The sequence below is a fragment of the Microplitis mediator genome, chromosome 6, assembly GCF_029852145.1.
Source record: "Microplitis mediator isolate UGA2020A chromosome 6, iyMicMedi2.1, whole genome shotgun sequence".
NCBI classification, from domain to species: domain Eukaryota; kingdom Metazoa; phylum Arthropoda; class Insecta; order Hymenoptera; family Braconidae; genus Microplitis; species Microplitis mediator.
Genome location: NC_079974.1, coordinates 12,819,877 through 12,891,965, shown reverse-complemented (window position 1 = coordinate 12,891,965; position 72,089 = coordinate 12,819,877).

Sequence of the window (72,089 nt, the reverse complement as noted above, 5' to 3'; positions counted from 1 at the left end):
AGAGTGTATATTTACTAATTCGGAGATTTTTCGAAAAACTTAATTTTTTCGACTTTTGAGGTGGCGAAAACGCGAATTTCTAACTTTCGTCCTAATTATCGGAAATGAGTCGGACTAAGCTCAGAACGCTTATTTTGATGACTCGAGTGAATATATTCCAGTTCCAAGATTTTTCTGAAAACTTAGTTTTTCGACTTTTGAGGTGGCGAAAACGCGATTTTCTAACTTTCGTTCTAATTATCAGAAATAAGTCGGACCAAGCTCAGAACGCTCAGTTTGATGCGTAGAGTCGATATTTACCACTTCCGAGATTTTTCTGAAAACTCGATTTTTTCGACTTTTGAGGTGGTGAAAACGCGATTTTCTAACTTTCGTCCAAATTATCGGAAATGAGTCGGACTAAGCTCAGAACGCTCATTTTGATGACTAGAGTGTATTTTTGCCAATTCGGAGATTTTTCTGAAAACTTGGTTTTTTCGACTTTTGAGGTGGCGAAAACGCGAATTTCTAACTTTCGTCCTAATTATCAGAAATAAGTCGGACTAAGCTCAGAACGCTTACATCAATCCCCAGTGTGTATATTAACAAATTCGGAGATATTTCGAAAAACTTGGTTTTTTCGACTTTTGAAGTGGCGAAAACGCGAATTTCTAACTTTCGTCCTAATTATCAGAAATAAGTCGGACCAAGCTCAGAACGCTTTGTTTGATGCCCAGAGTGTAATTTTGCCAATTCGGAAATTTTTCGGAAAACTTGGTTTTTTCGACTTTTGAGGTAGCAAAAACACGATTTTCTAACTTTTATCCTAATTAACGGAAATAAGTCAGACCAAGCTCAGAACGCTTACATTGATGCCCAGAGTGTATATTTACCAATTCGGAGATTTTTCTGAAACCTTGGTTTTTTCGACTCTTGAGGTGGCGAAATCCCGGTTTTCGAACTTTTCTCTTCATAATCGGAGATAAGTCGGACCAATTTCAAAACGATTATTTTGATGCCCAGAGTGTATTTTTGCCAATTCGGAGATTTTTCTGAAAACTTGGTTTTTTCGACTTTTGAGGTGGCGAAAACGCGAATTTCTAACTTTCGTCCTAATTATCAGAAATACGTCGGACTACGCTCAGAACGCTTACATCAATCCCCAGTGTGTATATTAACAAATTCGGAGATATTTCGAAAAACTTGGTTTTTTCGACTTTTGAAGTGGCGAAAACGCGAATTTCTAACTGTCGTCCAAATTATCGGAAATGAGTCAGACTTAGCTCAGAACGCTTATTTTGATGACTAGAGTGTATTTTTACCAATTCGGAGATTTTTCTGAAAACTTGGTTTTTTCGACTTTTGAGGATGCAAAAACGCGATTTTTTAACTTTTGTCCTAATTATCGGAAATGAGTAGGACTAAGTTTAGAACACTTACATTGATGCCCAGTGTGTATATTAACCGATTCGGAGATATTTCGAAAAACTTGGTTTTTTCGACTTCTGAGGTGGCGAAAACGCGAATTTTTAACTTTCGTCCTAATTATCAGAAATAAGTCGGAACAAGCTCAGAACGCTTAGTTTGATGCGTAGAGTCGATATTTACTACTTCCGAGATTTTTCTAAAAAATCGGTTTTTTCGACTTTTGAGGTAGCGAAAACGCGATTTTCTAACTTTCGTCCAAATTATCGGAAATGAGTCGGACTTAGCTCAGAACGCTTACATTGATGCCCAGAGTGTATTTTTACCAATTCGGAGATTTTTCTGCAAACTTGGTTTTTTCGACTTCTGAGGTGGCGAAAACGCGAATTTTTAACTTTCGTCCTAATTATCAGAAATAAGTCGGAACAAGCTCAGAACGCTTAGTTTGATGCGTAGAGTCGATATTTACTACTTCCGAGATTTTTCTAAAAAATCGGTTTTTTCGACTTTTGAGGTAGCGAAAACGCGATTTTCTAACTTTCGTCCAAATTATCGGAAATGAGTCGGACTTAGCTCAGAACGCTTACATTGATGCCCAGAGTAAATATATTCTAGTTCCGAAATTTTTCTGAAAACTTAGTTTTTCGACTTTTGAGGTAGCTAAAACGCGATTTTTTAAATTTCGTCCTAATTATCGGAAATGAGTCGGACTAAGCTCAGAACGCTCATTTTGATGACTAGAGTGTATTTTTGCCAATTCGGAGATTTTTCTGAAAACTTGGTTTTTTCGACTTTTGAGGTGGCGAAAACGCGAATTTCTAACTTTCGTCCTAATTATCAGAAATAAGTCGGACCAATTTCAAAGCTCTTATATTGATGCCCAGTGTGTATATTAACCAATTCGGAGATATTTCAAAATACTTGGTTTTTTTCGACTCTTGAGGCGGCGAAAACGTGATTTTCTAACTTTCGTCCTAATTATCAGAAATATGTAGGACCAAGCTCAGAACGCTTAGTTTGATGCGTAGAGTCGATATTTACTACTTCCGAGATTTTTTTCTAAAAACTCGGTTTTTGCGACTTTTGAGGTGGTGAAAACGCGATTTTCTAACTTTCGTCCTAATTATCAGAAATAAGTCGGACCAAGCTCAGAACGCTTTGTTTGATGCCCAGAGTGTAATTTTGCCAATTCGGAAATTTTTCTGAAACCTTGGTTTTTTCGACTCTTGAGGTGGCGAAATCCCGGTTTTCGAACTTTTCTCTTCATAATCGGAGATAAGTCGGACCAATTTCAAAACGATTATTTTGATGCCCAGAGTGTATTTTTACCAATTCGGAGATTTGTCTGAAAACTTGGTTTTTTCGACTTCTGAGGTAGCAAAAACGCGATTTTCTAATTTTTATCCTAATTAACGGAAATAAGTCAGACCAAGCTCAAATCGCTTAGTTTGATGCCCAGAGTGAATATATTTCAGTTCCGAGATTTTTCTGAAAACTTGGTTTTTCAGACTTTTGAGGTGGTGAAAACGCGATTTTTCAACTTTCGTCAAAATTATCGGAAATGAGTCGGACCAAGCTCAGAACGCTTAGTTTGATGCGTAGAGTCGATATTTACTACTTCCGAGATTTTTCTGCAAACTTGGTTCTTTCGACTTTTGAGGTTGCGAAAACGCGATTTTTTAACTTTCGTCCTAATTATCGGAAATGAGTAGGACTAAGTTTAGAACACTTATATTGATGCCCAGTGTGTATATTAACCAATTCGGAGATATTTCGAAAAACTTGGTTTTTTCGACTTTTGAGGTGGCGAAAACGCGAATTTTTAACTTTCGTCCTAATTATCAGAAATAAGTCGGACCAAGCTCAGAACGCTTAGTTTGATGCGTAGAGTCGATATTTACTACTTCCGAGATTTTTCTAAAAACTCGGTTTTTTCGACTTTTGAGGTGGTGAAAACGCGATTTTCTAACTTTCGTCAAAATTATCGGAAATGAGTCGGACTTAGCTCAGAACGCTTTCATTGATGCCCAGAGTGTATATTTACTAATTCGGAGATTTTTCGAAAAACTTAGTTTTTTCGACTTTTGAGGTGGTGAAAACGCGATTTTCTAACTTTCGTCCAAATTATCGGAAATGAGTCGGACTAAGCTCAGAACGCTCATTTTGATGACTAGAGTGTATTTTTGCCAATTCGGAGATTTTTCTGAAAACTTGGTTTTTTCGACTTTTGAGGTGGCGAAAACGCGAATTTCTAACTTTCGTCCTAATTATCAGAAATAAGTCGGACTAAGCTCAGAACGCTTACATCAATCCCCAGTGTGTATATTAACAAATTCGGAGATATTTCGAAAAACTTGGTTTTTTCGACTTTTGAAGTGGCGAAAACGCGAATTTCCAACTTTCGTCAAAATTATCGGAAATGAGTCGGACTTAGCTCAGAACGCTTTCATTGATGCCCAGAGTGTATATTTACTAATTCGGAGATTTTTCGAAAAACTTAATTTTTTCGACTTTTGAGGTGGCGAAAACGCGAATTTCTAACTTTCGTCCTAATTATCGGAAATGAGTCGGACTAAGCTCAGAACGCTTATTTTGATGACTCGAGTGAATATATTCCAGTTCCAAGATTTTTCTGAAAACTTAGTTTTTCGACTTTTGAGGTGGCGAAAACGCGATTTTCTAACTTTCGTTCTAATTATCAGAAATAAGTCGGACCAAGCTCAGAACGCTCAGTTTGATGCGTAGAGTCGATATTTACCACTTCCGAGATTTTTCTGAAAACTCGATTTTTTCGACTTTTGAGGTGGTGAAAACGCGATTTTCTAACTTTCGTCCAAATTATCGGAAATGAGTCGGACTAAGCTCAGAACGCTCATTTTGATGACTAGAGTGTATTTTTGCCAATTCGGAGATTTTTCTGAAAACTTGGTTTTTTCGACTTTTGAGGTGGCGAAAACGCGAATTTCTAACTTTCGTCCTAATTATCAGAAATAAGTCGGACTAAGCTCAGAACGCTTACATCAATCCCCAGTGTGTATATTAACAAATTCGGAGATATTTCGAAAAACTTGGTTTTTTCGACTTTTGAAGTGGCGAAAACGCGAATTTCTAACTTTCGTCCTAATTATCAGAAATAAGTCGGACCAAGCTCAGAACGCTTAGTTTGATGCCCAGAGTGAATATATTCCAGTTCCAAGATTTTTCTGAAAACTTGGTTTTTTCGACTTTTGAGGTTGCAAAAACGCGATTTTTTAACTTTTGTCCTAATTATCGGAAATGAGTAGGACTAAGTTTAGAACACTTATATTGATGCCCAGTGTGTATATTAACCGATTCGGAGATATTTCGAAAAACTTGGTTTTTTCGACTTTTGAGGTGGCGAAAACGCAAATTTTTAACTTTCGTCCTAATTATCAGAAATAAGTCGGACCAAGCTCAGAACGCTTTGTTTGATGCCCAGAGTGAATATATTTCAGTTCCAAGATTTTTCTGAAAACTCGATTTTTTCGACTTTTGAGGTGGTGAAAACGCGATTTTCTAACTTTCGTCCAAATTATCGGAAATGAGTCGGACTAAGCTCAGAACGCTCATTTTGATGACTAGAGTGTATTTTTGCCAATTCGGAGATTTTTCTGAAAACTTGGTTTTTTCGACTTTTGAGGTGGCGAAAACGCGAATTTCTAACTTTCGTCCTAATTATCAGAAATAAGTCGGACTAAGCTCAGAACGCTTACATCAATCCCCAGTGTGTATATTAACAAATTCGGAGATATTTCGAAAAACTTGGTTTTTTCGACTTTTGAAGTGGCGAAAACGCGAATTTCTAACTTTCGTCCTAATTATCAGAAATAAGTCGGACCAAGCTCAGAACGCTTAGTTTGATGCCCAGAGTGAATATATTCCAGTTCCAAGATTTTTCTGAAAACTTGGTTTTTTCGACTTTTGAGGTGGCGAAAACGCGAATTTCTAACTTTCGTCCTAATTATCAGAAATAAGTCGGACTAAGCTCAGAAAGCTTACATCAATCCCCAGTGTGTATATTAACAAATTCGGAGATATTTCGAAAAACTTGGTTTTTTCGACTTTTGAAGTGGCGAAAACGCGAATTTCTAACTTTCGTCCTAATTATCAGAAATAAGTCGGACCAAGCTCAGAACGCTTAGTTTGATGCCCAGAGTGAATATATTCCAGTTCCAAGATTTTTCTGAAAACTTGGTTTTTCCGACTTTTTAGGTGGTAAAAACGCGATTTTCTAACTGTCGTCCAAATTATCGGAAATTAGTCAGACTTAGCTCAGAACGCTTATTTTGATGACTAGAGTGTATTTTTACCAATTCGGAGATTTTTCTGAAAACTTGGTTTTTTCGACTTTTGAGGTTGCAAAAACGCGATTTTTTAACTTTTGTCCTAATTATCGGAAATGAGTAGGACTAAGTTTAGAACACTTATATTGATGCCCAGTGTGTATATTAACCGATTCGGAGATATTTCGAAAAACTTGGTTTTTTCGACTTTTGAGGTGGCGAAAACGCGAATTTTTAACTTTCGTCCTAATTATCAGAAATAAGTCGGACCAAGCTCAGAACGCTTTGTTTGATGCCCAGAGTGAATATATTTCAGTTCCAAGATTTTTCTGAAAACTCGATTTTTACGACTTTTGAGGTGGTGAAAACGCGATTTTCTAACTTTCGTCCAAATTATCGGAAATGAGTCGGACTAAGCTCAGAACGCTCATTTTGATGACTAGAGTGTATTTTTGCCAATTCGGAGATTTTTCTGAAAACTTGGTTTTTTCGACTTTTGAGGTGGCGAAAACGCGAATTTCTAACTTTCGTCCTAATTATCAGAAATAAGTCGGACTAAGCTCAGAACGCTTACATCAATCCCCAGTGTGTATATTAACAAATTCGGAGATATTTCGAAAAACTTGGTTTTTTCGACTTTTGAAGTGGCGAAAACGCGAATTTCTAACTTTCGTCCTAATTATCAGAAATAAGTCGGACCAAGCTCAGAACGCTTAGTTTGATGCCCAGAGTGAATATATTCCAGTTCCAAGATTTTTCTGAAAACTTAGTTTTTCGACTTTTGAGGTGGCGAAAACGCGAATTTCTAACTTTCGTCTTAATTATCAGAAATAAGTCGGACTAAGCTCAGAACGCTTACATCAATCCCCAGTGTCTATATTAACAAATTCGGAGATATTTCAATAAAACTTGGTTTTTTCGACTTTTGAGGTGGTGAAAACGCGAATTTCTAACTTTCGTCCTAATTATCAGAAATAAGTCGGACCAAGCTCAGAACGCTTTGTTTGATGCCCAGAGTGAATATATTTCAGTTCAGAGATTTTTCTGAAAACTTGGTTTTTCCGACTTTTTAGGTGGTGAAAACGCGATTTTCTAACTGTCGTCCAAATTATCGGAAATGAGTCAGACTTAGCTCAGAACGCTTATTTTGATGACTAGAGTGTATTTTTACCAATTCGGAGATTTTTCTGAAAACTTGGTTTTTTCGACTTTTGAGGTTGCAAAAACGCGATTTTTTAACTTTTGTCCTAATTATCGGAAATGAGTAGGACTAAGTTTAGAACACTTATATTGATGCCCAGTGTGTATATTAACCGATTCGGAGATATTTCGAAAAACTTGGTTTTTTCGACTTTTGAGGTGGCGAAAACGCGAATTTTTAACTTTCGTCCTAATTATCAGAAATAAGTCGGACCAAGCTCAGAACGCTTTGTTTGATGCCCAGAGTGAATATATTTCAGTTCCGAGATTTTTCTGAAAACTTGGTTTTTCAGACTTTTGAGGTGGTGAAAACGCGATTTTTCAACTTTCGTCCAAATTATCGGAAATGAGTCGGACTTAGCTCAGAACACTTATATTGATGCCCAGAGTGTATTTTTACCAATTCGGAGATTTTTCTGCAAACTTGGTTTTTTTGACTTCTGAGGTGGCGAAAACGCGAATTTTTAACTTTCGTCCTAATTATCAGAAATAAGTCGGAACAAGCTCAGAACGCTTATATTGATGCCCAGAGTGTATTTTTGCCAATTCGGAGATTTTTCTGCAAACTTGGTTTTTTCGACTTTTGAGGTTGCAAAAACGCGATTTTTTAACTTTCGTCCTAATTATCGGAAATGAGTAGGACTAAGTTTAGAACACTTATATTGATGCCCAGTGTGTATATTAACCAATTAGGAGATATTTCGAAAAACTTGGTTTTTTCGACTTTTGAGGTGGCGAAAACGCGAATTTTTAACTTTCGTCCTAATTATCAGAAATAAGTCAGACCAAGCTCAGAACGCTTAGTTTGATGCGTAGAGTCGATATTTACTACTTCCGAGATTTTTCTAAAAACTCGGTTTTTTCGACTTTTGAGGTGGTGAAAACGCGATTTTCTAACTTTCGTCAAAATTATCGGAAATGAGTCGGACTTAGCTCAGAACGCTTTCATTGATGCCCAGAGTGTATATTTACTAATTCGGAGATTTTTCGAAAAACTTAGTTTTTTCGACTTTTGAGGTGGCGAAAACGCGAATTTCTAACTTTCGTCCTTATTATCGGAAATGAGTCGGACTAAGCTCAGAACGCTTATTTTGATGACTCGAGTGAATATATTCCAGTTCCAAGATTTTTCTGAAAACTTAGTTTTTCGACTTTTGAGGTGGCGAAAACGCGATTTTCTAACTTTCGTTCTAATTATCAGAAATAAGTCGGACCAAGCTCAGAACGCTCAGTTTGATGCGTAGAGTCGATATTTACCACTTCCGAGATTTTTCTGAAAACTCGATTTTTTCGACTTTTGAGGTGGTGAAAACGCGATTTTCTAACTTTTGTCCAAATTATCGGAAATGAGTCGGACTAAGCTCAGAACGCTCATTTTGATGACTAGAGTGTATTTTTGCCAATTCGGAGATTTTTCTGAAAACTCGATTTTTTCGACTTTTGAGGTGGTGAAAACGCGATTTTCTAACTTTCGTCCAAATTATCGGAAATGAGTCGGACTAAGCTCAGAACGCTCATTTTGATGACTAGAGTGTATTTTTGCCAATTCGGAGATTTTTCTGAAAACTTGGTTTTTTCGACTTTTGAGGTGGCGAAAACGCGAATTTCTAACTTTCGTCCTAATTATCAGAAATAAGTCGGACTAAGCTCAGCACGCTCATTTTGATGACTAGAGTGTATTTTTGCCAATTCGGAGATTTTTCTGAAAACTTGGTTTTTTCGACTTTTGAGGTGGCGAAAACGCGAATTTCTAACTTTCGTCCTAATTATCAGAAATAAGTCGGACTAAGCTCAGAGCGCTTACATCAATCCCCAGTGTGTATATTAACAAATTCGGAGATATTTCGAAAAACTTGGTTTTTTCGACTTTTGAGGTGGCGAAAACGCGAATTTCTAACTTTTGTCCTAATTATCAGAAATAAGTCGGACCAAGCTCAGAACGCTTAGTTTGATGCCCAGAGTGTATTTTTGCCAATTCGGAGATTTTTCTGCAAACTTGGTTTTTTCGACTTTTGAGGTTGCAAAAACGCGATTTTTTAACTTTCGTCCTAATTATCGGAAATAAGTCGGACCAAGCTCAGAACGCTTTGTTAGATGCCTAGAGTGAATATATTTCAGTTCAGAGATTTTTCTGAAAACTTGGTTTTTCCGACTTTTGAGGTGGTGAAAACGCGATTTTCTAACTTTCGTCCAAATTATCGGAAATGAGTCAGACTTAGCTCAGAACGCTTATTTTGATGACTAGAGTGTATTTTTACTAATTCGGAGATTTTTCTGAAAACTTGGTTTTTTCGACTTTTGAGGTTGCAAAAACGCGATTTTTTAACTTTCGTCCTAATTATCGGAAATGAGTAGGACTAAGTTTAGAACACTTATATTGATGCCCAGTGTGTATATTAACCAATTCGGAGATATTTCGAAAAACTTGGTTTTTTCGACTTTTGAGGTGCCGAAAACGCGAATTTTTAACTTTCGTCCTAATTATCAGAAATAAGTCGGACCAAGCTCAGAACGCTTTGTTTGATGCCTAGAGTGAATATATTTCAGTTCAGAGATTTTTCTGAAAACTTGGTTTTTCCGACTTTTGAGGTGGTGAAAACGCGATTTTCTAACTTTCGTCCAAATTATCGGAAATGAGTCAGACTTAGCTCAGAACGCTTATTTTGATGACTAGAGTGTATTTTTACTAATTCGGAGATTTTTCTGAAAACTTGGTTTTTTCGACTTTTGAGGTTGCAAAAACGCGATTTTTTAACTTTCGTCCTAATTATCGGAAATGAGTAGGACTAAGTTTAGAACACTTATATTGATGCCCAGTGTGTATATTAACCAATTCGGAGATATTTCGAAAAACTTGGTTTTTTCGACTTCTGAGGTGGCGAAAACGCGAATTTTTAACTTTCGTCCTAATTATCAGAAATAAGTCGGACCAAGCTCAGAACGCTTTGTTTGATGCCCAGAGTGAATATATTTCAGTTCCGAGATTTTTCTGAAAACTTGGTTTTTCGACTTTTGAGGTGGCGAAAACGCGATTTTCTAACTTTCGTTCTAATGATCAGAAATAAGTCGGACCAAGCTCAGAACGCTCAGTTGGATGCGTAGAGTCGATATTTACCACTTCCGAGATTTTTCTGAAAACTCGATTTCTTCGACTTTTGAGGTGGTGAAAACGCGATTTTCTAACTTTCGTCCAAATTATCGGAAATGAGTCGGACTAAGCTCAGAACGCTCATTTTGATGACTAGAGTGTATTTTTGCCAATTCGGAGATTTTTCTGAAAACTTGGTTTTTTCGACTTTTGAGGTGGCGAAAACGCGAATTTCTAACTCGTCCTAATTATCAGAAATAAGTCGGACCAAGCTCAGAACGCTTAGTTTGATGCCCAGAGTGAATATATTCCAGTTCCAAGATTTTTCTGAAAACTTAGTTTTTCGACTTTTGAGGTGGCGAAAACGCGAATTTCTAACTTTCGTCCTAATTATCAGAAATAAGTCGGACTAAGCTCAGAACGCTTACATCAATCCCCAGTGTGTATATTAACAAATTTGGAGATATTTCGAAAAACTTGGTTTTTTCGACTTTTGAGGTGGCGAAAACGCGAATTTCTAACTTTCGTCCTAATTATCAGAATTAAGTCGGACCAAGCTCAGAACGCTTTGTTTGATGCCCAGAGTGAATATATTTCAGTTCAGAGATTTTTCTGATAACTTGGTTTTTCCGACTTTTGAGGTGGTGAAAACGCGATTTTCTAACTTTCGTCCAAATTATCGGAAATGAGTCGGACTTAGCTCAGAACGCTTATTTTGATGACTAGAGTGTATTTTTACCAATTCGGAGATTTTTCTGAAAACTTGGTTTTTTCGACTTTTGAGGTTGCAAAAACGCGATTTTTTAACTTTCGTCCTAATTATCGGAAATGAGTCGGACCAAGCTTAAAACGCTTAGTTTGATGCACAGAGAGAATATATTCCAGTTCCGAGATTATCGGAAAACTTGGTTTTTCCATCTTTTGAGGTGGTGAAAACGCGATTTTCTAACTTTCGTCCTAATTATCAGAAATAAGTCGGACCAAGCTCAGAACGCTTATATTAATGCCCAGAGTGTATATTAACCAATTCAGAGATATTTCGAAAAACTTGGTTTTTTCGACTTTTGAGGTGGCGAAAACGCGAATTTCTAACTTTCGTCCTAATTATCAGAAATAAGTCGGACCAAGCTTAAAACGCTTAGTTTGATGCACAGAGAGAATATATTCTAGTTCCGAGATTATCGGAAAACTTGGTTTTTCCATCTTTTGAGGTGGTGAAAACGCGATTTTCTAACTTTCGTCCAAATTATTGGAAATGAGTCGGACTTAGCTCAGAACGCTTACATTGATGCCCAGAGTGTATATTTACCAATTCGGAGATTTTTCTGAAACCTTGGTTTTTTCAACTCTTGAAGTGGCGAAATCGCGATTTTCGAACTTTTCTCCTAATAATCGGAGAAAAGTCGGACCGATTCAAAACGCTTATTTTTATGCCCAGAGTGTATCTTCACCAATTTGGAGATTTTTCGAAAAACTTGGTTTTTTCGATATTTAAGGTGGCGAAATCCCGGTTTTCGAACTTTTCTCCTAATAATCGAAGATAAGTCGGACCAATTTCAAAACGCTTATTTTGACCATCATGATCGAAATTATGGTGACTATCATGACTATGATCATGGTGACCATCATGACCATGATCATAGTGACCATTAAGACCATGATCATGGTCACTATCATGAACATGATCGTGGTGACCATCACGAACAAGATCATGGTGACAATCATTACCATCATGACCATGATCATGGTGACCATCATGACCATGATCATGGTGACCATCATGACCATGATCATGCTGACCATCATGACAATGATCATGGTCACTATCATGACCATCATGTCCAACATCATGGTGATCATTATGACCAATTTCATGGTGACCATTATGACCATGATCAAGTGACCATTATGACCATGATCATGGTGACCATCATGACCATGATCATGGTGATCATCATGACCAATTTCATGGTGACCATCATGATCGAGTTCATGGTGACTATCATGACTATGATCATGGTCACCATCATGAACATGATCATGGTCACAATCATCAACATCATGACCATGATCATAGTGACCACCATGACCATGATCATGGCGACCATCATGACCATGATCATTGTAACTATCATGACTATGATCATGGTAACCATTATGACCATGATTATGGTGACCATTATGACCATGATCATGGTGACTATTATGACCATGATCATGGTCACTATCATGACCATGATTATGGTCACTATCATGACCATCATGTCCAAGATCATGGTGATCATTATGACCAATTTCATGGTGACCATCATGATCGAGATCGTGGTGACTATCATGACTATGATCATAGTGACCATCATGACCATGATCATGGTCACTATCATGACCATCATGTTCAAGATCATGGTGTTCATTATGACCAATTTCATGGTGACCATCATGATCAAGATCATGGTGACTATCATGACTATGATCATAGTGACCATCATGACCATGATCATGGTGACCATTATGACCATGATCATGTTGACCATCATGATCGAGATTATGGTGACTATCATGACTATGATCATGGTGACCATCATGACCATGATCGTGGTGACCATCATGAACATGATCATGGTCCCAATCATTACTATTATGACCATGGTCATGTTGACCATCATGACCATGATCATGCTGACCATCCTGACAATGATCATGGTCACTATCATGACCATCATGTCCAAGATCATAGTGATCATTATGACCAATTTCATGGTGACCATTATGACTATGATCAAGTGACCATTATGACTATGATCATGGTGACCATCATGACCGAGATCATGGTGACTATCACGACTATGATCATGGTGACCATCATGACCATGATCATGATGACCATTATGACCATAATCATGGTCACTATCATGAACGTGATCGTGGTGACCATCATGAACATGATCATGGTCACAATCATTACTATCATGACCATAATCATGGAGACCATCATGATCATGATCATGATGACCATTATGACCATGATCATGGTCACTATCACGACCATAATCATGGTGAACATCATGACCATCATCATGGTCACTATCATGACCATCGTGACCATGATCATAGTGACCATCATGAACATGATCATGATGACCATTATGACCATGATTATGGTGATCATTATGACCGATTTCATGGTGACCATCATGATCGAGATCATGGTGACTATCATGACTATGATCATGGTGACCATCATGACCATGATCATGATGACCATTATGACCATGATCATGGTCACTATCACGACCATAATCATGGTAAACATCATGACCATCACCATGGTCACTATCATGACCAGCATGACCATGATCATAGTGACCATCATGAACATGATCATGGTCACTATCGTGACCATCATGACCATGATCATGGTGACCATCATGACCATGATCATGGTGACCATCATGACCATGATAATGGTCACTATCATTACCATGATCATGCTGACTATCATGACAATGATCAAGGTCACTATCATGACCATCATAACCATGATCATAGTAACCGTCATGACCATGATCATGGTGATCATCATGACCGTGATCATGGTCACCATCGCGACCATCATGATCGAGATTATGGTGACTATTATGACTATGATCACGGTGACCATCATGACCATGATCGTGGTGACCATCATGAACATGATCATGGTCACAATCATTACTATCATGACCATAATCATGGAGACCATCATGATCATGATCATGATGACCATTATGACCATGATCATGGTCACTATCACGACCATAATCATGGTGAACATCATGACCATCATCATGGTCACTATCATGACCATCGTGACCATGATCATAGTGACCATCATGAACATGATCATGATGACCATCATGACCATGATTATGGTGATCATTATGACCGATTTCATGGTGACCATCATGATCGAGATCATGGTGACTATCATGACTATGATCATGGTGACCATCATGTCAATGATCATGATGACCATTATGACCATGATCATGGTCACTATCACGACCATAATCATGGTGAACATCATGACTATCGGCATGGTCACTATCATGACCATCATGACCATGATCATAGTGACCATCATGAACATGATCATGGTCACTATCGTGACCATCATGACCATGATCATGGTGACCATCATGACCATGATCATGGTGACCATCTTGACCATGATCATGCAGACCATCATGACAATGATCAAGGTCACTATCATGACCATCATGTTCAACATCATGGTGATCATGATGACCAATTTCATGGTGACCATTATGACTATGATCAAGTGACCATCATGACCATGATCATGCTGACCATCATGACAATGATCAAGGTCACTATCATGACCATCATGTTCAACATCATGGTGATCATGATGACCAATTTCATGGTGACCATTATGACTATGATCAAGTGACCATTATGATTATGATCATGGTGACCATCATGACCATGATCATGGTAATCATTATGACCAATTTCATAGTGACCATCATGATCGAGATCATAGTGACCATCATGACCATGATCATGGTGATCATCATGACCGTGATCATGGTCACCATCGCGACCATCATGACCATAATTATGGTCACTATCATTACCATCATGACCATGATCATAGTTATCATTATGACCATTTCCATCGTGACCATTTTGACCATGATCGAAGTGAACATCACGACCATGATCATGGTGACCATCAACACCATGATCACGGTGACCATTATGTCCATCATGCCCATGGTCATGTTGACCATCATAACCATGATCATCGTGACCATTATGCCCATGATCATGGTCACTATCATGACCATGATTATGGTGACCATCATGACCATGATCATAGTGACCATCACGACCATGATCATAGTGACCATCATGGCCATGATCATGCTGATCATCATGACAATGATCATGGTCACTATTATGACCATCATGACCATGATCATAGTGACCATCATGACCATGATCATGCTGACCACCATGACAATGATCATGCTGACCTTCATGAACATGATCATGTTCACAATCATGACCATCATGACCATGGTCATGGTCACCGTCAAGACTATGATCGTGGTGACCATCATGACCATGATTATGGTGACCATCATGACCATGATCATGGTGACAATCATACCATGATCATGGGGACCATTATGACCAATTTTATGGTGACCATAATGATCGAGATCATGGTGACTATCATGACTATGATCATCGTGACTATCATGACCATGATCGTAGTAACCATCATGACCATGATTATGGTCACTATCATTACCATCATGACCATGATCTTAGTTATCATTATGACCATCTTTATCGTGAACATCACGACCATGATATCGGTGACCATTATAACCATGATCACGGTGACCGTTATGTCCATCATGCCCATGGTCATGTTGACCATCATAACCATGATCATCGTGACCATTATGCCCATGATCATGGTCACTATCATGACCATGATCGTGGTGACCATCATGAACATGATCATAGTGACCATCATTACTATGATCATGCTGACCATCATGACAATGATAATGGTCACTATCATGACCATGATCATGGTGACCATCATAACCATGATCATGGTCACTATCATGACCATCATGACCATGATCATAGTGACCATCACGACCGTGATCATGGCGACCATCATAACCATGATCATTGTAACCATCATGACTATGATCATGGTGACCATTATGACCATGATTATGGTGACCATTATGACCATGATCATGGTGACCATTATGACCATGATCATGGTCACTATCATGACCATGATTATGGTCACTATCATGACCATCATGTCCAAGATCATGGTGATCATTATGACCAATTTCATGGTGACCATCATGATCGAGATCGTGGTGACTATCATGACTATGATCATGGTGACCATCATGACCATGATCATGGTGACCATTGTGACCATGATCATGTTGACCATCATGATCGAGATTATGGTGACTATCATGACTATAATCATGGTGACCATCATGACCATGATCGTGGTGACCATCATGAACATGATCATGGTCACAATCATTACTATTATGACCATGATCATGTTGACCATCATGACCATGATCATGCTGACCATCATGACAATGATCATGGTCACTATCATGACCATCATGTCCAAGATCATAGTGATCATTATGACCAATTTCATGGTGACCATTATGACTATGATCATGGTGACCATTATGACTATGATCATGGTGACCATCATGACCATGATCATGGTGATCATTATGACCGATTTCATGGTGACCATCATGATCGAGATCATGGTGACTATCATGACTATGATCATGGTGACCATCATGACCATGATCATGATGACCATTATGAACATGATCATGGTCACTATCATGAACATGATCGTGGTGACCATCATGAACATGATCATGGTCACAATCATTACTATCATGACCATAATCATGGAGACCATCATGATCATGATCATGATGACCATTATGACCATGTTCATGGTCACTATCACGACCATAATCATGGTGAACATCATGACCATCATCATGGTCACTATCATGACCATCATGACCATGATCATCGTAACCATCATGAACATGATCATGATTACCATCATGACCATGATTATGGGGACCATTATGACCAATTTCATGGTGACCATCATGATCGAGATCATGGTGACTATCATGACCATGATCATGGTGACCATCATACCATGATCATGGGGACCATTATGTCCAATTTTATGGTGACCATAATGATCGAGATCATGGTGACTATCATGACTATGATCATCGTGACTATCATGACCATGATCGTAGTAACCATCATGACCATGATTATGGTCACTATCATGACCATCATGACCATGATCTTAGTTATCATTATGACCATCTTTATCGTGAACATCACGACCATGATATCGGTGACCATTATAACCATGATCACGGTGACCATTATGTCCATCATGCCCATGGTCAGGTTGACCATCGTAACCATGATCATCGTGACCATTATGCCCATGATCATGGTCACTATCATGACCATCATGACCATGATCATAGTGACCTTCATTACTATGATCATGGTGACCATCATGACCATGATCATGCTGACCACCATGACAATGATCATGCTGACTATCATGACAATGATCATGGTCACTATCATGACCATCATGTCCAAGATCACGGTGACTATCATGACCCTGATCATGGTGACCATCATGACCATGATCATGGTGACCATCATAACTATGATAATGGTCACTATTATGACCATGATCATAATGACCTTCATGAACATGATCGTGGTCACTATCATGACCATCATGACCATGATCATAGTGACCATCACGACCATGATCATAGTGACCATCATGGCCATGATCATGCTGACCATCATGACAATGATCATGGTCACTATCATGACCATGATCATAGTGACCATCATGGCCATGATCATGCTGACCGTCATGGCAATGATCATGGTCTCTATCATGTCCATCATGTCCAAGATCATAGTGATCATTATGACCAATTTCATGGTGACCATTATGACTATGATCATAATAACCATCATGACCATGATCATGGTGACAATCGTGACCATGATCATGGTGACCATCATGACCATGATCATAGTCACTATCATGACCATCATGACCATGGTCATGGTCACCGTCAAGACCATGATCGTGGTGACCATCATGAACATGATTATGGTGACCATCATGACCATGATCATGGTGACCATCATACCATGATCATGGGGACCATTATGACCAATTTCATGGTGATCATCATGATCGAGATCATGGTGACTATCATGACTATGATCATGGTGACCATCATGACCATGATCATGGTGACCATCATGACCATGATTATAGTGACCATCTTGATAATGATCATGGTCACTATCATGACCATCATGTCCAAGATCATGGTGATCATTATGACCATGATCATGGTGACCATCACGACCATGATCATGGTGACCATTATGACCATGATCATGGTGACCACCTTGATCAAGATCATGGTGACTATCATGACTATGATCATAGTGACCATCGAGACCATGATCATGGTGACCATCACGATCCTGATCATGGTCGCTATCATTACCATCATGACCATGATCTTAGTTATCATTATGACCATTTTCATCGTGAACATCACGACCATGATCATGGTGACCATCATAACCATGATCACGGTGACCATTATGTCCATCATGCCCATGGTCATGTTGACCATCATAACCATGATCATCGTGACCATTATGCCCATGATCATCGTGACCATTATGCCCATGATCATGGTCACTATCATGACCATGATCATGGTGACCATCATAAACATGATCATGGTCACTATCATGACAATCATGACCATGATCATAGTGACCATGGTGACCATGATCATGGTGACCATCATGACCATGATCATGGTGACCATCATAACCATGATCATGGTCACTATAATGACCATCATGACTATGATCATAGTGACCATCACGACCATGATCATAGTGACCATCATGACCATGATCATACTGACCATCATGCCAATGATCATGGTCACTATCATGACCATCATGACAATGATCATGGTCACTATCATGACCATCATGTCCAAGATCATGGTGATCATTATGACCAATTTTATGGTGACCATTATGACTATGATCATAGTGATCATCATGACCATGATCATGGTCACCATCGAGACTATCATGATCATGATTATGGTCACTGTCATTACTATAATGACTATGATCATGGTTATTATTATGACCATTTTCATCGTGACCATTTTGACCATGATCGAAGTGACCATCATGACCATGATCATGGTGACCATCATGACCATGATCATGGTAACCATTATGACCATGATCATGGTCGCTATCATGACCATCATGACCATGATCATGGTGAACATAATGAGCATGATCATGGTGACCATTATGACCATGATCATGGTCACTATCATGAACATGATCGTGGTGACCATCATTACTATGATCATGGTGACCATCATGACCATGATCATGCTGACCACCATGACAATGATCATGGTGACCATCATGACCATGATCATGCTGACCACCATGACAATGATCATTCTGACCATCATGACAATGATCATGGTCACTATCATGACCATCACGACCATGATCATAGTGACCATCAAGATCATGATCATACTGACCATCATGACTATGATCATGGTCACTATCATGACCATCATGACAATGATCATGGTCACTATCATGACCATCATGACAATGATCATGGTCACTATTATGACCATCATGTCCAAGATCATGGTGATCATTATGACCAATTTCATGGTGACCATCATGACCATGATCATGGTGACCATCATGACCATGATAATGGTCACTATCATGACCATGATCATGCTGACCATCATGACAATGATCATGGTCACTATCATGACCATCATGTCCAACATCATGGTGATCATGATGACCAATTCCATGGTGACCATAATGACTATGATCAAGTGACCATTATGACCATGATCATGGTGACCATCATGACCATGATCATGGTGATTATCATAACCATGATCACGGTGACCATTATGTCCATCATGCCCATGGTCATGTTGACTATCATAACCATGATCATCGTGACCATTTTGCCCATGATCATGGTCATTATCATGACCATAATCGTGGTGACCATCACGAACATGATCATGGTCACTATCATGACAATCATGACCATGATCATAGTGACCATGGTGACCATGATCATGGTGACCATCATGACCCTGATCATAGTGACCATCATGACCATGATCATAGTGACCATCATGACCATGATCATACTGACCATCATGACAATGATCATGGTCACTATCATGACCATCATGACAATGATCATGGTGACCATCATGACCATGATCATGGTGATTATCATAACCATGATCACGGTGACCATTATGTCCATCATGCCCATGGTCATGTTGACTATCATAACCATGATCATCGTGACCATTTTGCCCATGATCATGGTCATTATCATGACCATAATCGTGGTGACCATCACGAACATGATCATGGTCACTATCATGACAATCATGACCATGATCATAGTGACCATGGTGACCATGATCATGGTGACCATCATGACCCTGATCATAGTGACCATCATGACCATGACCATAGTGACCATCATTACTATGATCATGCTGACCATCATGACAATGATAATGGTCACTATCATGACCATGATCATGGTGACCATCATGAACATGATCATGGTCACTATCATGACCATGATCATGGTGACCATCATGAACATGATCATGGTCACTATCATGACAATCATGACCATGATCATAGTGACCATGGTGACCATGATCATGGTGACCATCATGACCCTGATCATAGTGACCATCATGACCATGATCATAGTGACCATCATGACCATGATCATACTGACCATCATGACAATGATCATGGTCACTATCATGACCATCATGACAATGATCATGGTCACTATCATGACCATCATGTCCAAGATCATGGTGATTATTATGACCAATTTCATGGTGACCATTATGACTATGATCATAGTGATCATCATGACCGTGATCATGGTCACCATCGACACCATCATGATCATGATTATGGTCACTGTCATTACCATTATGACTATGATCATGGTTATCATTATGATCATTTTCATCGTGACCATTTTGACCATGATCGAAGTGACCATCATGATCATGATCATGGTGACCATCATGACCATGATCATGGTGACCATCATGAGCATGATCATGGTCATGGTGACCATCATGACCATGATCATGGCGACCATCATGACCGTGATCATTGTAACCATCATGACTATGATCATGGTGACCATTATGACCATGATCATGGTGACCAGTATGACCATGATCATGGTGACCATCTTGATCAAGATCATGGTTACTCTCATGACTATGATCATAGTGACCATCATGACCATGATCATGGTGACCATTATGACCATGATCATGGTCACTATCATGACCATCATGACCATGATCATGGTGACCATTATGACCATGATCATGGTGACCATCATGACCATGATCATGGCGACCATTATGACCATGATCATTGTAACCATCATGATTATGATCATGGTGACCATTATGACAATGATCATGGTCACTATCATGACCATCATGTCCTAGATCATGGTGATCATTATGACCATGATCATGGTGACCATCATGACCATGCTCATGGTGACCATTATGACCGTGATCATGGTGACCATCTTGATCAAGATCATGGTTACTATCATGACTATGATCATAGTGACCATCATGACCATGATCATGGTGACCATCATGATCATGATCATAATCACTGTCATGACCATGATCGTAGTGACCATCATGAACATGATCATGGTCACAATCATAACCATCATGACCATGATCATGGTGACCATCATGATCACGATCATGGTCACTATCATGACCATGATCGTAGTGACCATCATGAACATGATCATGGTCACAATCATAACCATCATGACCATGATCATGGTGACCATCATGACCATAATCATGGTGACCATCATGACTATGATCATGGTGACATCATGATCACGATCATGGTCACTATCATGACTATGATCGTAGTGACAATCATGACCATGATTATGGTCACTATCATTACCATCATGACCATGATCTTAGTTATCATTATGACCATTTCCATCGTGACCATTTTGACCATGATCGAAGTGAACATCACGACTATGATCATGTTGACCATCATAACCATGATCATCGTGACCATTATGCCCATGATCATGGTCACTATCATGACCATGATCGTGGTGACCATCACGAACATGATCATGGTCACTATCATGACCATCATGACAATGATCATGGTCACTATCATGACCATCATGTCCAAGATCACGGTGATCATTATGACCAATTTTATGGTGACCATTATGACTATGATCATAGTGATCATCATGAGCATGATCATGGTCACCATCGAGACTATCATGATCATGATTATGGTCACTGTCATTACTATAATGACTATGATCATGGTTATTATTATGACCATTTTCATCGTGACCATTTTGACCATGATCGAAGTGACCATCATGACCATGATCATGGTGACCATCATGACCATGATCATGGTGACCATTATGACCATGATCATGGTCACTATCATGACCATCATGACCATGATCATGGTGAACATCATGAGCATGATCATGGTGACCATTATGACCATGATCATGGTCACTATCATGAACATGATCGTGCTGACCACCATGACAATGATCATTCTGACCAACATGACAATGATCATGGTCACTATCATGACCATCACGACCATGATCATAGTGACCATCAAGATCATGATCATACTGACCATCATGACTATGATCAAGGTCACTATCATGACCATCATGACAATGATCATGGTCACTATCATGACCATCATGACAATGATCATGGTCACTATTATGACCATCATGTCCAAGATCATGGTGATCATTATGACCGATTTCATGGTGACCATCATGACCATGATCATGGTGACCATCATGACCATGATAATGGTCACTATCATGACCATGATCATGCTGACCATCATGACAATGATCATGGTCACTATCATGACCATCATGTCCAACATCATGGTGATCATGATGACCAATTCCATGGTGACCATAATGACTATGATCAAGTGACCATTATGACCATGATCATGGTGACCATCATGACCATGATCATGGTGATCATCATAACCATGATCACGGTGACCATTATGTCCATCATGCCCATGGTCATGTTGACTATCATAACCATGATCATCGTGACCATTTTGCCCATGATCATGGTCATTATCATGACCATAATCGTGGTGACCATCACGAACATGATCATGGTCACTATCATGACCATAGTGACCATCATTACTATGATCATGCTGACCATCATGACAATGATAATGGTCACTATCATGACCATGATCATGGTGACCATCATGAACATGATCATGGTCACTATCATGACAATCATGACCATGATCATAGTGACCATGGTGACCATGATCATGGTGACCATCATGACCCTGATCATAGTGACCATCATGACCATGATCATAGTGACCATCATGACCATGATCATACTGACCATCATGACAATGATCATGGTCACTATCATGACCATCATGACAATGATCATGGTCACTATCATGACCATCATGTCCAAGATCATGGTGATTATTATGACCAATTTCATGGTGACCATTATGACTATGATCATAGTGACCATCATGACCATGATCATACTGACCATCATGACAATGATCATGGTCACCATCGACACCATCATGATCATGATTATGGTCACTGTCATTACCATTATAACTATGATCATGGTTATCATTATGATCATTTTCATCGTGACCATTTTGACCATGATCGAAGTGACCATCATGATCATGATCATGGTGACCATCATGACCATGATCATGGTGACCATCATGAGCATGATCATGGTCATGGTGACCATCATGACCATGATCATGATGACCATCATGACCATGATCATGATGACCATCATGACCATGATCATGGCGACCATCATGACCGTGATCATTGTAACCATCATGACTATGATCATGGTGACCATTATGACCATGATCATGGTGACCAGTATGACCATGATCATGGTGACCATCTTGATCAAGATCATGGTTACTCTCATGACTATGATCATAGTGACCATCATGACCATGATCATGGTGACCATTATGACCATGATCATGGTCACTATCATGACCATCATGACCATGATCATGGTGACCATTATGACCATGATCATGGTGACCATCATGACCATGATCATGGCGACCATTATGACCATGATCATTGTAACCATCATGATTATGATCATGGTGACCATTATGACAATGATCATGGTCACTATCATGACCATCATGTCCTAGATCATGGTGACCATCATGACCATGCTCATGGTGACCATTATGACCGTGATCATGGTGACCATCTTGATCAAGATCATGGTTACTATCATGACTATGATCATAGTGACCATCATGACCATGATCATGGTGACCATCATGATCATGATCATAATCACTATCATGACCATGATCATGGTCACAATCATAACCATCATGACCATGATCATGGTGACCATCATGATCACGATCATGGTCACTATCATGACCATGATCGTAGTGACCATCATGAACATGATCATGGTCACAATCATAACCATCATGACCATGATCATGGTGACCATCATGACCATAATCATGGTGACCATCATGACCATGATCATGGTGACATCATGATCACGATCATGGTCACTATCATGACTATGATCGTAGTGACAATCATGACCATGATTATGGTCACTATCATTACCATCATGACCATGATCTTAGTTATCATTATGACCATTTCCATCGTGACCATTTTGACCATGATCGGAGTGAACATCACGACTATGATCATGGTGACCATCATAACCAAGATCACGGTGACCATGATGTCCATCATGCCCATGGTCATGTTGACCATCATAACCATGATCATCGTGACCATTATGCCCATGATCATGGTCACTATCATGACCATGATCGTGGTGACCATCACGAACATGATCATGGTCACTATCATGACCATCATGACAATGATCATGGTCACTATCATGACCATCATGTCCAAGATCATGGTGATCATTATGACCAATTTCATGGTGACCATTATGACTATGATCATAGTAATCATCATGACCATGATCATGGTCACCATCGAGACCATCATGATCATGATTATGGTCACTGTCATTACCATTATGACTATGATCATGGTTATCATTATGACCATTTTCATCGTGACCATTTCGACCATGATCGAAGTGACCATCATGATCATGATCATGGTGACCATCATGACCATAATCATGGTCACTATCATAACCATGATCATGCTGACCATTATGACCATGATCATGGTGACCGGCAGGACCATGATCATTGTGACCATCATGACCATGATCATGGTGACCATCATGACCATGATCATGGTGACCACTATGCCCATGATCATGGTGACCATTATGACCGTGATCATGGTGACGATCATGACCATAATCACGGTCACTATCATGACCATTATGACCATGATCATGCTGACCATCATGACCATGATCATGGTCACTATCACGACCATCATGACCATGATCATGGTGACCGTCATGACCATGATCATGGTGACCGCCATGACCATGATCGTAGTGACCATCATGACCACGATCATGGTCACTATTATGACCATGATCATGGTCACTATTATGACCATCATGACCATGATCATGGTCACTATCATGACTATCATGCCCATGATCGTGGTGACTATCATGCCCATGATCATGGTGACCATCATGACCATGATCATGGTGACCATCATGACCATATTCATGGTCACTATCATGACCATCATGACCATGATCATGGTGATCATTATGACTAATTTTATGGTGATCATTATGACTATGATCATAGTGACCATCATGACCATAAACATAGTGACTATCATGACGATGATCATTGTGACCATCATGACCAAGATCATGGTGACTATCATGACCATGATCATGGTGACCATCATGACCATGATCATAGTGACCATCATGACTATGATCATGCTGACCATTACGACAATGATCATGCTCACTATCATGACCATCATGTCTAAGATCATGGTGATCATTATAACCAATTTCATGGTGACCATTATGACTATGATCATAGTGACCATCATGACTACGATCATGGTGACCATCATGACTACGATCATGGTGACCATCATGACCATGATCATGGTCACTATCATGACAATGATCATATTGACCATCATGACCATGATCATGGTCACTATCATGAATATCATCTCCAAGATCATTGTGATCATTATGACCAATTTTATGGTGATCATTATGACTATGATCATAGTGACCGGCAGGACCATGATCATAGTGACCATCTTAACCATGATCATGATGACCATTATGCCAATGATAATGGTGACCATTATGACCATGATCATGGTGACCATCATGACAATAATCATGGTGACCATTATGCGCATGATCATGGTGACCATTATGACCATGGTAACCATCATGGTAACCATCATGATTAAGATCATGGTGACTATCATGACTATGATCATAGTGACCATCATGACCATGATCATGGTGACCATCATAAACATGATCATGGTGATCATCATGACCATGATCATGGTCATTATCGCGACCATCATGACCATGATTATGGTCACTATCATTGCTATTATGACCATAATCATAGTTATCATTATGACCATTTCCATCGCGACCATTTTGACCATGATCAAAGTGAACATCACGACCATGATCACGGTAACTATTATGTCCATCATGCCCATGGTCATGTTGACCATCATAACCATGATCAGCGTGACCATTATGCCTATGATCATGGTCACTATCATGACTATGATCGTGATGACCATTATGAACATGATCATGGTCACTATCACGACCATCATGACCATGATCATAGTGACCATCATTACTATGATCATGGTGACCATCATGACCATAATCATGCTGACCACCATGACAATGATCATGGTGACCATCATGACCATGATCATGCTGACCACCATGACAATGATCATTCTGACCATCATGACAATGATCATGGTCACTATCATGACCATTATGTCTAAGATCATGGTGACTATCATGACCATGATCATGGTGACCATCATAACCATGATGATGGTGACCATCATGACCATGATAATGGTCACTATCATGACCATGATCATGGTGACCTTCATGAACATGATCATGGTCACTATCATGACCATCATGACCATGATCATGGTGACCATCATGACCATGATCATGCTGACCATCATGACCATGATCATGGTGACCATCATGACCATGATAATAGTCACTATCATGACCATGATCATGCTGACCATCATGACAATGATCATGGTCACTATCATGATCATCATGTCCAACATCATGGTGATCATGATGACCAATTCCATGGTGACCATTATGACTATGATCAAGTGACCATTATGACCATGATCATGGTGATCATCATGACCATGATCATGGTGATCATTATGACCAATTTCATAGTGACCATCATGATCGAGATCATGGTGACTATCATGACTATGATCATGGTGACCATCATGACCATGATCATGATGACCATCATGACCATGATCATGGTCACTATCATGACCATGATCACGGTGACCATTATGTCCATCATGCCCATGGTCATGTTGACTATCATAACCATGATCATCGTGACCATTTTGCCCATGATCATGGTCATTATCATGACCATGATCGTGGTGACCATCACGAACATGATCATGGTCAATATCATGATCATCATGAACATGATCATAGTGACCATCATTACTATGATCATGCTGACCATCATGACAATGATAATGGTCACTATCATGACCATAATCATGGTGACCATCATGAACATGATCATGGTCACTATCATGACCATCATGACAATGATCATGGTCACTATCATGACCATCATGACAATGATCATGGTCACTATTATGACCATCATGTCCAAGATCATGGTGATCATTATGACCAATTTCATGGTGACCATCATGATCGAGATCATGGTGACTATCATGACTATGATCATGGTGATCATCATGACCATGATCATGATGACCATCATGACCATGATCATGGTCACTATCATGACTATGATCGCAGTGACCATCATGAACATGATCATGGTCACAATCTTAACCATCATAACCATGATCACAGTGACCATCATGACCATGATCATGGTGATCATCATGACCATGATCATGGTCACCATCGCGACCATCATGACCATGATTATGGTCACTATCATTACCATCATGACCATGATCATGGTTATCATTATGACCATTTCCATCGTGACCATTTTGACCATAATCGAAGTGAACATCACGACCATGATCACGGTAACCATTATGTCCATCATGCCCATGGTCATGTTGACCATCATAACCATGATCATCTTGACCATTATGCCTATGATCATGGTCACTATCATGACTATGATCGTGATGACCATCATGAACATGATCATGGTCACTATCACGACCATCATGACCATGATCATAGTGACCATCATTACTATGATCATGGTGACCATCATGACCATGATCATGCTGACCACCATGACAATGATCATGGTGACCATCATGACCATGATCATGCTGACCACCATGACAATGATCATTCTGACCATCATGACAATGATCATGGTCACTATCATGACCATTATGTCTAAGATCATGGTGACTATCATGACCATGATCATGGTGACCATCATGACCATGATCATGGTGACCATCATGACCATGATAATGGTCACTATCATGACCATGATCATGGTGACCTTCATGAACATGATCATGGTCACTATCATGACCATCATGACCATAAGCATGGTGACCATCATGACCATGATCATGCTGACCATCATGACCATGATCATGGTGACCATCATGACCATGATAATGGTCACTATCATGACCATGATCATGCTGACCATCATGACAATGACCATGGTCACTATCATGACCATCATGTCCAACATCATGGTGATCATGATGACCAATTCCATGGTGACCATTATGACTATGATCAATTGACCATTATGACCATGATCATGGTGACCATCATGACCATGATCATGGTGATCATTATGACCAATTTCATAGTGACCATCATGATCGAGATCATGGTGACTATCATGACTATGATCATGGTGACCATCATGACCATGATCATGATGACCATCATGACCATGATCATGGTCACTATCATGACCATGATCACGGTGACAATTATGTCCATCATGCCCATGGTCATGTTGACTATCATAACCATGATCATCGTGACCATTTTGCCCATGATCATGGTCATTATCATGACCGTGATCGTGATGACCATCATGAACATGATCATGGTCACAATCTTAACCATCATAACCATGATCACAGTGACCATCATGACCATGATCATGGTGATCATCATGACCATGATCATGGTCACCATCGCGACCATCATGACCATGATTATGGTCACTATCATTACCATCATGACCATGATCATGGCGACCATTATGACCATGATCATTGTAACCATCATGATTATGATCATGGTGACCATTATGACAATGATCATGGTCACTATCATGACCATCATGTCCTAGATCATGGTGATCATTATGACCATGATCATGGTGACCATCATGACCATGCTCATGGTGACCATTATGACCGTGATCATGGTGACCATCTTGATCAAGATCATGGTTACTATCATGACTATGATCATAGTGACCATCATGACCATGATCATGGTGACCATCATGATCATGATCATAATCACTGTCATGACCATGATCGTAGTGACCATCATGAACATGATCATGGTCACAATCATAACCATCATGACCATGATCATGGTGACCATCATGATCACGATCATGGTCACTATCATGACCATGATCGTAGTGACCATCATGAACATGATCATGGTCACAATCATAACCATCATGACCATGATCATGGTGACCATCATGACCATAATCATGGTGACCATCATGACTATGATCATGGTGACATCATGATCACGATCATGGTCACTATCATGACTATGATCGTAGTGACAATCATGACCATGATTATGGTCACTATCATTACCATCATGACCATGATCTTAGTTATCATTATGACCATTTCCATCGTGACCATTTTGACCATGATCGAAGTGAACATCACGACTATGATCATGTTGACCATCATAACCATGATCATCGTGACCATTATGCCCATGATCATGGTCACTATCATGACCATGATCGTGGTGACCATCACGAACATGATCATGGTCACTATCATGACCATCATGACAATGATCATGGTCACTATCATGACCATCATGTCCAAGATCATGGTGATCATTATGACCAATTTTATGGTGACCATTATGACTATGATCATAGTGATCATCATGAGCATGATCATGGTCACCATCGAGACTATCATGATCATGATTATGGTCACTGTCATTACTATAATGACTATGATCATGGTTATTATTATGACCATTTTCATCGTGACCATTTTGACCATGATCGAAGTGACCATCATGACCATGATCATGGTGACCATCATGACCATGATCATGGTGACCATTATGACCATGTTCATGGTCACTATCATGACCATCATGACCATGATCATGGTGAACATCATGAGCATGATCATGGTGACCATTATGACCATGATCATGGTCACTATCATGAACATGATCGTGCTGACCACCATGACAATGATCATTCTGACCAACATGACAATGATCATGGTCACTATCATGACCATCACGACCATGATCATAGTGACCATCAAGATCATGATCATACTGACCATCATGACTATGATCAAGGTCACTATCATGACCATCATGACAATGATCATGGTCACTATCATGACCATCATGACAATGATCATGGTCACTATTATGACCATCATGTCCAAGATCATGGTGATCATTATGACCGATTTCATGGTGACCATCATGACCATGATCATGGTGACCATCATGACCATGATAATGGTCACTATCATGACCATGATCATGCTGACCATCATGACAATGATCATGGTCACTATCATGACCATCATGTCCAACATCATGGTGATCATGATGACCAATTCCATGGTGACCATAATGACTATGATCAAGTGACCATTATGACCATGATCATGGTGACCATCATGACCATGATCATGGTGATCATCATAACCATGATCACGGTGACCATTATGTCCATCATGCCCATGGTCATGTTGACTATCATAACCATGATCATCGTGACCATTTTGCCCATGATCATGGTCATTATCATGACCATAATCGTGGTGACCATCACGAACATGATCATGGTCACTATCATGACCATAGTGACCATCATTACTATGATCATGCTGACCATCATGACAATGATAATGGTCACTATCATGACCATGATCATGGTGACCATCATGAACATGATCATGGTCACTATCATGACAATCATGACCATGATCATAGTGACCATGGTGACCATGATCATGGTGACCATCATGACCCTGATCATAGTGACCATCATGACCATGATCATAGTGACCATCATGACCATGATCATACTGACCATCATGACAATGATCATGGTCACTATCATGACCATCATGACAATGATCATGGTCACTATCATGACCATCATGTCCAAGATCATGGTGATTATTATGACCAATTTCATGGTGACCATTATGACTATGATCATAGTGACCATCATGACCATGATCATACTGACCATCATGACAATGATCATGGTCACCATCGACACCATCATGATCATGATTATGGTCACTGTCATTACCATTATAACTATGATCATGGTTATCATTATGATCATTTTCATCGTGACCATTTTGACCATGATCGAAGTGACCATCATGATCATGATCATGGTGACCATCATGACCATGATCATGGTGACCATCATGAGCATGATCATGGTCATGGTGACCATCATGACCATGATCATGATGACCATCATGACCATGATCATGATGACCATCATGACCATGATCATGGCGACCATCATGACCGTGATCATTGTAACCATCATGACTATGATCATGGTGACCATTATGACCATGATCATGGTGACCAGTATGACCATGATCATGGTGACCATCTTGATCAAGATCATGGTTACTCTCATGACTATGATCATAGTGACCATCATGACCATGATCATGGTGACCATTATGACCATGATCATGGTCACTATCATGACCATCATGACCATGATCATGGTGACCATTATGACCATGATCATGGTGACCATCATGACCATGATCATGGCGACCATTATGACCATGATCATTGTAACCATCATGATTATGATCATGGTGACCATTATGACAATGATCATGGTCACTATCATGACCATCATGTCCTAGATCATGGTGACCATCATGACCATGCTCATGGTGACCATTATGACCGTGATCATGGTGACCATCTTGATCAAGATCATGGTTACTATCATGACTATGATCATAGTGACCATCATGACCATGATCATGGTGACCATCATGATCATGATCATAATCACTATCATGACCATGATCATGGTCACAATCATAACCATCATGACCATGATCATGGTGACCATCATGATCACGATCATGGTCACTATCATGACCATGATCGTAGTGACCATCATGAACATGATCATGGTCACAATCATAACCATCATGACCATGATCATGGTGACCATCATGACCATAATCATGGTGACCATCATGACCATGATCATGGTGACATCATGATCACGATCATGGTCACTATCATGACTATGATCGTAGTGACAATCATGACCATGATTATGGTCACTATCATTACCATCATGACCATGATCTTAGTTATCATTATGACCATTTCCATCGTGACCATTTTGACCATGATCGGAGTGAACATCACGACTATGATCATGGTGACCATCATAACCAAGATCACGGTGACCATGATGTCCATCATGCCCATGGTCATGTTGACCATCATAACCATGATCATCGTGACCATTATGCCCATGATCATGGTCACTATCATGACCATGATCGTGGTGACCATCACGAACATGATCATGGTCACTATCATGACCATCATGACAATGATCATGGTCACTATCATGACCATCATGTCCAAGATCATGGTGATCATTATGACCAATTTCATGGTGACCATTATGACTATGATCATAGTAATCATCATGACCATGATCATGGTCACCATCGAGACCATCATGATCATGATTATGGTCACTGTCATTACCATTATGACTATGATCATGGTTATCATTATGACCATTTTCATCGTGACCATTTCGACCATGATCGAAGTGACCATCATGATCATGATCATGGTGACCATCATGACCATAATCATGGTCACTATCATAACCATGATCATGCTGACCATTATGACCATGATCATGGTGACCGGCAGGACCATGATCATTGTGACCATCATGACCATGATCATGGTGACCATCATGACCATGATCATGGTGACCACTATGCCCATGATCATGGTGACCATTATGACCGTGATCATGGTGACGATGATGACCATAATCACGGTCACTATCATGACCATTATGACCATGATCATGCTGACCATCATGACCATGATCATGGTCACTATCACGACCATCATGACCATGATCATGGTGACCGTCATGACCATGATCATGGTGACCGTCATGACCATGATCGTAGTGACCATCATGACCACGATCATGGTCACTATTATGACCATGATCATGGTCACTATTATGACCATCATGACCATGATCATGGTCACTATCATGACTATCATGCCCATGATCGTGGTGACTATCATGCCCATGATCATGGTGACCATCATGACCATGATCATGGTGACCATCATGACCATATTCATGGTCACTATCATGACCATCATGACCATGATCATGGTGATCATTATGACTAATTTTATGGTGATCATTATGACTATGATCATAGTGACCATCATGACCATAAACATAGTGACTATCATGACGATGATCATTGTGACCATCATGACCAAGATCATGGTGACTATCATGACCATGATCATGGTGACCATCATGACCATGATCATAGTGACCATCATGACTATGATCATGCTGACCATTACGACAATGATCATGCTCACTATCATGACCATCATGTCTAAGATCATGGTGATCATTATAACCAATTTCATGGTGACCATTATGACTATGATCATAGTGACCATCATGACTACGATCATGGTGACCATCATGACTACGATCATGGTGACCATCATGACCATGATCATGGTCACTATCATGACAATGATCATATTGACCATCATGACCATGATCATGGTCACTATCATGAATATCATCTCCAAGATCATTGTGATCATTATGACCAATTTTATGGTGATCATTATGACTATGATCATAGTGACCGGCAGGACCATGATCATAGTGACCATCTTAACCATGATCATGATGACCATTATGCCAATGATAATGGTGACCATTATGACCATGATCATGGTGACCATCATGACAATAATCATGGTGACCATTATGCGCATGATCATGGTGACCATTATGACCATGGTAACCATCATGGTAACCATCATGATTAAGATCATGGTGACTATCATGACTATGATCATAGTGACCATCATGACCATGATCATGGTGACCATCATAAACATGATCATGGTGATCATCATGACCATGATCATGGTCATTATCGCGACCATCATGACCATGATTATGGTCACTATCATTGCTATTATGACCATAATCATAGTTATCATTATGACCATTTCCATCGCGACCATTTTGACCATGATCAAAGTGAACATCACGACCATGATCACGGTAACTATTATGTCCATCATGCCCATGGTCATGTTGACCATCATAACCATGATCAGCGTGACCATTATGCCTATGATCATGGTCACTATCATGACTATGATCGTGATGACCATTATGAACATGATCATGGTCACTATCACGACCATCATGACCATGATCATAGTGACCATCATTACTATGATCATGGTGACCATCATGACCATAATCATGCTGACCACCATGACAATGATCATGGTGACCATCATGACCATGATCATGCTGACCACCATGACAATGATCATTCTGACCATCATGACAATGATCATGGTCACTATCATGACCATTATGTCTAAGATCATGGTGACTATCATGACCATGATCATGGTGACCATCATGACCATGATGATGGTGACCATCATGACCATGATAATGGTCACTATCATGACCATGATCATGGTGACCTTCATGAACATGATCATGGTCACTATCATGACCATCATGACCATGATCATGGTGACCATCATGACCATGATCATGCTGACCATCATGACCATGATCATGGTGACCATCATGACCATGATAATAGTCACTATCATGACCATGATCATGCTGACCATCATGACAATGATCATGGTCACTATCATGATCATCATGTCCAACATCATGGTGATCATGATGACCAATTCCATGGTGACCATTATGACTATGATCAAGTGACCATTATGACCATGATCATGGTGATCATCATGACCATGATCATGGTGATCATTATGACCAATTTCATAGTGACCATCATGATCGAGATCATGGTGACTATCATGACTATGATCATGGTGACCATCATGACCATGATCATGATGACCATCATGACCATGATCATGGTCACTATCATGACCATGATCACGGTGACCATTATGTCCATCATGCCCATGGTCATGTTGACTATCATAACCATGATCATCGTGACCATTTTGCCCATGATCATGGTCATTATCATGACCATGATCGTGGTGACCATCACGAACATGATCATGGTCAATATCATGATCATCATGAACATGATCATAGTGACCATCATTACTATGATCATGCTGACCATCATGACAATGATAATGGTCACTATCATGACCATAATCATGGTGACCATCATGAACATGATCATGGTCACTATCATGACCATCATGACAATGATCATGGTCACTATCATGACCATCATGACAATGATCATGGTCACTATTATGACCATCATGTCCAAGATCATGGTGATCATTATGACCAATTTCATGGTGACCATCATGATCGAGATCATGGTGACTATCATGACTATGATCATGGTGATCATCATGACCATGATCATGATGACCATCATGACCATGATCATGATGACCATCATGACCATGATCATGGTCACTATCATGACTATGATCGCAGTGACCATCATGAACATGATCATGGTCACAATCTTAACCATCATAACCATGATCACAGTGACCATCATGACCATGATCATGGTGATCATCATGACCATGATCATGGTCACCATCGCGACCATCATGACCATGATTATGGTCACTATCATTACCATCATGACCATGATCATGGTTATCATTATGACCATTTCCATCGTGACCATTTTGACCATAATCGAAGTGAACATCACGACCATGATCACGGTAACCATTATGTCCATCATGCCCATGGTCATGTTGACCATCATAACCATGATCATCTTGACCATTATGCCTATGATCATGGTCACTATCATGACTATGATCGTGATGACCATCATGAACATGATCATGGTCACTATCACGACCATCATGACCATGATCATAATGACCATCATTACTATGATCATGGTGACCATCATGACCATGATCATGCTGACCACCATGACAATGATCATGGTGACCATCATGACCATGATCATGCTGACCACCATGACAATGATCATTCTGACCATCATGACAATGATCATGGTCACTATCATGACCATTATGTCTAAGATCATGGTGACTATCATGACCATGATCATGGTGACCATCATGACCATGATCATGGTGACCATCATGACCATGATAATGGTCACTATCATGACCATGATCATGGTGACCTTCATGAACATGATCATGGTCACTATCATGACCATCATGACCATAAGCATGGTGACCATCATGACCATGATCATGCTGACCATCATGACCATGATCATGGTGACCATCATGACCATGATAATGGTCACTATCATGACCATGATCATGCTGACCATCATGACAATGACCATGGTCACTATCATGACCATCATGTCCAACATCATGGTGATCATGATGACCAATTCCATGGTGACCATTATGACTATGATCAATTGACCATTATGACCATGATCATGGTGACCATCATGACCATGATCATGGTGATCATTATGACCAATTTCATAGTGACCATCATGATCGAGATCATGGTGACTATCATGACTATGATCATGGTGACCATCATGACCATGATCATGATGACCATCATGACCATGATCATGGTCACTATCATGACCATGATCACGGTGACAATTATGTCCATCATGCCCATGGTCATGTTGACTATCATAACCATGATCATCGTGACCATTTTGCCCATGATCATGGTCATTATCATGACCGTGATCGTGATGACCATCATGAACATGATCATGGTCACAATCTTAACCATCATAACCATGATCACAGTGACCATCATGACCATGATCATGGTGATCATCATGACCATGATCATGGTCACCATCGCGACCATCATGACCATGATTATGGTCACTATCATTACCATCATGACCATGATCATGGTTATCATTATGACCATTTCCATCGTGACCATTTTAACCATAATCGAAGTGAACATCACGACCATGATCACGGTAACCATTATGTCCATCATGCCCATGGTCATGTTGACCATCATAACCATGATCATCGTGACCATTATGCCTATGATCATGGTCACTATCATGACTATGATCGTGATGACCATCATGAACATGATCATGGTCACTATCACGACCATCATGACCATGATCATAGTGACCATCATTACTATGATCATGGTGACCATCATGACCATGATCATGCTGACAACCATGACAATGATCATGGTGACCATCATGACCATGATCATGCTGACCACCATGACAATGATCATTCTGACCATCATGACAATGATCATGGTCACTATCATGACCATTATGTCTAAGATCATGGTGACTATCATGACCATGATCATGGTGACCATCATGACCATGATCATGGTGACCATCATGACCATGATAATGGTCACTATCATGACCATGATCATGGTGACCTTCATGAACATGATCATGGTCACTATCATGACCATCATGACCATGAGCATGGTGACCATCATGACCATGATCATGCTGACCATCATGACCATGATCATGGTGACCATCATGACCATGACAATGGTCACTATCATGACCATGATCATGCTGACCATCATGACAATGACCATGGTCACTATCATGACCATCATGTCCAACATCATGGTGATCATGATGACCAATTCCATGGTGACCATTATGACTATGATCAATTGACCATTATGACCATGATCATGGTGACCATCATGACCATGATCATGGTGATCATTATGACCAATTTCATAGTGACCATCATGATCGAGATCATGGTGACTATCATGACTATGATCATGGTGACCATCATGACCATGATCATGATGACCATCATGACCATGATCATGGTCACTATCATGACCATGATCACGGTGACAATTATGTCCATCATGCCCATGGTCATGTTGACTATCATAACCATGATCATCGTGACCATTTTGCCCATGATCATGGTCATTATCATGACCGTGATCGTGATGACCATCACGAACATGATCATGGTCACTATCATGATCATCATGAACATGATCATAGTGACCATCATTACTATGATCATGCTGACCATCATGACAATGATAATGGTCACTATCACGACCATGATCATGGTGACCATCATGAACATGATCATGGTCACTATCATGACAATCATGACCATGATCATAGTGACCATGGTGACCATGATCATGGTGACCATCATGACCATGATCATGGTGACCTTCATAACAATGATCATGTTCACTATCATGACCATCATGACCCTGATCATAGTGACCATCATGACCATGATCATAGTGACCATCATGACCATGATCATACTGACCATCATGACAATGATCATGGTCACTATCATGACCATCATGACAATGATCATGGTCACTATCATGACCATCATGTCCAAGATCATGGTGATCATTATGACCAATTTCATGGTGACCATTATGACTATGAACATAGTGATCATCATGACCATGATCATGGTCACCATCAACCCCATCATGATCATGATTATGGTCACTGTCATTACCATTATGACTATGATCATGATTATCATTATGATCATTTTCATCGTGACCATTTTGACCATGATCGAAGTGACCATCATGACCATGATCATGGTGACCATTATGCGCATGATCATGGTGACCATTATGACCATGATCATGGTCACTATTATGAACATGATCGTGGTGACCATCATGAACATGATCATGGTCACAATCATTTACATCATGACCATAATCATGGTGACCATCATGACCATGATCATGATGACCATCATGACCATGATCATGGCGAACATCATGACCATGATCATTGTAACCATCATGACTATGATCATGGTGACCATTATGACCATGATCATGGTGACCATTATGACTATGATCATCGTGACCATCATGACCATGATCATGGTGACCAGTATGACCATGATCATGGTGACCATCTTGATCAAGATCATGGTTACTATCATGACTATGATCATAGTGACCATCATGACCATGATCATGGTGACCATTATGACCATGATCATGGTCACTATCATGACCATCATGACCATGATCATGGTGACCATTATGACCATGATCATGGTCACTATCATGAACATGATCGTGGTGACCATCATGAACATGATCATGGTCACAATCATTTACATCACGACCTTGATCATGGTGACCATTATGACCATGATCATGGTCACTATCATGACCATCATGACCATGATCATGGTGACCATTATGACCATGATCATGGTCACTATCATGAACATGATCGTGGTGACCATCATGAACATGATCATGGTCACAATCATTTACATCACGACCTTGATCATGGTGACCATCATGACCATGATCATGATGACCATCATGACCATGATCATGATGACCATCATGACCATGATCATGGCGACCATCATGACCATGATCATTGTAACCATCATGACTATGATCACGGTGATCATTATGACCATGATCATGGTGACCATTATGACCATGATCATGGTGACCATTATGACCGTGATCATGGTGACCATCTTGATCAAGATCATGGTTACTATCATGACTATGATCATAGTGACCATCATGACCATGATCATGGTGACCATCATGATCATGATCATGGTCACTATCATGACCATGATCGTAGTGACCATCATGAACATGATCATGGTCACAATCATAACCATCATGACCATGATCATGGTGACCATCATGACCATGATCATGGTGACCATTATGCCCATGATCATGGTCACTATCATGACCATGATCGTGGTGACCATCACGAACATGATCATGGTCACTATCATGACCATCATGACAATGATCATGGTCACTATCATGACCATCATGTCCAAGATCATGGTGATCATTGTGACTATGAACATAGTGATCATCATGACCATGATCATGGTCACCATCAACCCCATCATGATCATGATTATGGTCACTGTCATTACCATTATGACTATGATCATGATTATCATTATGATCATTTTCATCGTGACCATTTTGACCATGATCGAAGTGACCATCATGACCATGATCATGGTGACCATTATGCGCATGATCATGGTGACCATTATGACCATGATCATGGTCACTATTATGAACATGATCGTGGTGACCATCATGAACATGATCATGGTCAATATCATTTACATCATGACCATAATCATGGTGACCATCATGACCATGATCATGATGACCATCATGACCATGATCATGGCGAACATCATGACCATGATCATTGTAACCATCATGACTATGATCATGGTGACCATTATGACCATGATCATGGTGACCATTATGACTATGATCATCGTGACCATCATGACCATGATCATGGTGACCAGTATGACCATGATCATGGTGACCATCTTGATCAAGATCATGGTTACTATCATGACTATGATCATAGTGACCATCATGACCATGATCATGGTGACCATTATGACCATGATCATGGTCACTATCATGACCATCATGACCATGATCATGGTGACCATTATGACCATGATCATGGTCACTATCATGAACATGATCGTGGTGACCATCATGAACATGATCATGGTCACAATCATTTACATCACGACCTTGATCATGGTGACCATTATGACCATGATCATGGTCACTATCATGACCATCATGACCATGATCATGGTGACCATTATGACCATGATCATGGTCACTATCATGAACATGATCGTGGTGACCATCATGAACATGATCATGGTCACAATCATTTACATCACGACCTTGATCATGGTGACCATCATGACCATGATCATGATGACCATCATGACCATGATCATGATGACCATCATGACCATGATCATGGCGACCATCATGACCATGATCATTGTAACCATCATGACTATGATCATGGTGATCATTATGACCATGATCATGGTGACCATTATGACCATGATCATGGTGACCATTATGACCGTGATCATGGTGACCATCTTGATCAAGATCATGGTTACTATCATGACTATGATCATAGTGACCATCATGACCATGATCATGGTGACCATCATGATCATGATCATGGTCACTATCATGACCATGATCGTAGTGACCATCATGAACATGATCATGGTCACAATCATAACCATCATGACCATGATCATGGTGACCATCATGACCATGATCACGGTGACCATTATGCCCATGATCATGGTCACTATCATGACCATGATCGTGGTGACCATCACGAACATGATCATGGTCACTATCATGACCATCATGACAATGATCATGGTCACTATCATGACCATCATGTCCAAGATCATGGTGATCATTGTGACCAATTTCATGGTAACCATTATGACTATGATCATAGTAATCATCATAACCATGATTATGGTCACCATCGAGACCATCATGATCATGATTATGGTCACTGTCATTACCATTATGACTATGATCATGGTTATCATTATGACCATTTTCATCGTGACCATTTTGACCATAATCGAAGTGACCATCATGATCATGATCATGGTGAGCATTATGACCATAATCATGGTCACTATCATAACCATGATCATGCTGACCATTATGACCATGATCATGGTGACCGGCAGGACCATGATCATTGTGACCATCATGACCATGATCATGGTGACCATTATGACCATGATCATGGTGACCGGTATGCCCATGATCATGGTGACCATTATGACCGTGATCATGGTGACGATCATGACCATAATCACGGTCACTATCATGACCATTATGACCATGATCATGCTGACCATCATGACCATGATCATGGTCACTATCACGACCATCATGACCATGATCATGGTGACCGTCATGACCACGATCGTAGTGACCATCATGACCACGATCATGGTCACTATTATGACCATGATCATGGTCACTATTATGACCATCATGACCATGATCATGGTCACTATCATGACTATCAAGCCCATGATCATGGTGACTATCATGCCCATGATCATGGTGACCATCATGACCATGATCATGGTGACCATCATGACCATATTCATGGTTACTATCATGACCATCATGATCATGATCATGGTGATCATTATGACTAATTTTATGGTGATCATTATGACTATGATCATAGTGACCATCATGACCAAGATCATGGTGACTATCATGACGATGATCATTGTGACCATCATGACCAAGATCATGGTGACTATCATGACCATGATCATGGTGACCATCATGACCATGATCATAGTGACCATCATGACTATGATCATGCTGACCATTACGACAATGATCATGGTTACTATCATGACCATCATGTCTAAGATCATGGTGATCATTATAACCAATTTCATGGTGACCATTATGACTATGATCATAGTGACCATCATGACTATGATCATGGTGACCATCATGACCATGATTATGGTCACTATCATGACAATGATCATGCTGACCATCATGACCATGATCATGGTCACTATCATGAATATCATGTCCAAGATCATTGTGATCATTATGACCAATTTTATGGTGATCATTATGACTATGATCATAGTGACTGGCAGGACCATGATCATAGTGACCATCTTAACCATGATCATGATGACCATTATGCCAATAATAATGGTGACCATTATGACCATGATCATGGTGACCATCATGATCAAGATCATGGTGACTATCATGACTATGATCATAGTGCCCATCATGACCATGATCATGGTGACCATCATAAACATGATCATGGTGATCATCATGACCATGATTATGGTCATTATCGCGACCATCATGACCATGATTATGGTCACTATCATTACTATTATGACCATAATCATAGTTATCATTATGACTATTTCCATCGTGACCATTTTGACCATTATCGAAGTTACCATCACGACCATGATCATGGTGACCATCATAAGTATGATCACTGTGACCATTATGTCGATCATGCCCATGTTCATGTTGACTATCATAACCATGATCATGGTCACCATCAAGACAATGATCATGGTCACTATCATGAACATCATGTCCTAGATCATGGTGACTATCATAACCATGAACTTAGTGACCATTATGCCCATGATCATGGTGTTGATTATGACCATGATCATGTTGACCATCATGAACATGATCATGGTCACTATCATGACCATCATGACCATTATCATGCTGACCATTATGACAATGATCATGGTCACTATGATGACCATCATGTCCAAGATCATGGTGATCATTATAACTAATTTCATGGTGACTATTATGACTATGATCATAGTGACCATCATGACCATGATCATGGTCACTATCATGACTATCATGACCATGATCATGGTCACTATCATGACCATCATGACCATGATCATGGTCACCGTCATGACCATGATCGTGGTGACCATCATGACCATGATCATGGTCACTATCATGACCATCATGACCATAATCATGCTGACCATCATGACCATGATCATGGTCACTATCATGACTATCATGCTCATAATCATGGTCACTTTCATAACCATGATCATGCTGACCATCATGACCATGATCATGGTGACCATCATGACGATGATCATGGTGACCACTATGCCTATGATCATGTTGACCATCATGACCATAATCATGGTCACTATCATGACCATTATGACCATGATCATGCTGACCATCATGACCAAGATCATGGTAACCGGCAGGACCATGATCGTGATGACCATCATAATTATGATCATGGTGACCATCATGACTATGATCATAGTCACTATCACGACCATCATGACCATAATCATGGTGACCGTCATGACCATGATCGTGGTGACCATCATGACCATGATCATGGTCACTATCATGACCATCATGACCATAATCATGGTCAATATCATGACCATCATGACCATGATCATGGTCACCATCATGACCATGATCATGGTCACTATCATGACCATTATGACCAATTTTATGGTGATCATTATGACTATGATCATGGTGACCATCATGACCATAAACATAGTGACCGGCACGACCATGATCATGGTGTTCATCATGACCATAAACATAGTGACCGGCAGGACCATGATCATGGTGACCATCATAACCATGATCATGGTGACCATTATGCGCATGATCGTGGTGACCATCATGACCATGATCATGGTGATCAACATGACCATGATCGTGGTCACCATCGCGACCATCATGACCTTAATTATGGTCACTATCATTACCATCATGACCATGATCATAGTTATCATTATGACTATTTCCATCGTGACTATTTTGACCATGATCGAAGTGACCATCACGACCATGATCATAGTGACCATCATAACTATGATTACGGTGACCATTATGTCCATCATGCCCATGGTCATGTTGACCATCATAACCATGATCATCGTGACCATTATGCCCATGATCATGGTCACTATCATGACCATCATGACCATGATTATAGTGACCATCTTGACCATGATCATGCTGACCATTATGACAATGATCATGGTCACTATCATGGCCATCATGTCCAAGATCATGGTGATCATTATAACTAGATTCATGGTGACCATTATGACTATGATCATAGTGACCATCATGACCATGATCATGGTCACTATCATGACTTTCATGACCATGATCATGGTCACTATCATGACTATCATGACCATAATCATGCTGACCATCATGACCATTATCATGGTCACTATCATGACCATCATGCCCATAATCATGGTGACCATCATGATTATGGTCATGGTGACCGTCATGACCATAATCATAGTCACTTTCATGACCATGATCATGGTGAAAGGCAGGACCATGATCATGGTGACCATCTTGACCATGATCATGATGACCATCATGACCATGATCATGGTGACCATCATGACCATGATCATGGTGACCATCATGACCATGATCATGGTGACCATCATGACCATGATCATGGTGACCATCATGACCATGATCATGGTGACCATTATGACCCTGATCATGGTGACCATCATGACCATAATCATGGTCACTATCATGACCATTATGACCATAATTATGCTGACCATCATGACCAAGATCATGGTGACCGGCAGGACCATGATCGTGGTGACCATCATAATTATGATCATGGTGACCATCATGACCATGATCATAGTCCCCATCATGACCGTGATCATAGTGACCATAATGACCATGATCATGGTGACCATAATGACCATGATCATGATGACCATCATGACCGTGATCATAGTGACCATAATGACCATGATCATGGTGACCATAATGACCATGATCATGATGACCATCATGACCATGATCATGGTCACGATCATGACCATCATGACCATGATCATGGTCACGATCATGACCATCATGACCATGATCATGGTCACCATCATGACCATGATCATTCTGACCTTCATGACAATGATCATGGTCACTATCATGACCATCATGTCCTAGATCATGGTGACTATCATGACCATGATCATGGTGACCGTGATGACCATGGTCGCGGTGACCATCATAACCATCATCATGGTCACTATCATGACCATCACGACCATGATCATGGTGATCATTATGACCAATTTTATGGTGATCATTATGACTATGATCATGGTGACCATCATGACCATAAACATAGTGACCGGCAGGACCATGATCATGGTGACCATCATGACCATAAACATAGTGACCGGCAGGACCATGATCATGGTGACCATCATGACCATGATCATGGTGACCATTATGTGCATGATCATGGTGACCATCATGACCATGATCATGGTGATCAACATGACCATGATCATGGTCACCCTCGCGACCATCATGACCTTGATTATGGTCACTATCATGACCATCATGACCATGATCATAGTTGTCATTATGACTATTTCCATCGTGACTATTTTGACCATGATCGAAGTGACCATCACGACCATGATCATAGTGACCATCATAACTATGATTACGGTGACCATTATGTCCATCAGGCCCATGGTCATGTTGACCATCATAACCATGATCATCGTGACCATTATGCCCATGATCATGGTCACTATCATGACCATCATGACCATGATCATGGTGACTATCATGACGATGATCAAGGTGACCATCATGACCAAGATCATGGTGACCATCATGAACATGATCATGGTCACTATCATGACCATCATGACCATGATCATAGTGACCATCATGACAATGATCATGGTCACCATCATGACCATCATGTCTCAGATCATGCTGACCATTATGACTATGATCGTAGTGACCATCATGACTATGATCATGGTGACCATCATGACCATGATCATGGTCACTATCATGACCATCATGACCATGATCATGGTCACTATCATGACCTTCATGACTATGATCATGCTGACCATCATGACCATGATCATGGTCACTATCATGACCATCATGCACATAATCATGGTGACCATCATGACCATGATCATGGTGACCATCATGACCATAACCACGGTGACCATCATGACCATGATCATGGTGACCATTATGCCCACGATCATGGTGACCATTATGGCCGTGATCATGGTGACCATGATGACCATTATCATGGTCACTATTATGACCATCATGACCATGATCGTGCTGACCATCATAACCATGATCATGGTGACCGGCAGGACCATGATCGTAGTGACCATCATGACCATGATCATAGTCACTATCATGACCATCATAGCTATAATCATGGTGACCATCATGACCATGATCTTGGTGACCATCATGACCATGATCATAGTGACCATAATGGCCGTGATCATGGTGACCATCATGACCATAATCATGGTCACTATCATGACCATCATGACCATGATCATGCTGACCATCATAACCTTGATCATGGTGACCGGCAGGACCATGATCGTAGTGACCATCATGACCATGGTCATGGTCACTATCACGACCATCATGACCATGATCATGGTGACCGTCAAGACCATGATCGTGGTGACCATCATGACCATGATCGTGGTGACCATCATGACCATGATCATGCTGACCATCATGACCATGACCATGGACACTATCACGACCATCATGACCATGATCATGGTGACCGTCACGACCATGATCATGGTGACCATCATGACCATGATCATGCTGACCATCATGACCATGATCATGGTCACTATCATGACCATCATGCCCATGATCATGGTGATTATCATGACCATGATCATATCGACCATCATGACCATAATCATGATCACTATCATGACCATTATGCCCATGATCATGGTGATCATTATGACTATGATCATGGTGACCATCATGACCATAAACATAGTGACCGGCAGGACCATGATCATGGTGACCATCATGACTATGATCATGGTGCCCATTATGCGCATGATCATGGTGACCATCATGACCATGATCATGGAGATCAACATGACCATGATCATGGTCACCATCGCGACCATCATGACCATAATTATGGTCACTATCATGACCATCATGACCATGATCATGGTTACCATTATAACTATGATTACGGGGACTATTATGTCCATTATGCCCATAGTCATGTTGACCATCATAACCATGATCATCGTGACCATTATGCCCATGATCATGGTCACTATCATGACCATCATGACCATAATCATAGCGACCATCATGAATATGATCATGGTCACTATCATGACCATCATGTCCAAGACCATAGTGACCATAATGACAATGATCATAGTGTTCATTATGACCATGATCATAGTGTTCATTATGACCATGATCGTAGTGACCATCATGACCATGATCATGGTCACTATCATGACCATCACGACAATGATCATTCTGACCATCATGACCATGATCATGGTGACCGTCATGACCATGATCGTAGTGACCATCATGACCATGATCATGGTGACTATCATGACCATGATGATTGACACTATCACGACCATCATGACCATGATCATGGTGACCGTCATGACCATGATCGTGGTGACCATCATGACCATGATCATGCTGACTATCATGACCATGATCACGGTCACTATCTTGGCATCATGCCCATGATCATGCTGATTATCATGACCATGATCATAGTGACCATCATGACCATAATCATGGTCACTATCATGACCATTATGCCCATAATCATGGTGATCATCATGACCATGATCATGGTGACCATCATGACCATAAACATAGTGACCGGCAGGACCATGATCATGGTGACCATCATGACCATGATCATGGTGACCATTATGCGCATGATCATGGTGACCATCATGACCATTGTTATGGTCACTATCATTACCATCATGACTATGATCATAGTTATCATTATGACTATTTCCATCGTGGCTATTTTGAACATGATCGAAGTGACCATCACGACAATGATCATAGTGACGATTATAACTATGATTACGGTGACTATTATGTCCATCATGCCCATGGTCATGTTGACCATTATAACCATGATCATCGTGACCATTATGCCGATGATCATGGTCACTATCATGACCATCATGACCATGATCATAGCGACCATCATGAATATGATCATAGTCACCATCATGACCATGATCATGCTGACCATCATGACAACGATCATGGTCACTATCATGACCATCATGTCCAAGACCATGGTGACCATCATGACCATGATCACGGTGACCATTATGCCCATGATCATGGTGTTCATTATGACCATGATCATGGTGACCATCATGATCATGATCATGGTCACCATCATAACCATGATAATGGTCACTATCATGACCATGATCATAGTGACCATCATGAACATGATCATGGTTATTATCACGACCATCATGACCATGATCATAGTGACCATCATGACTATGATCATGCTGACTATCACGACAATGATCATGGTCACTATCATGACCATCATGACCATGATCATAGTGACCATCATGACAATGAGCACGGTCACCATCATGACCATCATGTCTCAGATCATGCTGACCATTATGACTATGATCGTAGTGACCATCATGACTATGATCATGGTGACCATCATGACCATGATCATGCTGACCATCACGACAATGATCATGGTCACCATCATGACTATCATGTCTAAGATCATGGTGATCATTATTCTCAATTTCATGCTGACCATTATGACTATGATCGTAGTGACCATCATGACTATGATCATGGTGACCATCATGACTATGATCATGGTGACCATCATGATTATGATCATGGTCACTATCATGACCATCATGCACATAATCATGGTGACCATCATGACCATGATCATGGTGACCGGCAGGACCATGATCGTGGTGACTATGATAATTATGATCATGGTGACCATAATGACCATGATCATAGTCCCCATCATGACCGTGATCATGGTGACCATAATGACCATGATCATGGTGACCATCATGACCATGATCATAGTCACTATCACGACCATCACGACAATGATCATGGTCACCATCATGACCATCATGTCTAAGATCATGGTGATCATTATTCTCAATTTCATGCTGACCATTATGACTATGATCGTAGTGACCATCATGACTATGATCATGGTGACCATCATGACCATGATCATGGTCACTATCATGACCATCATGCACATAATCATGGTGACCATCATGACCATGATCATGGTGACCGGCAGGACCATGATCTTGGTGACTATGATAATTATGATCATGGTGACCATAATGACCATGATCATAGTCCCCATCATGACCGTGATCATGGTGACCATAATGACCATGATCATGGTGACCATAATGACCATGATCATGGTGACCATAATGACCATGATCATGGTGACCATCATGACCATGATCATGGTCACTATCACGACCATCACGACCATAATCACTGTGACCATCATGACCAAGATCATGGTGACCATCATGAACATGATCATGTTCACTATCATGACCATCATGACCATGATCATAGTGACCATCATGACCATGATCATGCTGACCATCACGACAATGATCATGGTCACTATTATGACCATCATGTCTAAGTTATGGTGATCATTATGACTAATTTCATGGTGACCATTATGACTATGATCATAGTGACCATCATGACTATGATCATGCTGACCATCATGACCATGATCATGGTCACTATCATGACCATCATAGACATAATCATGGTGACCATCGTGACCACGATCATGGTGACCATCATTACCATAATCACGGTGACCATCATGACCATGATCATGGTGACCATCATGACCATGATCATAGTGACCATTATGCCGACGATCATAATGACCATTATGGCCGTGATCATGGTGACCATCATAACCATGATCATGGTGACCGGCAGGACCATGATCGTAGTGACCATCATGACCATGGTCATGGTCACTATCATGACCATCACGACCATGATCATGCTGACCATCATAAGCATGATCATGGTGACCGTCAAGACCATGATCGTGGTGACCATCATGACCATGATCGTGGTGACCATCATGACCATGATCATGGTGACCATCATGACCATGACCATGGACACTATCACGACCATCATGACCATGATCATGGTGACCGTCACGACCATGATCATGGTGACCATCATGACTATGATCATGCTGACCATCATGACCATGATCATGGTCACTATCATGACCATCATGCCCATGATCATGGTGATTATCATGACCATGATCATATCGACCATCATGACCATAATCATGATCACTATCATGACTATTACGCCCATGATCATGGTGATCATTATGACTATGATCATGGTGACCATCATGACCATAAACATAGTGACCGGCAGGACCATGATCATAGTGACCATCATGACTATGATCATGGTGCCCATTATGCGCATGATCATGGTGACCATCATGACCATGATCATGGTGATCAACATGACCATGATCATGGTCACCATCGCGACCATCATGACCATAATTATGGTCACTATCATGACCATCATGACCATGATCATGGTTACCATTATAACTATGATTACGGGGACTATTATGTCCATTATGCCCATAGTCATGTTGACCATCATAACCATGATCATCGTGATCATTATGCCCATGATCATGGTCACTATCATGACCATCATGACCATGATCATAGCGACCATCATGAATATGATCATGGTCACTATCATGACCATCATGTCCAAGACCATAGTGACCATCATGACCATGATCATAGTGTTCATTATGACCATGATCGTAGTGACCACCATGACCATGATCATGGTCACTATCATGACCATCACGACAATGATCATTCTGACCATCATGACCATGATCATGGTGACCGTCATGACCATGATCGTAGTGACCATCATGACCATGATCATGGTGACTATCATGACCATGATGATTGACACTATCACGACCATCATGTCTAAGATCATGGTGATCATTATTCTCAATTTCATGCTGACCATTATGACTATGATCGTAGTGACCATCATGACTATGATCATGGTGATCATCATGACCATGATCATGGTCACTATCATGACCATCATGCACATAATCATGGTGACCATCATGACCATGATCATGGTGACCAGCAGGACCATGATCGTGGTGACTATGATAATGATGATCATGGTGACCATAATGACCATGATCATAGTCCCCATCATGACCGTGATCATGGTGACCATAATGACCATGATCATGGTGACCATCATGACCATGATCATGGTCACTATCACGACCATCACGACCATAATCATGGTCACTATGATGATCATTATGACCATGATCATGGTCTCCATCATGACCATGATCATGCTGACCTTCATGACAATGATCATGGTCACTATCATGACCATCATGTCCTAGATCATGGTGACTATCATAACCATGAACTTGGTGACCATTATGCCCATCATCATGGTGTTGATTATGACCATGATCATGTTGGCCATCATGAACATGATCATGGTCACTATCATGACCATTATGACCATGATCATGCTGACCATCATGACCATGATCATGGTGACCGTGATGACCATGGTCGTGGTGACCATCATGACCATGATCATGGTCACTGTCATGACCATCATGACCATAATCATGGTCACTATGATGACCATTATGACCATGATCATGGTCTCCATCATGACCATGATCATGCTGACCTTCATGACAATGATCATGGTCACTATCATGACCATCATGTCCTAGATCATGGTGACTATCATAACCATGAACTTGGTGACCATTATGCCCATCATCATGGTGTTGATTATGACCATGATCATGTTGGCCATCATGAACATGATCATGGTCACTATCATGACCATTATGACCATGATCATGGTGACCGTGATGACCATGGTCGTGGTGACCATCATGACCATAATCATGGTCGCTATCATGACCATCACGACCATGATTATGGTGATCATTATGACCAATTTTATGGTGATCATTATGACTATGATCATGGTGACCATCACGACCATAAACATAGTGACCGGCAGGACCATGATCATGGTGACCATCATAACCATAAACATAGTGACCGGCAGGACCATGATCATGGTGACCATCATGACCATGATCATGGTGACCATTATGCGCATGATCATGGTGACCTTCATGACCATGATCATCGTGATCAACATGACCATGATCATGGTCACCATCGCGACCATCATGACCTTAATTATGGTCACTATTATTACCATCATGACCATGATCATAGTTATCATTATGACTATTTCCATCGTGACTATTTTAACCATGATCGAAGTGACCATCACGACCATGATCATAGTGACCATCATATTTATGATTACGGTAACCATTATGTCCATCATGCCCATGGTCATGTTGACCATCATAACCATGATCATCGTGACCATTATGCCCATGATTATGGTCACTATCATGACCATCATGACCATGATCATAGTGACCATCATGACCATGATCATGCTGACCATCACGACAATGATCATGGTCACCATCATGAACATCATGTCTGAGATCATGGTGATCATTATGACCAATTTCATGCTGACCATTATGACTATGATCGTAGTGACCATCATGACTATGATCATGTTGACCATCATGACCATGATCATGGTCACTATCATGACCATCATGACTATGATCATGCTGACCATCATGACCATGATCATGGTCACTATCATGACCATCATGCACATAATCATGGTGACCATCATGACCATGATCATGGTGACCATCATGACCATAATCACGGTGACCATCATGACCATGATCATGGTCACTATCATGACCATTATGACCATGATCATGCTGACCATCATGACCAAGATCATGGTGACCGGCGGGACCATGATCGTGGTGACCATCATAATTATGATCATGGTGACCATTATGCCCACGATCATGGTAACCATTGTGGCCGTGATCATGGTGACCATCATGACCATTATCATGGTCACTATTATGACCATCATGACCATGATCATGCTGACCATCATAACCATGATCATGGTGACCGGCAGGACCATGATCGTAGTGACCATCATGACAATGATCAAGGTCACTATCATGACCATCATGCCTATAATCATGGTGACCATCAGGACCATGATCATGGTGACCATCATGACCATGATCATGGTGACAATTATGACCATGATCATGGTGACCACTATGCCCATGATCATGATGACCATTATGACCGTGATCATGGTGACCATCATGACCATAATCATGGTCACTATCATGACCATTATGGCCATGATCATGCTGACCATCATGACCAAGATCATGGTGACCGGCAGGACCATGATCGTGGTGACCATCATAATTATGATCATGGTGACCATCATGACCATGATCATAGTCCCCATTATGACCGTGATCATGGTGACCATAATGACCCTGATCATGGTGACCATCATGACCATAATCATGGTCACTATCATGACCGTTAAGACCATGATCATGCTGACCATCATGACCAAGATCATGGTGACCAGCAGGACCATGATCGTGGTGACCATGATAATTATGATCATGGTGACCATCATGACCATGATCATAGACCCCATCATGACCGTGATCATGGTGACCATAATGACCATGATCATGGTGACCATCATGACCATGATCATGGTCACTATCACGACCATCACGACCATAATCATGGTGACCGTCATGACCATGATCGTGGTGACCATCATGACCATGATCATGGTCACTATCATGATCATCATGTCCTAGATAATGGTGACTATCATAACCATGAACTTAATGACCATTATGCCCATCATCATGGTGTTGATTATGACCATGATCATGTTGGCCATCATGAACATGATCATGGTCACTATCATGACCATGATCATGGTCACTATCATGACCATTATGACCATGATCATGCTGACCATCATGATTATGGTCATGGTGACCATCATGACCATAATCATGGTCACTTTCATAACCATGATCATGCTGACCATCATTACCATGATCATGGTGAAAGGCAGGACCATGATCATGGTGACCATCATGACCATGATCATGGTGACCATCATGACCATGATCATGGTGACCATCATGACCATGATCATGGTGACCATCATGAGCATGATCATGGTGACCATCATGACCATGATCATGGTGACCATCATGACCATGATCATGGTGACCATCATGACCATGATCATGGTGACCACTATGCCTATGATCATGGTGACCATTATGAACCTGATCATGGTGACCATCATGACCATAATCATGGTCACTATCATGACCATTAAGACCAAGATCATGCTGACCATCATGACCAAGATCATGGTGACCGGCAGGACCATGATCGTGGTGACCATCATAATTATGATCATGGTGACCATCATGACCATGATCATAGTCCCCATCATGACCGTGATCATGGTGACCATAATGACCATGATCATGGTGACCATAATGACCATGATCATGGTGACCATCATGCCCATGATTATGGTCACTATCATGACCATCATGACCATGATCATAGTGACCATCATGACCATGATCATGCTGACAATCATGACAATGATCATGGTCACCATCATGAACATCATGTCTGAGATCATGGTGATCATTATGACCAATTTCATGCTGACCATTATGACTATGATCGTAGTGACCATCATGACTATGATCATGTTGACCATCATGACCATGATCATGGTCACTATCATGACCATCATGACTATGATCATGGTGACCATCATGACCATGATCATGGTCACTATCATGACCATCATGCACATAATCATGGTGACCATCATGACCATGATCATGGTGACCATCATGACCATAATCACGGTGACCATCATGACCATGATCATGGTCACTATCATGACCATTATGACCATGATCATGCTGACCATCGTGACCAAGATCATGGTGACCGGCAGGACCATGATCGTGGTGACCATCATAATTATGATCATGGTGACCATTATGCCCACAATCATGGTAACCATTATGGCCGTGATCATGGTGACCATCATGACCATTATCATGGTCACTATTATGACCATCATGACCATGATCATGCTGACCATCATAACTATGATAATGGTGACCGGCAGGACCATGATCGTAGTGACCATCATGACAATGATCAAGGTCACTATCATGACCATCATGCCTATAATCATGGTGACCATCATGACCATGATCATGGTGACCATCATGACCATGATCATGGTGACCATTATGACCATGATCATGGTGACCACTATGCCCATGATCATGGTGACCATTATGACCGTGATCATGGTGACCATCATGACCATAATCATGGTCACTATCATGACCATTATGACCATGATCATGCTGACCATCATGACCAAGATCATGGTGACCGGCAGGACCATGATCGTGGTGACCATCATAATTATGATCATGGTGACCATCATGACCATGATCATAGTCCCCATTATGACCGTGATCATGGTGACCATAATGACCCTGATCATGGTGACCATCATGACCATAATCATGGTCACTATCATGACCGTTAAGACCATGATCATGCTGACCATCATGACCAAGATCATGGTGACCAGCAGGACCATGATCGTGGTGACCATGATAATTATGATCATGGTGACCATCATGACCATGATCATAGACCCCATCATGACCGTGATCATGGTGACCATAATGACCATGATCATGGTGACCATCATGACCATGATCATGGTCACTATCACGACCATCACGACCATAATCATGGTGACCGTCATGACCATGATCGTGGTGACCATCATGACCATGATCATGGTCACTATCATGACCATCATGTCCTAGATAATGGTGACTATTATAACCATGAACTTAATGACCATTATGCCCATCATCATGGTGTTGATTATGACCATGATCATGTTGGCCATCATGAAAATGATCATGGTCACTATCATGACCATGATCATGGTCACTATCATGACCATTATGACCATGATCATGCTGACCATCATGATTATGGTCATGGTGACCATCATGACCATAATCATGGTCACTTTCATAACCATGATCATGCTGACCATCATTACCATGATCATGGTGAAAGGCAGGACCATGATCATGGTGACTATCATGACCATGATCATGGTGACCATCATGACCATGATCATGGTGACCATCATGACCATGATCATGGTGACCACTATGCCTATGATCATGGTGACCATTATGAACCTGATCATGGTGACCATCATGACCATAATCATGGTCACTATCATGACCATTAAGACCAAGATCATGCTGACCATCACGACCAAGATCATGGTGACCGGCAGGACCATGATCGTGGTGACCATCATAATTATGATCATGGTGACCATCATGACCATGATCATAGTCCCCATCATGACCGTGATCATGGTGACCATAATGACCATGATCATGGTGACCATAATGACCATGATCATGGTGACCATCATGACCATAATCATGGTCACTATCATGACCATCATGACCATAATCATGGTCACTATGATGATCATTATGACCATGATCATGGTCTCCATCATGACCATGATCATGCTGACCTTCATGACAATGATCATGGTCACTATCATGACCATCATGTCCTAGATCATGGTGAATATCATAACCATGAACTTGGTGACCATTATGCCCATCATCATGGTGTTTATTATGACCATGATCATGTTGACCATCTTGAACATGATCATGGTCACTATCATAACCATGATCATGGTCACTATCATGACCATTATGACCATGATCATGCTGACCATTATGACCATGATCATGGTCACTATCATGACCATCACGACCATGATTATGGTGATCATTATGACCAATTTTATGGTGATCATTATGACTATGATCATGGTGACCATCATGACCATGATCATGGTGACCACTATGCCTATGATCATGGTGACCATTATGACCCTGATCATGGTGACCATCATGACCATAATCATGGTCACTATCATGACCATTAAGACCATGATCATGCTGACCATCATGACCAAGATCATGGTGACCGGCAGGACCATAATCGTGGTGACTATCATAATTATGATCATGGTGACCATCATGACCATGATCATAGTCCCCATCATGACCGTGATCATGGTGACCATAATGACCATGATCATGGTGACCATAATGACCATGATCATGGTGACCATCATGACCATGATCATGGTGACCATTATGACCCTGATCATGGTGACCATCATAACCATAATCATGGTCACTATCATGACCATTAAGACCTCGATAATGCTGACCATCATGACCAAGATCATGGTGACCGGCAGGACCATGATCGTGGTGATCATGATAATTATGATCATGGTGACCATCATGACCATGATCATAGTCCCCATCATGACCGTGATCATGGTGACCATAATGACCATGATCATAATGACCATCATGACCATGATCATGGTCACTATCACGACCATCACCACCATAATCATGGTGACCGTCATGACCATGATCGTGGTGACCATCATGACCATGATCATGGTCACTATCATGACCATCATGACCATAATCATGGTCACTATGATGACCATTATGACCATGATCATGGTCTCCATCATGATCATGATCATGCTGACCTTCATGACAATGATCATGGTCACTATCATGACCATCATGTCCTAGATCATGGTGACTATCATAACCATGAACTTGGTGACCATTATGCCCATCATCATGGTGTTGATTATGACCATGATCATGTTGGCCATCATGAACATGATCATGGTCACTATCATGACCATGATCATGGTCACTATCATGACTATTATGACCATGATCATGCTGACCATCATGACCATGATCATGGTGACCGTGATGACCATGGTCGTGGTGACCATCATGACCATGATCATGGTCACTATCATGACCATCATGACCATAATCATGGTCACTATGATGACCATTATGACCATGATCATGGTCTCCATCATGACCATGATCATGCTGATTTTCATGACAATGATCATGGTCACTATCATGACCATCATGTCCTAGATCATGGTGACTATCATAACCATGAACTTTGTGACCATTATGCCCATCATCATGGTGTTAATTATGACCATGATCATGTTGGCCATCATGAACATGATCATGGTCACTATCATGACCATGATCATAGTCACTATCATGACCATTATGATGATGATCATGCTGACCATCATGACCATGATCATGGTGACCGTGATGACCATGGTCGTGGTGAACATCATGACCATAATCATGGTCACTATCATGACCATCACGACCATGATTATGGTGATCATTATGACCAATTTTATGGTGATCATTATGACTATGATCATGGTGACCATCATGACCATAAACATAGTGACCGGCAGGACCATGATCATGGTGACCATCATGACCATAAACATAGTGACCGGCAGGACCATGATCATGGTGACCATCATGACCATGATCATGGTGACCATAATGACCATGATCATGGTGATCAACATGACCATGATCATGGTCACCATCGCGACCATCATGACCTTAATTATGGTTACTATTATTACCATCATGACCATGATCATAGTTATCATTATGACTATTTCCATCGTGACTATTTTGACCATGATCGAAGTGACCATCACGACCATGATCATAGTGACCACCATAACTATGATTACGGTAACCATTATGTCCATCATGCCCATGGTCATGTTGACCATCATAACCATGATCATCGTGACCATTATGCCCATAATCATGGTGACTATCATGACCATCATGACCATGATCATCGTGACTATCATGACCATGATCAAGGTGACCATCATGACCAAGATCATGGTGACCATCATGACCATGACCATGGACACTATCACGACCATCATGACCATGATCATGGTGACCGTCACGACCATAATCATGGTGACCATCATGACCATGATCGTGGTGACCATCATGACCATGATCATGGACACTATCACGACCATCATGACCATGATCATGGTGACCGTCATGACCATGATCGTGGTGACCATCATGACCATGATCGTGGTGACCATCATGACCATGATCATGGTGACCATCATGACCATGACAATGGACACTATCACGACCATCATGACCATGATCATGGTGACCGTCACGACCATAATCATGGTGACCATCATGACCATGATCATGCTGAGCATCATGACCATGATCATGGTCACTATCATGACCATCATGCCCATGATCATGGTGATTATCATGACCATGATCATATCGACCATCATGACCATAATCATGATCACTATCATGACCATTATGCCCATGATCATGGTGATCATTATGACTATGATCATGGTGACCATCATGACCATAAACATAGTGACCGGCAGGACCATGATCATGGTGACCATCATGACTATGATCATGGTGATCAACATGACCATGATCATGGTCACCATCGCGACCATCATGACCATAATTATGGTCACTATCATGACCATCATGACCATGATCATGGCGACCATCATGAATATGATCATGGTCACTATCAAGACCATCATGTCCAAGACCATAGTGACCATCATGACCATGATCATAGTGACCATTATGCCCATGATCATGGCGTTCATTATGACCATGATCGTAGTGACCATCATGACCATGATCATGGTCACTATCATGACCGTCACGACAATGATCATTCTGACCATCATGACCATGATCATGGTGACCGTCATGACCATGATCGTAGTGACCATCATGACCATGATCATGGTGACTATCATGACCATGATGATTGACACTATCACGACCATCATGACCATGATCATGGTGACTGTCATGGCCATGATCGTGGTGACCATCATGACCATGATCATGCTGACTATCATGACCATGATCACGGTCACTATCTTGGCATCACGCCCATGATCATAGTGACCATCATGACCATAATCATGGTCACTATCATGACCATTATGCCCATAATCATGGTGATCATCATGACCATGATCATGGTGACCATCATGACCATAAACATAGTGACTGGCAGGACCATGATCATGGTGACCATCATGACCATGATCATGGTGACCATTATGCGCATGATCATGGTGACCATCATGACCATTATTATGGTCACTATCATTACCATCATGACTATGATCATAGCTATCATTATGACTATTTCCATCGTGGCTATTTTGAACATGATCAAAGTGACCATCACGACAATGATCATAGTGACCATCATAACTATGATTACGGTGACTATTATGTCCATCATGCCCATGGTCATGTTGACCATTATAACCATGATCATCGTGACCATTATGCCCATGATCATGGTCACTATCATGACCATCATGACCATGATCATAGCGACCATCATGAATATGATCATGGTCACTATCAAGACCATCATGTCCAAGACCATAGTGACCATCATGACCATGATCATAGTGACCATTATGCCCATGATCATGGCGTTCATTATGACCATGATCGTAGTGACCATCATGACCATGATCATGGTCACCATCGCGACCATCATGACCATAATTATGGTCACTATCATGACCATCATGACCATGATCATGGCGACCATCATGAATATGATCATGGTCACTATCAAGACCATCATGTCCAAGACCATAGTGACCATCATGACCATGATCATAGTGACCATTATGCCCATGATCATGGCGTTCATTATGACCATGATCGTAGTGACCATCATGACCATGATCATGGTCACTATCATGACCGTCACGACAATAATCATTCTGACCATCATGACCATGATCATGGTGACCGTCATGACCATGATCGTAGTGACCATCATGACCATGATCATGGTGACTATCATGACCATGATGATTGACACTATCACGACCATCATGACCACGATCATGGTGACTGTCATGGCCATGATCGTGGTGACCATCATGACCATGATCATGCTGACTATCATGACCATGATCACGGTCACTATCTTGGCATCATGCCCATGATCATGGTGATTATCATGACCATGATCATAGTGACTATCATGACCATAATCATGGTCACTATCATGACCATTATGCCCATAATCATGGTGATCATCATGACCATGATCATGGTGACCATCATGACCATAAACATAGTGACCGGCAGGACCATGATCATGGTGACCATCATGACCATGATCATGGTGACCATTATGCGCATGATCATGGTGACCATCATGACCATTATTATGGTCACTATCATTACCATCATGACTATGATCATAGTTATCATTATGACTATTTCCATCGTGGCTATTTTGAACATGATCAAAGTGACCATCACGACAATGATCATAGTGACCATTATAACTATGATTACGGTGACTATTATGTCCATCATGCCCATGGTCATGTTGACCATTATAACCATGATCATCGTGACCATTATGCCCATGATCATGGTCACTATCATGACCATCATGACCATGATCATAGCGACCATCATGAATATGATCATGGTCACCATCATGTCCAAGACCATGGTGACCATCATGACTATGATCACGGTGACCATTATGCCCATGATCATGGTGTTCATTATGACCATGATCATGGTCATGATGGTCACCAAGATCATGGTGACTATCATGACCATGATCATGGTGACCATCATGATCATGATCATGGTCACCATCATATCCATGATAATGGTCACTATCATGACCATGATCATAGTGACCATCATAAACATGTTCATGGTTATTATCACGACCATCATGACCATGATCATAGTGACCATCATGACTATGATCATGCTGACTATCACGACAATGATCATGGTCACTATCATGACCATCTTGTCTAAGATCATGGTGATCATTATGACCAATTTCATAGTGACCATTATGACTATGATCATAGTGACCATCATGACCATCATGACTATGATCATGCTGACCATCATGACCAGGATCATGGTCACTATCATGACCATCATGCACATAATCATGCTGACCATCATGACCATGATCATGGTGACCATCATGACCATAATCATGGTGACCATCATAACCATGATCATGGTGACTATCATGACCATAATCATGGTAACCATTATGCTCATGATCATGGTCACTATCATGACCATTATGACCATGATCATGCTGACCATCATGACCATGATCATGGTGACCGCGATGACCAAGGTCGTGGTGACCATCATGACCATGATCATGGTCACTATCATGACCATCATGACCATAATCATGGTCACTATGATGACCATTATGACCATGATCATGGTCACTATCATGACCATCATGACCAAGATCATGGTGACCGGCAGGACCATAATCGTGGTGACTATCATAATTATGATCATGGTGACCATCATGACCATGATCATAGTCCCCATCATGACCGTGATCATGGTGACCATAATGACCATGATCATGGTGACCATAATGACCATGATCATGGTGACCATCATGACCATGATCATGGTGACCATTATGACCCTGATCATGGTGACCATCATGACCATAATCATGGTCACTATCATGACCATTAAGACCATGATAATGCTGACCATCATGACCAAGATCATGGTGACCGGCAGGACCATGATCGTGGTGACCATGATAATTATGATCATGGTGACCATCATGACCATGATCATAGTCCCCATCATGACCGTGATCATGGTGACCATAATGACCATGATCATAATGACCATCATGACCATGATCATGGTGACCATTATGACCATGATCATAGTCCCCATCATGACCGTGATCATGGTGACCATAATGAATATGATCATGGTGACCATCATGACCATGATCATGGTCACTATCACGACCATCATGACCATGATCATGGTGACCGTCATGACCATGATCATGGTGATCAACATGACCATGATCATGGTCACCATCGCGACCATCATGACCATACTTATGGTCACTATCATTACCATCATGACCATGATCATAGCTATCATTATGACTATTTCCATCGTGACTATTTTGACCATGATCGAAGTGACCATCACGACCATAATCATGGTGACCATCATAACTATAATTACGGTGACCATTATGTCCATCATGCCCATGGTCATGTTGACCATCATAACCATGATCATCGTGACCATCATGCCCATGATCATGGCCACTATCATGACCGTCATGACGATGATCATAGCGACCATCATGAATATGATCATGGTCGCCATCATGACCATGATCATGCTGACCATCATGACCATGATCATGGTGACCATTATGCCCATGATCATGGTGTTCATTATGACCATGATCATGGTGACCATCATGACCAAGATCATGGTGACTATCATGACCATGATCATGGTGACCATCATGACCAAGATCATGGTGACCATCATGAACATGATCATGTTCACTATCATGACCATCATGACCATGATCATAGTGACCATCATGACCATGATCATGCTGACCATCACGACAATGATCATGGTCACTATTATGACCATCATGTCTAAGATCATGGTGATCATAATGACTAATTTCACGGTGACCATTATGACTATAATCATATTGACCATCATGACTTTGATCATGTTGACCATCATGACCATGATCATGGTCACTATCATGACCATCATAGACATAATCATGGTGACCATCGGGACCACGATCATGGTTACCATCATTACCATAATCACGGTGACCATCATGACCATGATCATGGTGACCATCATGACCATGATCATAGTGACCATTATGCCCACGATCATAATGACCATTATGGCCGTGATCATGGTGACCATCATGACCATAATCATGGTCACTATCATGACCATCATGACCATGATCATGCTGACCATTATAACCATGATCATGGTGACCGGCAGGACCATGATCGTAGTGACCATCATGACCATGGTCATGGTCACTATCATGACCATCACGACCATGATCATGCTGACCATCATAACCATGATCATGGTGACCGTCATGACCATGATCGTGGTGACCATCATGACCATGATCATGGACACTATCACGACCATCATGACCATGATCATGGTGACCGTCATGACCATGATCGTGGTGACCATCATGACCATGATCGTGGTGACCATCATGACCATGATCATGGTGACCATCATGACCATGACCATGGACACTATCACGACCATCATGACCATGATCATGGTGACCGTCACGACCATAATCATGGTGACCATCATGACCATGATCATGCTGACCATCATGACCATGATCATGGTCACTATCATGACCATCATGCCCATGATCATGGTGATTATCATGACCATGATCATATCGACCATCATGACCATAATCATGATCACTATCATGACCATTATGCCCATGATCATGGTGATCATTATGACTATGATCATGGTGACCATCATGACCATAAACATAGTGACCGGCAGGACCATGATCATGGTGACCATCATGACTATGATCATGGTGATCAACATGACCATGATCATGGTCACCATCGCGACCATCATGACCATAATTATGGTCACTATCATGACCATCATGACCATGATCATGGCGACCATCATGAATATGATCATGGTCACTATCAAGACCATCATGTCCAAGACCATAGTGACCATCATGACCATGATCATAGTGACCATTATGCCCATGATCATGGCGTTCATTATGACCATGATCGTAGTGACCATCATGACCATGATCATGGTCACTATCATGACCGTCACGACAATGATCATTCTGACCATCATGACCATGATCATGGTGACCGTCATGACCATGATCGTAGTGTCCATCATGACCATGATCATGGTGACTATCATGACCATGATGATTGACACTATCACGACCATCATGACCATGATCATGGTGACTGTCATGGCCATGATCGTGGTGACCATCATGACCATGATCATGCTGACTATCATGACCATGATCACGGTCACTATCTTGGCATCATGCCCATGATCATGGTGATTATCATGACCATGATCATAGTGACCATCATGACCATAATCATGGTCACTATCATGACCATTATGCCCATAATCATGGTGATCATCATGACCATGATCATGGTGACCATCATGACCATAAACATAGTGACCGGCAGGACCATGATCATGGTGACCATCATGACCATGATCATGGTGACCATTATGCGCATGATCATGGTGACCATCATGACCATTATTATGGTCACTATCATTACCATCATGACCATGACCATGGACACTATCACGACCATCATGACCATGATCATGGTGACCGTCACGACCATAATCATGGTGACCATCATGACCATGATCATGCTGACCATCATGACCATGATCATGGTCACTATCATGACCATCATGCCCATGATCATGGTGATTATCATGACCATGATCATATCGACCATCATGACCATAATCATGATCACTATCATGACCATTATGCCCATGATCATGGTGATCATTATGACTATGATCATGGTGACCATCATGACCATAAACATAGTGACCGGCAGGACCATGATCATGGTGACCATCATGACTATGATCATGGTGATCAACATGACCATGATCATGGTCACCATCGCGACCATCATGACCATAATTATGGTCACTATCATGACCATCATGACCATGATCATGGCGACCATCATGAATATGATCATGGTCACTATCAAGACCATCATGTCCAAGACCATAGTGACCATCATGACCATGATCATAGTGACCATTATGCCCATGATCATGGCGTTCATTATGACCATGATCGTAGTGACCATCATGACCATGATCATGGTCACTATCATGACCGTCACGACAATGATCATTCTGACCATCATGACCATGATCATGGTGACCGTCATGACCATGATCGTAGTGTCCATCATGACCATGATCATGGTGACTATCATGACCATGATGATTGACACTATCACGACCATCATGACCATGATCATGGTGACTGTCATGGCCATGATCGTGGTGACCATCATAACCATGATCATGCTGACTATCATGACCATGATCACGGTCACTATCTTGGCATCATGCCTATGATCATGGTGATTATCATGACCATGATCATAGTGACCATCATGACCATAATCATGGTCACTATCATGACCATTATGCCCATAATCATGGTGATCATCATGATCATGATCATGGTGACCATCATGACCATAAACATAGTGACCGGCAGGACCATGATCATGGTGACCATCATGACCATGATCATGGTGACCATTATGCGCATGATCATGGTGACCATCATGACCATTATTATGGTCACTATCATTACCATCATGACTATGATCATAGTTATCATTATGACTATTTCCATCGTGGCTATTTTGAACATGATCAAAGTGACCATCACGACAATGATCATAGTGACCATTATAACTATGATTACGGTGACTATTATGTCCATCATGCCCATGGTCATGTTGACCATTATAACCATGATCATCGTGACCATTATGCCCATGATCATGGTCACTATCATGACCATCATGACCATGATCATAGCGACCATCATGAATATGATCATGGTCACCATCATGTCCAAGACCATGGTGACCATCATGACTATGATCACGGTGACCATTATGCCCATGATTATGGTGTTCATTATGACCATGATCATGGTCATGATGGTCACCAAGATCATGGTGACTATCATGACCATGATCATGGTGACCATCATGATCATGATCATGGTCACCATCATATCCATGATAATGGTCACTATCATGACCATGATCATAGTGACCATCATAACTATGATTACGGTAACCATTATGTCCATCATGCCCATGGTCATGTTGACCATCATAACCATGATCATCGTGACCATTATGCCCATAATCATGGTGACTATCATGACCATCATGACCATGATCATCGTGACTATCATGACCATGATCAAGGTGACCATCATGACCAAGATCATGGTGACCATCATGAACATGATCATGGTCACTATCATGACCATCATGATCATGATCATAGTGACCATCATGACCATGATCATGCTGACCATCACGACAATGATCATGGTCACCATCATGACCATCATGTCTAAGATCATGGTGATCATTATGACCAATTTCATGCTGACCATTATGACTATGATCGTAGTGACCATCATGACTATTATCATGGTGACCATCATGACCATGATCATGGTCACTATCATGACCATCATGACTATGATCATGCTAACCATCATGACCATGATCATGGTCACTATCATGACCATCATGCACATAATCATGGTGACCATCATGACCATGATCATGACGACCATCATGACCATAATCACGGTGACCATCATGACCATGATCATGGTCACTATCATGACCATTATGACCATGATCATGCTGACCATCATGACCAAGATCATGGTGACCGGCAGGACCATGATCGTGGTGACCATCATAATTATGATCATGGTCACTATCATGACCATCATGCCTATAATCATGGTGACCATTATGACCATGATCATGGTGACCATTATGGCCGTGATCATGGTGACCATCATGACCATTATCATGGTCACTATTATGACCATCATGACCATGATCATGCTGACCATCATAACCATGATCATGGTGACCGGCAGGACCATGATCGTAGTGACCATCATGACCATGATCATGGTCACTATCATGACCATCATGCCTATAATCATGGTGACCATTATGACCATGATCATGGTGACCATCATGACCATGATCATGGTGACCATCATGACCATGATCATGGTGACCATTATGACCATGATCATAGTCCCCATCATGACCGTGATTATGGTGACCATAATGAATATGATCATGGTGATCATCATGACCATGATCATGGTCACTATCACGACCATCATGACCATGATCATGGTGACCGTCATGACCATGATCATGGTGATCAACATGACCATGATCATGGTCACCATCGCGACCATCATGACCATACTTATGGTCACTATCATTACCATCATGACCATGATCATAGCTATCATTATGACTATTTCCATCGTGACTATTTTGACCATGATCGAAGTGACCATCACGACCATGATCATGGTGACCATCATAACTATAATTACGGTGACCATTATGTCCATCATGCCCATGGTCATGTTGACCATCATAACCATGATCATCGTGACCATCTGCCCATGATCATGGCCACTATCATGACCGTCATGACGATGATCATAGCGACCATCATGAATATGATCATGGTCGCCATCATGACCATGATCATGCTGACCATCATGACAATGATCATGGTCACTATCATGACCATCATGTCCAAGACCATGGTGACCATCATGACCATGATCATGGTGACCATTATGCCCATGATCATGGTGTTCATTATGACCATGATCATGGTGACCATCATGACCAAGATCATGGTGACTGTCATGACCATGATCATGGTGACCATCATGACCAAGATCATGGTGAACATCATGAACATGATCATGTTCACTATCATGACCATCATGACCATGATCATAGTGACCATCATGACCATGATCATGCTGACCATCACGACAATGATCATGGTCACTATTATGACCATCTTGTCTAAGATCATGGTGATCATAATGACTAATTTCATGGTGACCATTATGACTGTAATCATATTGACCATCATGACTTTGATCATGATGACCATCATGACCATGATCATGGTCACTATCATGACCATCATAGACATAATCATGGTGACCATCGGGACCACGATCATGGTGACCATCATTACCATAATCACGGTGACCATCATGACCATGATCATGGTGACCATCATGACTATGATCATAGTGACCATTATGCCCACGATCATAATGACCATTATGGCCGTGATCATGGTGACCATCATGACCATAATCATGGTCACTATCATGACCATCATGACCATGATCATGCTGACCATTATAACCATGATCATGGTGACCGGCAGGACCATGATCGTAGTGACCATCATGACCATGGTCATGGTCACTATCATGACCATCACGACCATGATCATGCTGACCATCATAACCATGATCATGGACACTATCATGACCATCATGACCATGATCATGGCGACCATCATGAATATGATCATGGTCACTATCAAGACCATCATGTCCAAGACCATAGTGACCATCATGACCATGATCATAGTGACCATTATGCCCATGATCATGGCGTTCATTATGACCATGATCGTAGTGACCATCATGACCATGATCATGGTCACTATCATGACCGTCACGACAATAATCATTCTGACCATCATGACCATGATCATGGTGACCGTCATGACCATGATCGTAGTGACCATCATGACCATGATCGTGGTGACCATCATGACCATGATCATGGACACTATCACGACCATCATGACCATGATCATGGTGACCGTCATGACCATGATCGTGGTGACCATCATGACCATGATCGTGGTGACCATCATGACCATGATCATGGTGACCATCATGACCATGACCATGGACACTATCACGACCATCATGACCATGATCATGGTGACCGTCACGACCATAATCATGGTGACCATCATGACCATGATCATGCTGACCATCATGACCATGATCATGGTCACTATCATGACCATCATGCCCATGATCATGGTGATTATCATGACCATGATCATATCGACCATCATGACCATAATCATGATCACTATCATGACCATTATGCCCATGATCATGGTGATCATTATGACTATGATCATGGTGACCATCATGACCATAAACATAGTGACCGGCAGGACCATGATCATGGTGACCATCATGACTATGATCATGGTGATCAACATGACCATGATCATGGTCACCATCGCGACCATCATGACCATAATTATGGTCACTATCATGACCATCATGACCATGATCATGGCGACCATCATGAATATGATCATGGTCACTATCAAGACCATCATGTCCAAGACCATAGTGACCATCATGACCATGATCATAGTGACCATTATGCCCATGATCATGGCGTTCATTATGACCATGATCGTAGTGACCATCATGACCATGATCATGGTCACTATCATGACCGTCACGACAATGATCATTCTGACCATCATGACCATGATCATGGTGACCGTCATGACCATGATCGTAGTGACCATCATGACCATGATCATGGTGACTATCATGACCATGATGATTGACACTATCACGACCATCATGACCATGATCATGGTGACTGTCATGGCCATGATCGTGGTGACCATCATGACCATGATCATGCTGACTATCATGACCATGATCACGGTCACTATCTTGGCATCATGCCCATGATCATAGTGACCATCATGACCATAATCATGGTCACTATCATGACCATTATGCCCATAATCATGGTGATCATCATGACCATGATCATGGTGACCATCATGACCATAAACATAGTGACCGGCAGGACCATGATCATGGTGACCATCATGACCATGATCATGGTGACCATTATGCGCATGATCATGGTGACCATCATGACCATTATTATGGTCACTATCATTACCATCATGACCATGATCATAGCGACCATCATGAATATGATCATGGTCACTATCAAGACCATCATGTCCAAGACCATAGTGACCATCATGACCATGATCATAGTGACCATTATGCCCATGATCATGGCGTTCATTATGACCATGATCGTAGTGACCATCATGACCATGATCATGGTCACCATCGCGACCATCATGACCATAATTATGGTCACTATCATGACCATCATGACCATGATCATGGCGACCATCATGAATATGATCATGGTCACTATCAAGACCATCATGTCCAAGACCATAGTGACCATCATGACCATGATCATAGTGACCATTATGCCCATGATCATGGCGTTCATTATGACCATGATCGTAGTGACCATCATGACCATGATCATGGTCACTATCATGACCGTCACGACAATAATCATTCTGACCATCATGACCATGATCATGGTGACCGTCATGACCATGATCG